At 36.7% G+C, this 72,089-nt stretch overlaps 1 protein-coding gene, 1 long non-coding RNA gene and 1 other non-coding gene across 6 annotated transcripts; 1 reads left to right on the top strand and 2 right to left on the bottom strand.

Moving 5' to 3' along the window:
- The first annotated feature begins 11,972 nt into the window (after positions 1–11,972).
- LOC136234777 (uncharacterized) lies at positions 11,973–13,917 on the top strand. Of its 3 annotated transcripts, XR_010691472.1 has the most exons (4): positions 11,973–12,353; positions 13,139–13,257; positions 13,472–13,525; positions 13,612–13,917. It is a non-coding gene; the product is annotated as an uncharacterized lncRNA (long non-coding RNA). The 3 variants fall into 3 exon arrangements; XR_010691473.1 differs by lacking the exon at positions 13,472–13,525 and having other exon boundaries at positions 13,575–13,917; XR_010691471.1 differs by lacking the exon at positions 13,472–13,525 and having other exon boundaries at positions 11,983–12,353.
- A 16,816-nt stretch (positions 13,918–30,733) lies between these two features.
- Positions 30,734–59,248, bottom strand: LOC136235295 (protein SABRE). Of its 2 annotated transcripts, none has more exons than XM_066024896.1 (22): positions 58,722–59,248; positions 56,611–56,722; positions 55,128–55,394; positions 53,489–53,754; positions 51,865–52,075; positions 50,781–50,951; positions 50,596–50,673; positions 48,600–48,848; positions 45,450–47,543; positions 42,515–44,375; positions 42,191–42,291; positions 40,113–40,469; positions 39,824–39,942; positions 38,265–38,511; positions 36,997–37,221; positions 36,096–36,235; positions 35,081–35,153; positions 33,710–33,811; positions 33,031–33,456; positions 32,781–32,948; positions 31,436–31,811; positions 30,734–31,227 (listed from the first exon to the last, which is right to left on the bottom strand). In XM_066024896.1, exons 1-22 carry the CDS (start codon positions 58,790–58,792, stop codon positions 31,085–31,087), a joined length of 7,857 nt encoding a protein of 2,618 aa, XP_065880968.1. In that variant the 5' UTR covers positions 58,793–59,248; the 3' UTR covers positions 30,734–31,084. The 2 variants fall into 2 exon arrangements, with proteins under 2 accessions (XP_065880968.1, XP_065880967.1); XM_066024895.1 differs by having other exon boundaries at positions 42,191–42,303; positions 58,722–59,247.
- Positions 59,249–66,108: 6,860 nt separating this feature from the next.
- LOC136201630 (small nucleolar RNA R71) lies at positions 66,109–66,215 on the bottom strand. The gene has a single exon (XR_010673976.1). It is a non-coding gene; the product is annotated as a small nucleolar RNA R71 (small nucleolar RNA).
- Positions 66,216–72,089: the final 5,874 nt, after the last annotated feature.

The raw sequence follows: 72,089 nt of genomic DNA, 5'->3' as shown, positions 1-72,089 counted from the left end.
CTACTTTTGAGTTTGCCCGGGAAGAATCTCAGTCGGGAGTTGTATAGTAGTACTTGGTCACCTACTTCGAAGGTTTTCTTTTGTACTTTCCTATCATGCACCCTCTTGGTTCGTTCTTTGTATAGCTTGGCATTTTCGTAAGAGTTGTACCGGAGCTCATCCAGTTTGTGCAGCTGAGTTAGTCGTAGTTCACCTGAAAGTTTTGGGTCAAAATTCAAATATTTCAGTGCCCAATAAGCCTTATGCTCTAGTTCAACCGGTAAATGACAAGATTTTCCGAAAACTAAACGATAGGGGGACATTCCTATTGGAGTCTTGAAAGCTGTCCGATATGCCCAAAGAGCATCATCCAGCTTAAGGCTCCAGTCTTTTCTAGCATTCCCTACTGTTTTCTCAAGAATGCGTTTTAACTCCCTATTTGACACTTCTACCTGGCCACTCGTCTGAGGGTGGTAGGGTGTTACAACCCTATGAGCTATGCCATACTTTTGGAGCAACATGTCAAATTGCCTATTGCAAAAATGGGATCCCCCATCACTGATGATGGTCCGGGGGGTCCCGAATCTGGTAAAAATATTCTTTCTCAGAAATCTCATCACTACTCGAGCATCATTTGTGGGTAGAGCTTCTGCTTCTATCCATTTGGAAACATAATCAACCGCCACAAGAATGTATTGGTTGTTGTGTGACATGGGAAAAGGTCCCATGAAGTCTATGCCCCAAACATCAAATAGCTCACACACGAGTATACCTTGTTGAAGCATCTCATTTCTCCTAGAGATATTTCCTACTCTCTGACATGCATCACAATATTTAATATAGCTATTAACATCTTTATGCATTTGTGGCCACCAAAACCCACTTTGGAGGATTTTTGCCACTGTCCTATCTGGCCCGAAGTGGCCACCTGGTTCCCTAGAATGACACATATTAATCACTGAATCTACCTCCTCTTCAGGTATACATCTCCTAATTATGCCATCAGTGCAGAATCGAAACAAATATGGTTCTTCCCAAAAATATTGTTTGTTTTCAAACATGAACTTACGTTTCTTGCTTGCATCTAAATCAGTGGGAAGAATGTTACCGACTTTGTAATTTGCGATGTCTGCAAACCAGGGGAGAGATCGTACCGAATACAATGTTTCGTCCGGAAATACCTCCTTGATTGTCTCATGTTCTAAGGTTTGTTGATCTGACTCTAACCTGGATATGTGGTCTGCTATTACGTTTTCCACCCCTTTTTTGTCTCTGATCTCGATGTCAAACTCTTGGAGTAGTAAGATCCAACGGATCAGCCTAGGTTTTGCATCCTGCTTGCTCATCAGATATCTCAAGGCTGCATGGTCAGTAAAAACAATTACCTTAGACAGCACCAAATAGGATCTAAATTTGTCAAAGGCAAACACTACGGCTAGCAATTCCTTTTCGGTTATTGAATAATTCTGTTGTGCATCATTTAAGGTTTTGCTAGCATAGAAGATTGGGCGAAAAAGTTTATCTATCCTCTGCCCAAGACAGGCTCCTACAGCCAGATCACTGGCATCGCACATTAACTCAAAGGGAAGGGACCAATCCGGGCTTACCATAATGGGTGCTTCAATTAATTTCTTTTTCAGTAATTTAAATGCAAACATACATTCTTCATTGAAATTAAAATCAGCATCTTTCAGTAATAATTGAGTGAGGGGTTTAGTGATTTTTGAAAAGTCTTTTATAAACCGTCTATAAAACCCCGCATGTCCTAAAAAGCTCCTAACCAATTTCACATTGGTAGGAGGTGGCAGTTTTTCAATTACCTCAATTTTTGCCGGATCGACCTCGATCCCCTTCCCTGACACCTTGTGTCCTAATACTATACAATTTTGGACCATGAACTGGCACTTTTCCCAATTAAGTGCCAAGTTCTTGTCTTCACAACGTTTTAAGACTCGGTCCAAGTTTTCAAGACATTGGTCGAAAGTAGGTCCTACAACATTAAAATCATCCATGAAGATTTCTAGGAACTCCCCGACCATGTCAGAGAACATAGCCATCATACAATGTTGGAATGTGGCAGGGGCATTACATAATCCGAAAGGCATCCGCCTATATGCAAAAGTCCCATAGGGGCAAGTGAATGTGGTTTTCTCTTGATCCAAAGGGTCCACAGGAATTTGCATATAGCCGGATAGCCCATCTAAAGTACAGAAAAATTCGTGCCCTGCCAACCGTTCCAACATTTGATCAATAAATGGTAAAGGAAAGTGGTCTTTATGGGTGGCCTCGTTTAATTTCCTATAATCTATGCATACACGCCAACCCGTAACCTTTCTAGTTGGGATTAATTCTCCTTTTTCATTTTCCATTACCGTTGTTCCCCCTTTTTTGGGCACGCATTGAACCGGGCTTACCCATTGGCTATCAGAAATCGGAAAGATGATACCTGCGTCGAGGAGTTTTATAACTTCGACTTTTACCACCTCTTTCATGTTAGGGTTGAGCCGTCGTTGAGGCTGGGCAGATGGCTTGATCTCTTCCTCAAGGAAAATTCTATGCGTGCAGATTTTGGGGTCGATGCCTTTGATGTCGTGGATTGACCATCCAAAGGCCCCTTTATGTTCCATCAGCACCTCCACCAATTTTTCTTCCTGTTCAACTGTCAACAAAGAAGAAATAATAACGGGTAAATCTGTGGGAGGTTGAAGAAAAACATATTTCAGGTTGTTGGGTAAGGGTTTAAGCTCCAATTTTGGAGGTTCCTCTAACGAGGTCTTAGGCTTAGGTTTGATCTCACGATCAAGGTCCTCTTTTCTACCCTTAACCCAATAACATTTTTCAGGTGGGAGATCTTCAAATGGCTCACTCGAGTTTTCACATTCCTCACCACCTAGACCGAGTTCTAAAAAGGCATTTCTTATATCAAGGTCAACTTCCTCAACACATTCATCTATTAGTGCATCCACAAAGTTACAACTTTTGGAGCATTCTTGAGGAAATTTCATGGACTCATAAACGTTAAATGTTACCTCTTCGTCCTGCACCCTTAGGACCAATTTACCTCCATGGACGTCTATTAGTGTCCTACCGGTTGCAAGAAACGGTCTCCCAAGAAGAATGGGGACGGAGTCATCTTCTTCCATGTCGAGGACCACAAAATCGACCGGGAAGATCAGTTTGTCCACCTTTACCAACACATCTTCAACTATGCCTCTAGGCCGTGCAATTGACCTATCCGCTAGCTGTAGTGTCATGTTTGTTGGTTTAGGTTCTCCGAGCCCCAATTTCCTGAAAATTGATAGAGGCATAAGATTAATACTTGCTCCTAAATCGCATAATGCCCTATCTATGTGCATGTTGCCTATCCTACACGGGATGGTAAAGCTCCCTTGATCTTTAAGCTTGGGGGGTAATTTATGGGTGATTATGGCCGAGCATTGTTCTGTTAAAGCCACTATCTCATTTTCCCCAAACTTCTTCTTTTTCGACAACATGTCTTTAATAAATTTTGCATAGTTCGGCATCTCCTCTAGTGCTTCCATTAATGGAATGTTTATTTCTAATCTACTAAGGATTTTCGAGAACCGGGCAAATTTCTTATCTAGGTTGGCCTTTTTCTGCTTCTGAGGGAATGGCAGTTTTGGTGCATAAGGCCTAACCACTTTTTCTACAGCTATTTCAGAAGCTGAAGTTTCAGATGCGGGACCAGGGTTGCTTACCACTTCCGGTTCCCTACTTACCTGAGGTGACGGAGACATTTGCGATGGAGGTGCCACGAGTGTGTCCACTTCCTTGCCGCTCCTTAGGGCGATGGCTTGAACCGCCTCTTCTTGCAAGAGGAATGCCTCGTGACATTCCCTTTCTTCTTGTCTGATTGTGGCGAGCTGGTTACTCAGGGTCCTGCATGCCTCCTCGTTGGCTGCCAGTCGGACGGATATCTCTTTTAGGAGAGTCATTATTCCTTCTGAGTACCCTGTTTGCCTGTCATAAAAATCAGAGTTAGAATGAGGACATGGAAGGGTATCCATGGGTGCCATGTAGGGCGCCGGTGGATATCGTGTATGCTCCTGATCGTAGTAGTTGTAAGTTGAGGGTTCAGAATTATACCTTTGATGATTACCCAAATAACTTACATTCTCACCTCTAGGTACGTAATAGTTGATGTGGCATACCCTACCGGGGTGATTCTGGCCGCATCTCTCACAGAATGGTATCCTTGGTTGGTTATTTTGGTTGTATGAAGCCACAAGGAAGTCCATTTTTGTGTTAAGATCGTTCATGGACGGGTTCGACGCTCTGTTGTCCATAGTCGCTGGAAGAACGATCGAATTTAAGTAATAGTATATCAACAAGTATTTTTATATATACAAGTATAAATGATATTAACAAAGAATGCCTAAACTAACAAGTCGACCTTTGGTTCGATATTGCAGAAGAAATAAATCCCCGGCAACGGCGCTAAAAACTTGATGCGTCTTCGGTGAAGACTCACTAAGGGATAAGTGTACCCCGTCGTTATCAAGTAATAAATTTCTGGTTTAAGTCCAGGTTATCGTCCACAGGATTTATTTCTGCAAGTACCGAGCTACTCGATCTCGGATGTTATCTAGGCTTAGGGGGTTTTGAGTTTGTTTGTTTTAATTAATCTACTCCTAGGTTGAATTATGCTAATCCTAGCTAAGTTATCTAATTCTAACTAAGTTATTCTACGCCTAACTAAGTTACTCTACCCCTAATTGATCTTTCATTAATGAAACTATTCGAAGGAACATGGTATGAACGATAATAATAAAGATAGATTATCAAGTCTATTGAATAAAAACCTAATCTGAGTCACTTGTATTCAAGGCGATTAACCCTACTTACCCTCCTGAGGTTCCTAGCGCGTGATTCCCTAAGGCCGAAACTAGGTCTAAGGCTCAGTAAATTGGCGCTTAATCAACTAAGAGGTCGTCAATCTCCTAGGCTCTGACTAGGTCAGATTCAGCTCGCAATATGTGCCTACTAGATTTTGGGGCTTTTGAATGAGTTAAACCAATTGAATAAAGCGTAAGACAGAGATTAGACAAATAATCATAGAATAAAACAAGAGCTAAATTATTATTAAAGGCGAAGATAATTGTCACAAGATACAATAAGTCAAGTTCGGCAACTGTATCAAAGAGTACAAACATGGAAAGATAAAAGGAGATACAAAAATCCCTTTCAGGGAACCTGTTTACTCTGCAGCCGGCGACTTGATCTTAAGGACGGACCTTGATAATTCCTCGAGAAAAAGCTTTGAAGGAGCTTCAATGGAGGTTGAGGAAGATGGAGAAGATGGAGAGGAATTACAAGGGGAAAGCTAAAATAATTTACAAAAACGAAAGATATCTAATTACAATGGAAAAATCCTATTTATAGACGCATCTCGGGCCTCGTTTTGACCTATTTTCGTGTCCTAGTTGGTGTAGGAAGACGTGGGGCCGAACGTGGCTTCGTGGGGGCGGAATTGGTCTTTTTGACCAATTCCCGCAGGGCTGCTCACCGAGCAGGGAAGGCTGCTCGGCGAGCAGGGCTGCTCGCGCCGAGCAGCCCCCTGCTCGCCGAGCAGGCGCCTGGTGGCCTGCTCGCCGAGCAGGCTCCTGCTCGGCGAGCAGGCCACCAAGGGCCTGCTCGCCGAGCAGAAATGGCCCGTGGGGCCCTGCTCGCCGAGCGTTTTCGCCCGAAGCGTGCTCGATTCAAGCTTGATGAGTTCTATGCCCTTTTTCATCCGAACTTACACCTGCACACGCATAAAAACTCCGGAAAACATTAGTCCAAAAGCCAAATTGATCCGTCAATCGCTTATTTTGAGCAAACGCTTCGCTTGGTGCGACTTTTGACGGACCAATTAGCTTCAAAAGATAACGGAATTCTAATATGCATGATATTTCGGCCGTATTTGCCTAAATTGATCACAAAACGAGCCTAAACGACGAAAAGTAAATAGAACGTTTCCAATTCCCAACTAACTCACACAAAAGCATTTAAATGCGAGAATTGCTCGCTTATTAACCAAATAACTCTAAAACCCGTCCTAAAACCGTACCCAAAGATAGGGGTTTTTTACCCCTATCAGTACTAAGCGTGTTGAATCCTCCTTGCCTACGTCCAGTCCCCGGAATCCTTCCAAGTTTTTTGAATCCTCTACTGAGCTCTTTAAAGGTAGAGCACAAACCATTTACAAATAGCTACTGAGTATACAAGAGTGCCTTCCTCTATTATTCTACTCAATACTATAACTACTGTTGAGTGCTATAACCGAGCAACTCAGCTTCTCCTTTCTATTCTCTAGAAATGATAAAGTGTTTGTTCTAACAAAAGCTAAGAACACTTTAGATGAATGAATCACTCTAGAATTTTACACAAAAATAGGAATTGGTGTAAGAATTTGCTTTGCTTTTCAAGACAGAACTTTGAGTTGGTATTTGGTCAGCGTTTCGACTTGATGAAGATCTGCATCGAATGAAGCATTTGAGAGGCCTATTTATAGTGACATCTGAGGCACCAATCATTTCGAATTTCAAAATAACCGTTGGAGGGAAACGGCTTCCTGTCGCTTTCACTCAGTCAGTGCTCAACCTCTTCGGCCAATAAGAACGTTACATCTTCTGTCTTCATCAGGGACCAGTTGCTTTTGCTCAGACTGGTTAGAGTGTCTCCATATTTTAGGAAAAGTCTTCCAGACAGCTTTCTGCTTCGTCTGAACATTTCCTTAAGTGGAAATACTTTGTCTCCAAGTTGTCCAGGCCAACTGCTGACCTGACTTCCTTGTCGATTGACTCGGCAGCTTCGTCTTGAACCAGTTGAGAAGGCTTCTTGATCCTTCTCCCTGCTGGGCTCCATTTTGTTCTGCTTGGACCGTGTGGCTTTCAATAGTTGACTTGGGCTTGACTTTCTCTTGTGGGCTTTTGGGCCTTAAAGTTTTAAAGTCTTGATTCTTATAAATCAATTAACTCAACATTGAACAAACACATTAGTATTAATAAATCAAAGCATTTAAATTTAATGTGTTGAAACATTTTATCATGGGAATTAACTATACTTTAAATAATTTTGTCAAATCAAAATCATGTGGAAAGGTGTTTCAACAATGTTCTCATCATACAACCGCCACTGTAACATCCCTAAAACCCTAACATATGAGTCTTCCCACATTCATATATGTTTTCATGATTGAATACATATATTTTAGATTCATCTCAATTTCATTGGAAGTTTCATACGCATAATGCGATTACCATGCGATTAGTAGGCGATTAGTGAGATGTAACGATTGGTTAGTGAGAGTTAATTGAGTTAGGACTTAAATGAATGAATGCATATGTCCTTAATTGATTAAATTACACTTTCGGAGGGCTGAATTTGAGGTTTGTGAGCAAGCACCTCACTAAGCATGAGGTGTCACCCAATAGTAAGACAAATTATACCTCTTCTTTTAAAGGATGTATATAACTCAATCCTTATCATTTGCTGCCCAAATTTCGATCATAGCTTCAGCAAACCTTCATCTTACATACCCTAAACCTATCCAAAGAAAACTCTTCCAATTTCTTCCATTTTCAAGCCAAACAAGTCAAGTTAGGAAGCATACTAGGTGATAGACACAAATTGAAGGTTAGTATGTTGTTTTAGCTTCTTTTCTATGGGTTTGAGATTCTGAAATACCTAGGTATGATGATAGGATTTGTTGTGGATGAGTTATGATTTAGTTTGTTGAGTTTTAGTGTTTTTTAAAGTGGTTATAGGTTGTCTAAATGAAAGATATGTATCAAGTGCCCTAAACAGAAATATAGGATACTGTTTTCAGTCATCTTGGAACATGTTTTTCATCTTGATATTGTTCGAATTTGGAAATACATAAAGAATAAACTATGTTCATATATATGTTAAGAAACTCTCTGTAAAATATGGGATTTTAATGCAATATATAGATGAATAAAACCTAGATGGATCATGACTGCTTTGAAATTGACTGTCATGTGAGGCAACGATGTTGATGTAGCATTTTGAGGAACTTAGGGTCCGCATTTGGGAAATTTTAGTTATATAAAAGTGTTCCTAACTACTTGAAGTATATGTCTGTAAAAGGATTTGGAAATCCATTTTGTTTATTATGAGCTAGGTTGAGTGAATTATGGTAGATGCAAAGCTGGGTAGTCTATTTCTTGGCTGGAAACATAACAGAATAATTTTGCATGCCATATATTTTTTAAAAGTGATATTAATTTGAAGTTTGGATATGTTATACCCATATATGTATAGTTTCAGAAGGTTTAAGAAACAGGGCATTTGGATTCATATAGAGAGAGTTATGGCAGAATGTGTGCAAGTAGGTCATGTGATGATCTAAGACAAAAGGATTAGATTGCATGAACTTTGTGGAGTTAGTGTCTTGTAAATCATGTAGCATGCATTAGTTTACATCTTCATTAAGTTTATTTTAAGACTAATTTTATAAATGTTATGTGACATTAAGAGGACAAGGTGCAATTGAACGCACACCCAATCGTGTAGAATAGATCGAACCGATTGCGACGGTAAGCATATTACTTATATATGTGTATGAATGTATTATGGATTGTAACTTGTTGAGTGTGGGATGTGGTTGAATTTGATATGAATAATGTTTGAGTGTTTGTGATACGTTGTGATAGATAAGAAAGTGGTATGATTGAGTATGTTGCAGTGTTATGAGTACAAATGTGGCATGTTGAGCCTTGTGCACATATTTGAACTGGATAATGGTTGGATAAGAAATGAATATGAGCTTGCTTAGATGGATATATGAAATGATCCTAGTTGAGAGTGCTATCCGAATATTGTGAGCCGAAAGCACATGCCTTGAGATATATGAGTACATGAGTTGAGTTTAACTCCTCCGTAGCACATATGATTGTATTCCGAATTTAGTGAGTTGGGATACAGATTGGGCCCAAGGACCATTTTATATATATTATCTAAGTATAGCAGGGCCCTTACTTACTAAAATAAGTATTACTATAATAAGTGAAACAAGTGAATATTTTTCCAATGAAAATTCTAACTTAGTAATGATATATTTTAATATGTGTTCTTTCCATTACTTTTGTATACATATATGCATAATATGTTTATTGAGTAGGCATCTCATCCCTTGCCAACAAATTTTTACAGGTTAGGTGGAGTTTTCTTGTTTAAGGTCGCACCGGCAGTGTCAGACCATTCTCGCATAGGCATTTTTGAGTATTGTGATGTACTTTTGTTTTGTAAATCCTCTATGTAGGATAATGACTTAAACATGTATTGTAAATTGTAGAGTATTGTGATGTACTTTTGTTTTGTAAATCCTCTATGTAGGATAATGACTTAAACATGTATTGTAAATTGTAAATGCTTTCTCTTATGTATAATATGCAAAGTTTATATAAGATTGAAGTTTATATGATTGAGACTTGAAAGCATGTCTGTAACTGATGTTATGTGAGATGTCATGTGATCCTCGTGAGGGGGTTACAGCAACACTCATTCACCTCATCACTCAAACCACACATACGCTCGTACTCATCACTAATCAGCTGCAAATAATGGTGGGATACTCTGCACGACAGGTAGTTCATCGGAAATCCGGAGTACATGACTCTTGTATGATGTCTTGACTGCTCAAGACCGTACCTGATAAGAAGAGAAAACATACTATCGGTCAAAATATGTATTAATAAATGCAAATTAAATAAAAACATTTTAAAAAATTGAATAAACTTATACCTGATATTAGTCAATTGCGATTCAATTTCCTTGTGCACTTTTATCCAGATCGTATCGAGGGCTTCTATGGATGAATTTAGCCATTGCTTTAAACCCGTATGTTCGCTCTCCACTCTACAATAGATTGTGTTGCCAAAATGCAACCACGAACTTCTCCTTGTGCACTAGCCACATATCCTCAACGTATGAGACAACATTTTGGTATTGCATCTACGTCGTATCCTTCATCAATCTCACATTCTTCTCATATTCAGCTACGGTTTGGGATTGTATTATCCTTCTCCATTTTCCATTCTTCAATGTACTGGCATATTGCTTATTTTTATTGGGTAATCTATAGACTTTATCTTCTACATCATTGTTTATAGGAAAAAAGCATCATTAGGCCCCTGATCTTTCGTTTTTTGGTTCATTAAGCCCTTGATCTTTTATTTGGATACATTAAGCCTCTAATCATTTATTTTTTTTGTCTCATTAAGCCCTTGATGATCAAATTAGTAAGTTGTGAACATGTAATTCTGTTAAAAAGACATTATAAACTTCATCTGTATTTGAAATTATTAAAAAATATTTTTTACAGTTTGAATTAAGGTTTTTACAGTTTTTTCTATAGCCACATTACACATCCAAAACTGTTTTCAAACAGTGAAAATATACAAATTTCGAATGCATGTGCAGTGAATAACAATCTGTTAACTGAATTTTATATTCAAAATTACTTTTTTGGCCATCAAGGGCTTAATGAGACCAAAAATAATGATCAATGGCTTAATATATCCAAATAAAAGATCAAGGGCCTAATGATGCTTTTTGCCTTGTTTATATGCCACGTGCATAGCAAGTGCGATGTACATGGAAAAACCTCTCTAATCGATCTCATCACCCCCAACTCCCGATCAGTCATAATAACAGTCGGATTGATATCAAACCCGATCAAAGACCTCAGCCTCTCCATGACCCAACGATAGCTCCACTCAGTCTCATCGTTAATAATCGCATAAGCTATCTTAAAGTTGGTGTTACATGGAGTCATCCCAACCATTTCAACAAATGGCATTATGTACTTGTTAGTTTTATAGGTTGAATCAATACCAATGTACCGGTTGTACGTCCAAAATAATGATACTGAGTTTGGATGTGCCATAAACAAATGTGTCAACACACCAGACTCGGGATCAGCTAATGTGGAATGAACGTACCTATTCTCGGTTGATAGATGGAAGAATTGGCTAGCCACGTCTCTACCCTGAAACTCATCATTCCTCAACTGATCCCTGTAATTGTACACATGTTTAATTGTTGGATTGTCTCCTAGATTCTTTTCTTAAATTGATGCCAATATAGCACACGACTTTGCTTGAGCCGAACTCATATCACGCACAATTTGTTTAGATGTGAGACTGAGTCCGCTTGTCTGTCTGTATCCCTCTAGATAAACAACCATTGTATGATTGTACATACCTGTTAACCATGCCTTAGCCGATATCCCCCAACCAGAAAAGTCTGGGTATTGAATGACTTTAATCTGGAATTTACATGACACGCTTTAGTTTTAGTTCTCATTTTAAAACAATCTTCAACAATCTGCATAACTCCTCTATAACGTTCACCTCGTGAACATTTTAAGAGCTTCTGCTTTCTACCATGTTTGTGGGAAGAAATTATTAGCTCGAACCCATTCTCAATTGCAATGCTTTTAGCCCATGCAATAGCTTCAGAGTTTGTAGGGAAAACGGTATCCATACAGAAACAGACACTGTAATCAATTCTATTCGCATACCAATCTTCTAATGGCACCTGGAATTAAATTAAATGCATATTATTAGTTAAAAATAGATTAAACCATACAAAGCACGTAAATTCAAGGTGAAATACAATTGATATTTTTATTTTCTAAACCAATTGGTATGTACTTGTACAAAGCACATAAACATAATATTCGTACTTTTTAATAATGTTAAAAATTATCAATGTTAACTCTTCAATTATATAAACCTATACATTGCGGATAAAAGTGCATTAAACGTTAAGGTATTAAATTTTTTAGGGTTAATACACATATTTGCCTCTGTATTTATCCGTTTTAATATACCCCTATATCAAATAAACACATAAATATATCCTTATATTTTTTTAAAACCAGCAAAAATACCCTAATCTAAACATAATGCTTATTTGGATAACTCCATTTATTAGTCATCACACCAGTAATAAAAAAGTATAACACGTGGCATTAAAAAAAACCCTAGCACAATCCTAATCCCATCCAGCCGCCTCTCTCCTTCTCTTGTTGAAATCGACTGTTTGAGCTATCAGTGGATCACTCATGGGATTCCATTTCGTTTCCTTTCTTGTACTAGTGATTCTTTTCATTTGTTTCTTATTCGAAGGTTTCAATCTATGATTTGCTCTTCTCTGATTCATTCACTACTTGTTGATTTCTTTCAGATCTCCTAGCCTGAGTTAGTTCTTCGTTGCCATTTACATTTCTTGTTAGCTAGAAGCTCATAAGAAGTTATACTGTTAGTGCTAGGGATTCTAACAAAATGGGATGTAGTGCGAGTGTAAAGAAGAGAGAAGAGCTTACAGCGCAACCAGAGTGCCAGGTACTCTCTGAACAACCTTGATAATGGCATGTTAAGGTTTTACTTGACTCCAATTAGGAGTTATGGAAGAAGCAAATCTGGAATTTTTTTTATCATCTGCTCTCTAATGCTTAATAGGTAACTTTAATAATGCAGCATTCAAAATTGAAATTTTCTTGTTTTCGTGGTTCTCTTTGAATTCAGTTGGCATGTTGAATTGCGGTATTTGTAGAATTTTTCAATTTTCTATAAGTGAGTTATTTGATCTATATGTCCTGTAAATGCTGTTTTGGATTCAAAAAATTATCTGGTTACTTGATAAATGCATAGATTTCAAGGATACATGTGTTAGAGATGGCTTGGTTTTGTGCAACAAGTGATAAGTATATTTTGCAGTTGTGCTCTGTTATAGCTGATTAGTGTATGTTTGAAAATGATTTTAGGTCTGGTATATGGTGTAATCGATGTAGAAATCCTTGTATGATCTTTTGGTTATTAGATAAGTGATCATGGCATTGCCATTGAATTTGGCTACTAAAATGCAACACACTGAAATGGCTTTAAAATATGGATTATGGTTTTTGGTTTATTTTACGAGGCCAAGTAGTCTATGTTGCCTTGTATATGAAGTTCTCCACTTGTTTTCCTCCCTTTCCCAGCTTACATGTATGGTATTCATGAAGTGAATGTCTTCCGTGATTTATTGGCATCACATTCTTGTTGCAGGTGTTAGATGACTATATTTGTCCATATTCTTAAGTATTCTTATGGCTTACTATGGCCTAACTATTTCAAAAAAATTATAGGTCCACCGTGCAGTTACAAGGGATGGTATTGAAGTTGCAATGGAAATTCAGTACCATGGTGTTGCCAATAGCATTAATAGTGACTTTGACAATATGAAACTTCTCCTAGAGCAATGAAGGTGTGTACATGTTTATCCATACATGTCTATGAATACATATATATATTTGCTATAGTTTGCATTACTAGATAATCCTTGTAGAAACTTGGAAAGGAAGCCATGGCTTATTGTGGTTGTATGACCTGCTTCAAGTTATGCTTGTGTCCTGTATCTTTTCTATATGTTAGTAATATTGTTATTCTGTGTCTGATGTTCTTCATCTAAACCTTTTAAGGTGGCAAAAGAAGAATTATCCCGTGAATGTGACTATGAACTGGGGCTTCTTTGTGTAAATATTTTGTTCTCTTGACTGGTATTTGTCTTTATGTTTTGTGTAGCATCATGCTTCAACTTTGTCAGATTTTGGTTTTGTAGCTTCCACTTTGTATTGACACACTGGAGAAGTTGTGAAGCCTGGTAATTGAACTGTTCATACTATACTACTCATGGAGTTGGACGAGTGTGAAGAAGCTACTCTCCATGATGTTAATATGAAGGAAGAGATGAGAAGGAATCAGCAAGCTCAACAGGAGGCGTATCACTTCCGAATAATGTGATATTAAATTTATCCTTGTAATATATCCTTAGAAATGATTTGTAATATATCCCCTCACCTTAGAAATAACACTTGTAATATATCCTTTTTGGATCCATTTATTAAATTTATAAATTTTGTCAAAATTTGAAATTTTTGATATTAAATGCTCTTTTTCAAATGATTTTGTATTTAAATTTAAGTAATTGGTCAATTATTATTATTGGGTATAAAATTTATCTTCAAAATGTAATATGAAAATAAATAAATTACTAATAGACACTTAAATTCTGGCAAATTTAGAATTTATAGAGGACGAATTTCGTTGCTAATCTGTACGCATAGTCTTATTTGGCGACAGATTTAGAGTGGTTGATGTGTAAAATTTTGTCGTGAAAATATTTGTCACGAATACTTTTGTCGCGTAAAATTTTATCGTTAAAAATCTAATATGATATTTTTTAGTTGACGTGGCAGGTGATGTGGAGGCTGACGTGTTACACCGTTAGGGCCAAATCAGCAATCTGTTAGATTAGGGTATTTTTGGTGTAATTTAAAAAACACAAGGATATATTTGTGTGTTTATTTGATATAAGGGTATATGTGTTTAAAGGGACAAATACAAAGGCAAATATCTGTATTAACCCAATTTTTTACTATATCCATAATGTTTATTAATGTAAAATAGATTGAAAAATAACAAATAAAATATGAAAGTGCGATGAAATATAATACGGATGCGATAAAATATAATACGGGTTTGGATACGCTTTTACCTAAGCAAAAAAGGGCCCCAGACCCATTTTTCATGAAAAACAGGTCCAGCACCCGTTTTTCCCTAGGGAAATTCGAGTGGCACATACTGCCCGGCCTATGGGCAAGAAGTATGGGCTACCCGTTCGGTCCTAGGGCCGAACGGGTAGTTCATACTACCTGTCCATGTGCGGGACAGTATGGGTCACCCGTTTATTCAAAATTCGAACATAAAAACTTTGTGATTTCGGGTTTAATTCCACAAATTTCAGAAGTTATAGGATCGAATCATTACCTCATCATCGAAATCGTCCATTCCCGGAGTTCTCGATTCCATTTTTTGAGAAATCCAATATCTAACTAGAGAGAGAAGAAGTTAAGTTTTTGAATGAAATAATGAAAATGGCAAAGATGTCCAGGAGGGAGCTATAAGTAGATTAGAGGCGGTGAATAGCAAAGCCCTAATTTATTAGTCTCGCCTCTTTACGTAACACATTGTTCAATCCCCCTATTTTGAAAAACACATTATGAGATCCCCTGTTTTTTTATCACTTGTCTAGTTTTTTAAACATATCTTAGCTTGTAAGATAGCCATAATGTATAAAATAATTATGTTACTCTGTTATTTTGTCTTCCTTATGTTGAATATAATGGTTAAATATATATATATAAAAAAATTAAACAGAAAGACCAAAAGACTAACGGTGACAAAAGATAGATACCTTATAATTTGTTTTAAAAAATAGGACTACACAATGTATTAGGTAAAAATAAGACTAATAAATTATTTATCCCATTTTTCATCTAACTTATTTTTCTATCCAAATAAACACTAACAAATCAAAAAAAATATTTTTATGCAATATAGTACTTCATTTTCCTCGCAATTCTGGCCACATGGATTTTGCTTTTTAAACATGTTTTGGTAAATGTGGATCATTTAGTTGAAAGAAATAACAACAACAAAGCCTTAGTCCCGAAATGATTCGGGGTCGGCTAACATGAACCATCATATAAAACCGTGAAATCAAGTAGTGTCAGCGATACAAATTCGCTCCCTCCACACCGTTTTATCCACTGCCATATTTTCCTCAATTCCCAGTAAACTCATATCACTCTCGGTCACCCTCCTTCAAGTTTGCTTAGGTCTTCCCCTACCCCTCACCACTACATCCCTTTGCCACTCTTCGGTTCTCCTAACCGGCGCATCAAGCGCTCTACGTCTCACATGGCCAAACCACCTTAGTCGGTTTTCTCTCATTTTATTCTCAATAGATGTGACCCCTGTTGGTCCCGTGTGATTAGTTCCAAAGGGGGGGTTAGGAACTAATGTAACTTTTTCGCTTTAATTACGCTGACTTAATTCAATTCTTTGAGTTTCACAACTCAGCTTTGGTCAGCGCGGCCGAGTGAGGCGTAAGACGGCTTTAGTCAGATACTGACTAAAACTGTTTTACTTGTGAGTTGGGAAATGACACTTTTGCGGTCAGCTTCCAACTCAGCACTCTGATTTACTCAGTGTCAGCTTAAACAATTTATATATTGAGTAAATATAGCAAGCAACACATACAGATATATATTGAAAGAGAGTTAGAAATTACTCAGCACGACTTATCCTGGTTCGGCCTCTCCGCCTACGTCCAGTCCCCAGAATCACTCCGGGCTTTTTAAATCCAATACTGAAGATCTTTAAAGGTAGAGCGCAAACCGTTTACAAGGCAGTTGAATATGCAAGAGTACCGTCCTCTATTCGTCTACTTAACTCCTACTAAGTGCTATAACCGAACACCTAGATTTCTCTACCATTGAGTACTTAATACTGAGTACTCAGCACACTCTCTCAATACTATGATTGATACAAAACTGTTCTTTTTCAGACAAAGAACACTTTAGATGATTACAGAGAAAATCACTCTAGCATTTACACAGGAATAGAAATTTGGTGTAAGATCTCTTTCTTATATTGATGTGCTTTTGTATGTATGCTCTTATTCTCTTTTTGTTTTCATAATCGGCAAAGGATCCAAGAATGAACTTGTCCTTTTATAGTTGAAGTCTGAAGCCTAATGATTTGAATCTGGAGTTATCCGTTGGATTCAAACGGCTTTATCTTGAGACATGTTCTCGTCAGCTTCAGATTTGCAGGCCAATCCTGTCACCTGAATTCTGCAGTCGTCAAGTTTGTCTTCTTCCTGTAGGTTTCGGCTCTTTGTGCCAGTTCGTCTTTTAGTAAAAGAACAGTTGACCCATGCATCTCGAAATTGTCTTTTGCGTAATTCCAAGTTTTCTATTATTGGTGCAGACAGTTGTCGGATCTTGTCTTTTAGCAAACAGATCATTCGCGCTGTCCTGAGGATTACTCAGCTTTACTTTGATAGCCGTTGTCTTTGATTATTTCCAATTCAGATACTGAGTTCTCTTTTACTCAGCTTTCATGGCCAGCTTCGTTCTGCAAGATATAGTTTCCAAGAAGACTTCTCTACTTTTAATACTGAGTTCCGTTCCACTCAGCTTCGTTGATTAGCTTGATCTTTAAGCTTCTGTTCTAAAGATGACTTATCTTCTGTCACGCTGAGTTACGCTCCACTCAGCTTGTGCTGTATTCTCATGCTGACTTCGTCCTGTCTTACTTTCTATTTCCATTTGCATTTATATTTATACTCAACATTGAACAAACATATTAGTACAATTAAATCAAAGCACTTAAATTTAATTGTCCCTTAATCATAGATTAACTTAAATAATTTTGTCAAATCAAAATCATGTGGAAAGGTGTTTCAACAAACTTCCCCATTTTGATGTTGGCAAAATATTTAATTGATGGAACTTAGCATTGAGATTCCCCATGATTGATATTCTTTTTATGCTTCTGAAATTACTCCCCCGTAAGGGTTGCATCTATTGACTTAACTTAACTCTAAACCTTCTAAGATTTAATTGAGTAAAATTAAGGCATGCTTATACTGACTTAGTCCAGTTCTAAACCTTCCAAGATCTAATTCAGATGAGCCTAGGTCAGCTTTCAGAAGAGGTCAATGTGTGGAATATATTTTTACTCAGTTTTGATAGATGGTTAGTTTGATATCAAAGTTATGGGAAAAACATTATCAGAGCAGATGTATCAAGTCTAATGTGTACTGAGTTCATTCCTTTCTTTTGTTTGTTTGTTTAATTAAGACAGATCAGCATAAAGCACAATACGTAAGTAAGCATCACATAAGATTAGTCAATTTTGAATAAGAGATGCATAAGTTTATAGATAGTCAGCAAGACAAAATATGCCAGATAAGAGAAAATTACAAGTCAAGAATAAAAACTAGCAAATCTAGCCAAACTATTTCTTCCTGTTGACTTGGGCAGTATTAACTTTGCCTTTTTCCCTTTGTTGCTGCTGACTACCAGATGCTCCTTCTGTTCCCCTTGAGTTGTGCTGAGTTCTATCAGCTTGTTCTTTCTCCCCCGTTTTTCCAGCATGAGGCGGAGGAGGAATGAAAGTGTCGTTGAGAGCAGCATGAGTTAACCTGACGGAATACGCTTTAAGCTTTTTCGTGCTTTCCCTTAGGCCATCAAAAACGGGAACACCATCGTCCAAGACAGAACCGGGAATCCTGACAGAGGCACTGAGCATACTCAAAATATATTTGGGATTTTCCTACCCAGGTCATAGTGTCAGTCAGCATGGCATAAGCTTGGTGAAACATCTTGAGCAAAGCCGAATCGTAGAACTGACGTTGAGCATTCGTGTGGCGCACATGTTTGAAGGTGGCTTGTGAGTATTGCAAGAGTTCATTTGTCTTGTCCTGGTTAGTTTCCATTTCTTCCTTACTCAAGTTGAGTAGGCGGACAACCTCACTGATTTGCTCAATGGAACACTGGGAAGAGGAGGAGATTAACTCACGCGTTCTGGCCTGCTCAGCGTTTAGCTGGGTAAAAAGTGGATGAACCTCAGCAGAGGTTGCATACATTGAGTTCACAGCTGACAGGTTGTTGAGTTGACCCTGGAGAGAGTTCATATGGTTTACCATTGTCAGCTGGAGTTCAGCCAGCTTTACGATAGATTCCTGCTTGGGCTGTTGAGATTGTAGAGATGTCATGACACTCAGAAGATCCTTAAGACCTTTAATTTCAGTTAAGAGCTGAGTGATAGAGGAAAGTTGAGTTGGCTTAACATGATCAGACCCAGCGGCTTCGGTATTAGAGTGATGAATATCCTGAAGTAGGGCTTGAGCTGAGTCGATGATTCGGCATCCAGACTCAGTAGCATGCAAGTACACGTAGGATTCATCATTGTGTGGCCCAGATGCTGGAATATGAGTAGCACCTTGTGTTTGGTGCTGTCCAGAAGCAGATGTGCCAGCGAGGTCAGCGGCTGGACTTTTATTCAGATTAGGAGCTGACTGGTTGCATTCTGTGTTAACGAATTTGGAAGAGGTTGATCTGCAGAGTTATTCACTTGCTCAGTGTCAGCTGGAATTGGAGTTGGAGATTGAGGAATTTCAAAGCTAACTCGAGCAGACTTTTCCTGCGCTGACTCAGAGGTTTGACCAGCAGGAACTTCAAGCACTTGCTTGGTAAGGATTGGATTTTCTGGAGTTTTGAGATCGGCTTGTTCCTCAGCTTGAGAAACAGAGGCTTGCTTTTTCTAGAGTTTCCTTGGAGAAGACTCAATGGGATTGGAGAAGAATTTGAATTGCATGTCAGAGAGATCAGTGATGGGATCCCGTAGAGGAGAATCATCCAGAAGGTCAGTGACTGGAGATTTATGAGCCTTTTTCTTGAGCCGTTTGAATCTCTTACCTTTGGAGGAGAGGGGTCAGCAGGAATAGAGTCAAGAGATTCAGAAGATGAGTTTACCCCTAGGTCAGCGTGATCCTTCGCTGTTGGCTCAGTTCGTTCTTCAACCTGCTCAGTGTTAACTGTCTCATGTTGCTCAACTTCTGTTGTCTCCTCAGTATCAAACTGACCTCCGAGATTACCCATCTCGTCTTCTTCTTGTTCAGTAGGGGTTTTCTCGAGATCAATGCATTGACTTCTCATAAAGTGCGAGTCTTCAGAGATGACAACGTCAAGCGGGGGTTCATCAATAGGGTTCAACCCAGAGGAGATCTTCTTCTTCTTTCTCAGAGGCTGCTCGGGAGTATCCTCTTTTGCTTCCTCAGGCTCAACTTGCCTTTTGAGGTTTTCTGCTGACTTAGGTTCCTCCTGACCTTGCTCAGTAGCTTCTTCGGAGCTGAATTAATGTCCCTTGCTGCCTGGTCAGCTTTCCTCTTTTTATCATGCCGAGTACGGTCAGCAGGTTTCTTTCCCTTTTTGGTTAGCACATCCTGTACTTCTTCAACTGCGGCCCCCTTACCTTTCTTGGGCACGACCGGCTGGTCGAAGGCTAAACCGAATAGTATTCCAGCTGTAATCTCCGTACCCTAGACGTTGATTTCCTCTACTAAGCTTACTTGGTAGTCCTTTAGGATTTTGGTAATTAGTGAACCTAACCTGAGGGTACCAGTACTCCGTTGGAAGGCACCGATGAGAAAGACTGACATGTTGATTTGTTTGTAGGTCAGCATATGCCAGATAAAGCATTGTTCAAAGTTTGACGCTGAGGATGTGGAGTTGACCTTGGGGAAGAGAAAGTTCGTCAAGATGTAGTGGGCCATCTTCTGATTTTGACCCATGGAAGTGCTAGCGATTTCCCCTACATGACCGGTGGGCTTGCAGACCTCAGTGGGATATTCGATTTTAGTGTAGTCGTTGGTGGTTCTAAGTTTGGCTCCGCTATTGGTCAGCTTAAGCAATTTGGCGAGATAGGGAGGATTGACAAAAATATCTTTCCCTTGGACCTTTGTGACCATGTAATCCCTGTCATCATCAGCGGCTCTCAGATTGGCATAGAATTCCTTTACAATTTCTGGGTAGGTGGCTTCTCGGATAGAAAATAGCTCGGTCCAGCAATTTTTAGAGATCCATTCGCAGAACGGTTTCTCAGCGTCTACAAATCCCTTAGAAAACCATCGGGAGTGATCAACCTTGTATCCCCTGACACTGTTGTAGACTAGAGAGTAAGTTCTTTCCATCGGTTTCTTCCCCTTATCCCTTTTCTGTTTCTTTTTCGACGAAGTTGCAAGGTCAGCATGGGGGTTCTTGCTTGGAGTTTGGTCATGCTGACCGTGTTCTTGAGACTTAGTGGGAGTCTCGCTGTATTTCTGCTGAGCAGGAGATTGAGGGTTTTCATCGGAGCGGTTGTCGTCGTAACTGGCACCGGAGATATTCTGAGAATCCGACATAATTTTTCAGAGATTTTTTAGAGGTTTGGGATTTTTAGATAGAGAGAGATTGATTGCCAGAAATTCTAAGTGTAAAAAGGTAGAAGTGGGAATTTATCCACTATTTATAGGGGTGTCGAATTGATCTGAATCGTTGAGGTGGCGGTTTTGACCTCGAGATAATCAACCGACAATGCTTCTGACATTTATGACACAATCGGCGCATGTGTTTTCTAATTATTGCGCTTACGTCATCCTAGGTGGCTATTTAATTCGCATGCTAGCATTAATTGTGCAACAGATCTTTACTCAGCGTTAGGAAATTTTAAACGTTTGGTATTCTGAGTAGTCAGTTTTACGTAGAAACTTATTCGTGTGCTTAGTAACTCAGCTTAAGATAATCACTCAGTATGTAAGTTTAGTCAGCATAAAGTGATTTTATGATATTCGTATTAGCTCAGTTTGAGTAAGTTACTTAGCATACAGTAGCTACTAATTTAGCACAAAATACTCAGCATGGTAATCACTCATCATTCAATTTAAACATACACCGATAGCTTCCCTTAGTATGTTGAATTGCTCACGAGCCAGAGGCTTCGTAAAGATATCCGCAAGCTGTTCATCTGTTGGAACATAAGTCAGCTTGATCTCACCCTTGAGTACATGGTCTCAGATGAAGTGATGCCTTATGCTGACATGCTTCATCCTGTTGTGTTGGATTGGATTTTTGGATAGGTCAATGGCACTCTTGTTGTCACATTTGACCTCTATTGTTTCCGTTTTGACTCCATAATCCTCTAGCTGTTGCTTAATCCATAGGACCTAGGCCACACAGCTTCCAGCAGCAATGTACTCAGCTTCAGTTGTAGACAAGGCCACTGACGATTGCTTCTTACTGAACCAAGATACTAAACAGCTTCCTAGGAAGTGACATCCTCCTGAAGTGCTCTTACGTTCTAGCTTATCTCGTCCATAGTCAGCGTCAGTGTATCCAATGAGTGTGAAGTCATTTGTATTTGGATACCATAAACCTGCATTAACTGAGCTCTGCAAATATCTAAAAATTCTTCGGAACAGTGTCAGTACCCATTGGGGTTGATATGGGTTTACATTCTTCCATATCAAATTTCTTTAACATTTCTTTGGCGTACTTGGACTGACTAATGAAGATGTCGTTCTTCTCTTGCTTGATTTGTAAACCAAGGAAGAAGTTGAGTTCGCCCATCATGGAAATCTCGAACTCAGTTTGCATCTGTTTACTAAATTCTTTGCACATAGATTCGTCAGTAGAACCAAAGATTATATCATCTACGTAAATTTGTGCTAGCAGGGTATTTTTACCCTTTTTCTTAATGAACAAGGTTGTGTCAGCTTTGCCTCTGACATAATTCCTGGTCAGCAGGAAGTTGGTCAACCTCTCATACCAAGCTCTTGGAGCTTGCTTCAGGTCATATAAGGCCTTCTTGAGTTTATAAATGTGGTTTGTGAGTTTTGGATCTTCAAACCCTGGAGGCTGACTAACATATACCTCTTCATTTATAAAGCCAATAAGAAAGGCACTTTTAACATCCATTTGATATAATTTAAAGTTCATATAGCTAGCATATGCACACAATATACGTATAGCCTCTAACCTAGCAACAGGAGCAAAGGTCTCACCATAGTCAATGCCCTCTTGCTGACTATAGCCTTGGGCTACAAGTCGGCCTTTGTTTCTAACCACATTGCCTTGCTCATCTAGTTTATTTCTAAAGACCCACTTAGTTCCTATGGTCTTTTGATTCCTAGGTTTTGGTACTAAATCTCATACCTCATTTCTTTTAAATTGATCAAGCTCCTCTTGCATAGCATTGATCCAATGTTCGTCGCGCTCAGCTTCTGAGAAGTTCTTTGGCTCCTGTATTGAGACGAATGCAACATTTCCGAGATACTTTCTAAGCTGATCTCTTGTCATCAGCTTGTTGTCAGCGGCATCAAGAATGGACTTCTCCGAATGTCCTCTTGGAATTTTTATTTCTTTGGGTAATGTTGAGTTGTCTGGAATAGGTGTTTCTACAATATCTGCAGGAGTAGATTGGTCAGTAAAGGTAATTTCGGTTTCGTTTTTACCTTTGGTCAGCCCTTGTACTGATGACTCAGCGGCTCTTGTTTGGTCAGCGGAAGCTGAGCTTGGTTCATCTTCGGCGGGCTGAGTTGTCTTTCCTGCAGGGTCAGTTTAATCGAACTCTATATGGACAGACTCTTCTACAACTTGAGTTCGTTTATTATACACCCTATATGCTTTACTGTTAGTTGAGTACCCTAAAAAGATCGCTTCATCAGCTTTAGCATCAAATTTAGCAAGATTATTTTTTGTATTGAGTATAAAGCACTTACACCCAAAAGCACGAAAGTAGCCAATGTTGGGCTTTCGTCCTTTCAAAGTTCATAAGGGGTTTTCTTGAGTATAGGTCTAATTAAAGCCCTATTCAGTATGTAGCATGCTGTGTGGACAGCTTCACCCTAGAAATACTTTGGAAGCCTATTTTCGCTCAGCATTGTCCTAGCAATTTCAACTATTGTTCTGTTCTTCCTTTCAACAACCCCATTTTGTTGAGGTGTCCTAGGAGCAGAAAAGTTATGGTCAATGCCACTGACTTCGCAGAATTCATCAAACTGTTGGTTTTTGAATTCTCTGCCATTGTCACTTCTAATATGAGCTACTTTTAGGTCTTTGTCATTTTCAAGCTTCTTAATCAATGTTGTGAACATCTCAAAATTTTCATCCTTGCTACTCAGCAAGATGATCCAAGTATACCGAGAGAAATCGTCTACAATGACTAAGGAGAATTTCTTACCGCCCAAGCTGAGTGGCTGGACAGGTCCGAAAAGGTCCAAATGTAGTAATTCCAATGGTCTCTTGGTTGAGACAATGTTTTTACTTTGAAAAGACTTTTTCGTTTGTTTACCTTGCTGACAAACATTACATAATTGATCTTTTTCAAATTTCAATTTGGGCAGTCCCTCAACTAATTGCTTTCTAGCTAATTTGGCAAGGAGGTCCATGCTTACATGACCAAGTCTCATATGCCATAGCCAGGAGTTATCCTCTTTAGACACCAAGCATATATTTTTTGAAAAATATTTTTCTAAACTCAACATATATACATTGTCAACACGAGGGGCAGTTAAAATCAAATTGTTTGTTTTTCCCTCGAGTATCCGACACTGAGTAGCATCAAATACAACCTGTCTACCACTATCACACAACTGAGCTACGCTCAATAGATTGTATTTGAGACCCTTAACTAAAGAGACTGACTCAATAGTAGGATTACCTCCGATAGTACCTGATCCTACTATCTTTCCCTTTTTATTGTCTCCAAAGCTTACGTTTCCACCTCGTTTAAGCTCAAGTGTGATGAACTGAGTTTCATCACCAGTCATGTGCCTCGAGCATGCGCTGTCAATATACCAAAGCTTTGACTTCTCCATGCACCTCAGGCTCACCTGCATTTTGAATCAGTCATCTTTAGGTACCCAATTCTTTTTGGGTCCTCGTTTGTTAGCATAGACAGGTGCAAAGTCATGTTTTAATTTGTGACGGCATACTTTTATGGTGTGGCCTTGTTTACCATAGAAGTCACAATGAGTTACCCTTTTAGGGTGACTTTGTTTTTGGTCAGCACCATTGTGCTGAGCATGCCAACATACCTTAGTGGTATGTCCTTTCTTTTCGCAGAAGTCACATTGGACAATCCGCTTGTTATACCAACACACATCTGTTGTGTGTCCCCTTTTCCCACAACAGTCACACTGAGTGAACTGTCTGCACTGACCAGTACCTGAGTACTCAGCATAGGATTTGTTTGAACATTTTATTTGGTTCTGAAGATTTGTGACATCCTTTCTCAGTTTCTTTGAATCTGATTGGACTTCCGAGACAAACTTGTGCATAATTTCCATGTTGCTATGCAAAGTTGAGTTGCCTTGGAGAAGATATCGAAGGTCACTAAGTTTGACCTCTTCAATCTCGTCACACCGCCTGCTGAGTGCCTTTACTTTCTTGTTACACTTTTTAGTCAGTGTATATAAATCACTCATGGCGTTAATCATTTCATTTCTAAGCAAGTGTAAGGATGTTACCTCATTTGAGTACTCCTCCTGTTCAGATTCTTCAGAGAGGTCAGCTTGCTCAGATCGAGTGTGGTCAGCAGCGTCATCGGCCATGAAGCATATGTTTGCCGACTCAGTGGCTTCAGCTTCTGACGATGTTGAGTCATCGTTGTCACTCCATGTGGCCACCATTGCCTTTTTGCTTCCCTTCTTCTCTTTCTTTAGATTAGGGCACCTTGACTTAATGTGCCCAGTTTGATGGTACTCGAAGCACGTGACGAGTTTAGAGCTGTCCTTTTTGTATCTGTTTTCACTGGACTCAGCTTTGTACCTATCGCTTCTTTTGTATGGCCTTTTACTGTTCTTGTCATTCTTCCTGAACAGCTTCCTCATCTTTCTTGTAAACATGGCCATCTCCTCATCGTCTGATGAGTCAGGTTCGGTCGAGTCAGCTTTCATGACAAGAGATTTCTGCTTTTTGTCTTCTGACTTCTCTTTTGCTTCGAAGTTCTTCATAGAGATCTCATGAGTCAGCAGAGATCCGATCAGTTCGTCATACTTGTATGTAGTCAAGTCCTGAGCTTCTTCCACCGCTGTCTTCTTGGCTTGCCAACTTTTGGGAAGGCTTCTCAATATTTTCTTCACCTGTTCCTCTTCGGTGAAGTTCTTTCCAAGCCTTTTGAGCTCATTTATTATGTTGGTGAACCTTGAGTTCATCTCTGAGATGTCTTCGTTTTCGTTCATCTCGAACAGCTCGTACAGTCTCATGTGTTAGTTCACTTTGGACTCCTTGATTTTGCTTGTGCCTTCATAGGTCACCTCCAGCTTTTTCCATATCTCCTGAGCTGACTCGCAACCTGAAATTTTATTGTACTCTGCAGCATCTAGAGCACAGTGAAGCATGTTGATAGCCGAAGCATTGTTTTGTAATTTCTTAAGGTCATCTTCTGACCACTCAGTTTCACTCTTAACAACTTTCTCATTGTTAACAGTTTTATAAGGTACGTATGGACCTTGAACAATTGCAAGCCATGCACTCATGTTCGTGGCTTGAATAAAGTTCTTCATCCTATTCTTCCAGAATGTATAATTTGATCCAAAGAATAGGGGAGGCCGACTAATTGATAATCCCTCTGGGAGTATCTGTGTTGTTTGGTTCCCGGAAAGGAAACGAGTGCTGTTCTGAGCCATTTATCGGGATCAGCTCAAGATTGTTAAATCTTTGAGTAGTGAGCTATATAGCTCTGATACCACTTGTTGGTCCCGTGTGATTAGTTCCAAAGGGGGGGTTAGGAACTAATGTAACTTTTTCGCTTTAATTACGCTGACTTAATTCAATTCTTTGAGTTTCACAACTCAGCTTTGGTCAGAGCGACCGAGTGAAGCGTAAGACGGCTTTAATCAGATACTAACTAGAACTGTTTTACTTGTGAGTTGAGAAATGACACTTTTGCGGTCAGCTTCCAACTCAGCACTCTGATTTACTCAGTGTCAGCTTAAACAATTTATATAATGAGTAAATTTAGCAAGCAACACATACAGATATATATTGAAAGAGAGTTAGAAATTACTCAGCATGACTTATCCTGGTTCGGCCTCTCCGCCTACGTCCAGTCCCCAGAATCCCTCCGGGCTTTTTAAATCCAATACTGAGCTCTTTAAAGGTAGAGCGCAAACCGTTTACAAGGCAGTTGAATATGCAAGAGTACCGTCCTTTATTCGTCTACTCAACTCTTACTAAGTGCTATAACCGAACACCTAGATTTCTCTACCATTGAGTACTTAACACTGAGTACTCAGCACACTCTCTCAATACTATGATTGATACAAAATTGTTCTTTTTCAGACAAAGAACACTTTAGATGATTACAGAGAAAATCACTCTAGTATTTACACAGGAATAGAAATTTGGTGTAAGATCTCTTTCTTGTATTGATGTGCTTTTGTATGTATGCTCTTATTCTCCTTTTGTTTTCATAATCGACAAAGGATCCAAGAATGAACTTGTCCTTTTATAGTTGAAGTCTGAAGCCTAATGATTTGAATCTGGAGTTATCCGTTGGATTCAAACGGCTTTATCTTGAGACATGTTCTGGTCTGCTTCAGATTTGCAGGCCAGTCCTGTCGCTTAAATTCCGCAGTCGTCAGGTTTGTCTTCTTCCTGCAGGTTTCATCTCTTTGTGCCAGTTCGTCTTTTAGTAAAAGAACAGTTGACTCATGCATCTCGAAATTGGCTTTTGCGTAATTCCAAGTTTTCTATTATTGGTGCAGACAGTTGTCGGATCTTGTCTTTTAGCAAACGGATCATTCGCGCTGTCCTGAGGATTACTCAGCTTTACTTTGATAGCCGTTGTCTTTGATTATTTCCAATTCAGATACTGAGTTCTCTTTTACTCAGCTTTCATGGTCAGCTTCGTTCTATAAGATATAGTTTCCAAGAAGACTTCTCTACTTTTAATACTGAGTTCCGTTCCACTCAGCTTCGTTGATTAGCTTGATATTTAAGCTTCTGTTCTGAAGATGACTTATCTTCTGTCACGCTGAATTACGCTCCACTCAGCTTGTGTTGTATTCTCATGCTGACTTCGTCCTGCCTTACTTTCTATTTCCATTTGCATTTATATTTATACTCAACATTGAACAAACATATTAGTACAATTAAATCAAAGCACTTAAATTTAATTGTCCCTTAATCATGGATTAACTTAAATAATTTTGTTAAATCAAAATCATGTGGAAAGGTGTTTCAACAACCCCTACTTTTGTCCTAATTATTTCATTACTCACCCGATCTTTTCTCGTATGACCACACATCCATCTCAACATACGCATCTCCGCCATCGACATCTTATGGATGTGGCAGTGTTTCACTGCCCAACACTCCGTACCATATAACAATGCTGGTCTAATTGTCGTCCGGTAGAATTTTCCCTTCAATCTATTAGGCATGTCAGTGTCACAGAGGAAACCCGTAGCACTCTTCCACTTCGACCAACCAGCTTTAATCCTATGAGCAACATCTCCATCTATTTCTCCATCCGTTTGGATAATAGATCCTAAATACCGGAAGCAATCCGAGGCCTGAACAACTCTCCCATCTAGGGTGATTGTCTCTGCCTGCCTACTCCTATGGCCGCTAAACTTACACTCCAAATATTCTGTCTTACTTCGGCTCAACTTAAAGCCTCTAGATTCTAGAGTTTGTCTCCATAGTTCCAACTTCCTCTCCACTCCTTTTGTCTCATCAACCAACACAATATCATCTGCAAACAGCATGCACCATGGTATACCATCTTGAAGTGAACTTGTTAGTTCATCCATAACGATGGCAAAAAGAAATGAGCTTAGTGCAGAACCTTGATGCACTCCAATCGTAATAGGAAACTCTTCAGTCTTCCCAACACTAGTACGTACACTCGTGCATGCTCCCCCATACATGTCCTTTATGATGTCAATATATTTCTGCGAAATGTCTTTCCTTATCAAGGCCCACCAAAGTACTTCCTTTGGTACCTTATCATATGCTTTCTCCAAGTCAATGAAAATCATATGCAAGTCTTTCTTATTATTTCGATAGTGCTCCATTAATTGTCTCATTAGATGGATGGCTTCCATAGTTGATCTTCCCGGCATAAAGCCAAACTGGTTTTTCGAGATCTTCACCGTCCTCCTTATCCTTTGTTCGATCACTCGCTCCTAAAGTTTCATAGTGTGACTCATTAATTTGATTCCTCGATAGTTGGCACAATCTTGGACATCGCGTTTGTTCTTATACAAAGGGATTAAGATACTTTTCCTCCATTCTGATGGCATCTTATTGTTTCTCCAAATTTTGTTGAAGAACGTCGTCAACCATTCGATTCCTCTTTCTCCCAAACATCTCCAAATCTCAATAGGGATTCTATCAGGTCCTACTGCTTTCTTCAACTTCATCTTACTTAATGCCATTTTGACTTCACCATTTTGATTCTCCGCAGGCATTCATGATTTATCATATTGTGGTGGATACTTATATCTCCAACATCTTGTCTGCGATCTCCATTAAATAAGTCATCAAAATAGGACATCCATCGTTCCTTGATATCCTTATCTCCAACTAGGACTTTCTGGTCCACATCCTTCACACATTTAACTTTTTCGAGATCTCGCGTCTTCTTATCTCTCATCCGAGCAATTCTATATATGTCTTTTTCCCCTTCTTTCGTATCCAATCTTGTATACAGATCCCGATTCACCTTTGCTCTAGCATCTCGTATGACCTTCTTTACTTCCGTTTTAGCCTCTTTGTATTTTTCGTAGTTCTCGTCACTCCTGCATTTCCCCAATATTTTATAGGATTCTCGCTTACTCTTTACTGCTTGTCGTACTTCTTCTGTCCACCAAGATGTGTCCTTACCCGGTGGCATGCTATCTTTAGATTCCCCTAGAACTTCCTTCGCTACTTCCCTTATACTATGCTCCATCTTAGTCCATATCGAATCTATATCTAAATCCATATTACAAGTCCAAATATCTTTTTTGGTCATCTCATCCACAAATTTTTGTTGATTCTCTCCTTGCAATTTCCACCACTTAATCTTAGTCTCTACTTGTGCTTGTTTTCTTATACATTTCCTACTTCGAAAATCAAGCACCACTACTCTATGTTGGGTTGTCGTACTCTCACCAGGGATCACCTTACAATCAATATAACTCTTTCTCCAAGCACTCCTTACTAAGAAGAAGTCAATTTGGCTCGCATTACCGCCACTCCGATAAGTCACTAAGTGGGATGTTCTCTTCATAAACCATGTGTTCATGATACTCAAGTCATAGGCTGATGCGAATTCCAAAATATCATTTCCTGCTTCATTCTTATCTCCAAAACCATACCCTCCATGAACACTCTCAAACCCATCTCGCCTAGACCCCACGTGTCCATTGAGATCACCCCCCAGTACCATTTTTTCATCCTTAGGAACCTGTTGCACCACTTCCTTTAAGTCCTCCCAAAAAGCTTATCTTATAGAGACATCTAATCCTATTTGTGGCGCATATGCACTAATGACATTCACAACCTCATCCCCTATCACTAGCTTAACACTCATAATTCTATCACTCTTCCTAGACACCGCTACTACATCATCAATATACTCCCTATCAATAAGAATACCTACTCCATTTCTACCCTTATCCTTTCCTGAGTATCAAAGCTTATAACCCCAAGGAGCCATCTCTCTAGCCTTGGCTCCAACCCACTTGGTTTCTTGTAGGCACATTATATTTATTCTCCTCCTCTTCATAACATCTACAATTTCAGCTAATCTTCCTATCAAAGAACCTATGTTCCATGCCCCAAAACGTAACCTACTACCCTTACCCCTACCCCTACCATTACCGTGGAATAGCTTATTTACCCGCAACCCTTGCATATTTGACACGACCCCCGGGTCCTAGGGTGGCGTGCCGCTTCGGGGCGACGACCTAGCAACCCTTGCACATTTATCACTACACCCGGGTCTAAAAAGTGCAGCGCGTCGCTGAGTAGGGAACGCCCCAACGATATTTATATTATGGTTCATGTCATAAGATGTGGCTAAGTTTTACGCTGGCCGCCGCAAACCTACCGCAACCCTCCTTTGTCCGGGCTTGGGACCCTCACAGGCGGAGTTATTTAGTTGAAAGAAACAAAAAAGTAAAAACACTAGTCATGCTTCACCAACTATATACTATCTTTTCAATTAGCTCCTTGCTTGGGCATAATAATAGTTTAGCCGCTGAAAGGCAGGGGAAAGAAATAGCAAATTGTAATCAAACAGTTTCACCTGTAAAGGTATGCAATGCAATGCAATGCCATAACACAAACAAACAAACAAACAGTAAAGAAAACAAAATTTTATTTGTGCCAAATTTGAGGCCTCAAAAGATAGTTTTTCTGTTCCATTTATTTGCCAATATATACACTTAACTTTATATAAATATCTGAAGAGCTTGTATATCTATACAAGCTTAATAGGCTACAAAAACTATGCACAAGTGTGAGTGAATTCAGAACATCATGGTTCTGAAAACATACATACTCATGACTTAATTTGATTTGATTTTCTTTGTGGTGTCAGTTTAAGGGCGACACCACAAGTAGTGGTTGGAAAATCCTCATCCTTCTATATCTCCCTTCAATGAAAAGATATATAGACGTTATCAGTATGCTCCACTTACTGAGCCTTCAAAAGTCTCCCTTGAGTTGTTCAAGTTGCTCATGAAAATCCTCATATGGTGACGATTCACTGGAAGAATCGGCTTCAAATGCTTCAAATGTGGTTTCCCTTGGAGACTCTGCAAGTGAGTCTATATGTTGGGAGGGTGAACCTGAATTCAGCATCAAGAGTTAGTTTCATATTTTATCAAAGAAACCAACTAGCAACAAGTAATACATTCACCAAGCAATGACAAGAAAAAACCATATATATATATATATATATATATATATATATATATATATATATATATATATATTAAGTTGAATACTTGAACTCCAAAACAATCTCAAATGTACATAAAGGCAAATGTGACAAACCTTTCTGATCTCGGGATCGGAATTTCTTTGTGTGCCTCCTGATAAGCCTCTTAGCTTTTGTTATGGTAAGCTGCCGAGCAAAGGGTGAGAACTCTGCTTCACTTTCACTCCAGTCACCATGGAAATCATTCTCTGCTTCACCCCTCATAGTCCGCAGTACAAATGCCTTGGCCTTCCGGCGTTGAGTGCTGAAGAGTCCCCTAACAGAAGTTACAAATCCATCACCTGCTCCGTCACTTGGACGTTTAATCCAATTTGGAAGATCAGATTTCCCAGCCTGACCTCCATCAATGTCACTAAAGTTAAGGTCTATATCAGGAATGGTAGGTCCACTTGATTCTCGTTGACTATGAGTTTTGTCTTTGAATTTCTTACCCTGCAAAATCAGTAGTGCATATTCAGTGCCATAATATCACATTACTTGAAACATACTAACAGACACAAACTTTTCTTTTGATTTTACACTCCAGTTGCACCTCAGGAATTCAATGCGGAAGAGTATGCCACTAAAAAAAAAAAGGGCGGCCCGGTCGCACTACGCGTCCCCGCTGAGCGAGGGTCCGGGGAGGGGTCCCACCACAAGGGTGTACTGGGGGCAAGCCTTCCCCTGCCAATTTATTTGGCAAGAGGCCGCTCCTAAGACTCGAACCCGTCACACGACAACAACTTTTACCGTTGCGCCAAGGCTCGCCCTCTATTTAAGAAAAATATGCTCCTTAAGAAAAGGAAATACAGATACAAATAAACATCATTTGTGCCCAAAGCTTATTTCATGGGATATACAATCTTTGCTAAACATGTAGACTACAAAAAATTTGCTACCCAGAAGGAACAGATAGATACAAACTGTATAAATCTTCCGTAACAAATTTTAATTATCACAAGTACTTGCTTAGTCAACAAATTGGATATTTGAAATGCAAAATCTACCATTGTATACTTCTTGTTTTGTTGACAACAGGGATCATTATAAGTCCAAAAGGGAACTGAAGCAAGTGGGATCAAATATCAAATGTTGCAAGTAAAAGAAAATATAACGATAAGAGCAAGGCCAGGAAACTAAAGGCATTGACACAAAAGCTATTAAGGAAAAAAAAACCCTTTATTTGTGTGTATATATAATATACAAAAGTTAAAAACGATTATGATAAGCATCATCTTTGGAGGTATATCCAAGGTAAAGATTTATGTATCTTTCATGAATCACAAACCAGGTAAAATGTCAAAACACCCAGGTGTGATCAAGTTAATGGTGATATAAGTTCACACAATCGAACCATTTTATCTCGTAAAATATTATTTTAGATTAATGGTATTCCGAGGTGTCACCTCAAAGACTACTTACCTGCATCCCAGTCACAGACTTCAGGGTTCCCCAAACAACATGCTTCTTTACTCGTGAGAACAGCCTCCTCCAAGTCCCAGTGAACTCAACGCGATGAAATGTATCCATTAGCAACTTGAGCTCATGCAGATTAAATCTTGAGCTCTCATATGTAATCTGTAGCTCGACCTACACCAGAATCATATAAAACATTAAATACAAACAATCCGATTGCACTAAGCAACAAATGGCAATTGACAATAGAATTCACCTGACTAATCTTAATATTGTTAAATTCCATAACTTTTCGAGGACGAGATCTCTTCTCTTCATTTGACTTGCCAATTTTTTTATCTTCATGAGATGATCGACCAGACTTTGCAGCCTTAGACTCCTTAGCTTTATTTTTAGAGGACTCATCTGCTTGTTCATTTGAACCAAATGGGTCAGTTTTTGAAGAAATGCTGGAAGAATGAGCTTGAAAGACAAGCTCATTAGCAACAGACTCCGCGAGAGATTCCTCCCATGTTCTGTCAAAAGAAGAGGTCCTTCTCAACTCCGGGCCTGAACCACCAATGAGTTTGGACGTGACATCAGATTCTTTGCTTGAACTGCTATATGATGCAGGAGCTTCATGGATCAATGAACCTTTCTTTAAACGTCTTGCACCAGCAGTTGTTGAAACTTTCCAAAGGTCCTGATCTCACAAATGAAACACCATAATGAGTAATCCTGATCCACACAAGTCTTGTTAACATTAGATATAGCTCGATCATCAATTGAAAGCACAAATAAATTACTACTAGATTTTCATTCTTTATTTATTTTAGTTCATGATAATAAGCATTTCTAAAATTTTCTTGTTGCAATTACATAATTCTAATTACATTCTATTGACGTGGTTAAGTTGAATTCCTATGAATATAAGGATGGTATGTGCAGTAACCAACCTGCCGCCTTTGTGAATCTTGTTCTTCTTCTGGGAAGAAATATCCCCACATCATCCTGTACATTGTCTCTGTCAAATGAATCTTAAGGGGATAAATCTCTACCTGGATTAAAAGGGAAGATCATATTAAGCAATCAACAGAATAATATCTCCTTTGTTTTCAAACAGAATCCACAATAGGCACCATTTATGTGCAACTGTTTAGAGCAAAGGAGGAAAAAAATTGCTAATGATTAGTGCACACAAGATGTACAATATGCATGCATAATCATGTGTGGACTGTGGAATTTGCTTCCGTGTCCCAGATTAGAAGTCTTCCCAAATATCCTTGTCCATGTCATGTCCTAAATTTCTACAGTATCCTATCTGTCCTTGTCCACTTCCTTCATGTAGCTCATGAAGCAGCCCATGTGTATTTATTTTACTACTTGTGAACACAGCCACTTTTTTATCTAGGAAAAAGGGGCTATTTACGTTAGATATTTCTGTTGGCTGAAAAAATTTAAAAAGATTCAGTGCCTAGAAAACAGCTGCACTAACTCAGACTGTATAAAGAGATGATCGGGAAAAAAAATTAATCCCATTGCCAATTATATAGTGGACAAAGAAAGTAAAAAGTTGCATCTAAAATTGTCCTATCACCAGTAACAAAGGAAAAGGCAATATATTTACAGCTCTACTATCTCTTTCCTTGCAAAGAAACCAGATAAGAGAGTAGTTCCAAATTTCATTTTCCACTCTGAAATTTCTATGGATACGATACGAGCATTCAACCATTTGATGTCCTTGGGAGCACCTGTTAGTGCCCATTATCTAAAACAAGTTCAGAGTAGGTCATTATATGATTCAAAATTTCCTTCATGATACCCATAAAAAGACCTCCCTGCTTCATACCATAAGTTAGTGTGTAACAGGAATGAATCAGAGTATCCGACATTGTTGATTAGTGCTCATAGCAAGCAGTCAAGAAAGACAAAACACAAACAAACAAAGATAAAGACTGAAAGGATTGAAAATTGAAATTGCCCCTGAGCTTGTAAGCAAAGTTCAAAGTAATCGCAGAATTACGTTATGGTCAAATGACTCACCTTCCAACTTATGGGCAGTTAAGTGAATTTTTTCACAAAGCAATGATGGTACTGAGGAAATGTTGAAAATGAAACTTCAACCAAAACATCTCAAAAACTTCATGTTAGTTAATTTTGACTACTAGTATATTTCAATGAGGTTCATTTTGTTTATTTTCAGGAATTGCTTCTATAAATTGAAAGTTGTGGGACAATTTCACCATAGAGTTAATTTGAGGTAATGTGACTTCATGGACAAATTCAGGGGCAAATTAACCTTTGATCCAGCAATAGAACTAAATTACCTGGAAAAGCTCAATACGGGAATTTCCATCCCTCGGAACTCCTTGCTTTGCATCAACACGAAGCATTACTTTTCTGCAGCCAAAAACACCGACATCACAAAATTGCATTCACATTGAAAAAAAAAAAAAGACAAATAGCAATGCTTTACCAGATAACTAGTGTTGTGACGGCACAAGTCAATTTTAAAATCATGCTTCCCAGAAAACTAGAGTTTGTCGTACAGTTACCTAATAGGCTTGCATAGAAGCATTGTTTCATGGTATGCATACCTTGTATATCATGCTTAGGTATTCACTTCAAATATTTTGTAAAATTTGGAGCATAAATTATATTTGCTGTTTCATGTTTGGTAAAATTGAAAATTAAGCGCTGACCAAAAAAAGTACAGAATTTTAAACATTGAATATTATAAATGCTGAAAACTATTGAATGATAGTGTTGCATTTTATATAAGATTTCAGAATATCATTGTACATCTTACAAAATTTAAGTTAAATATTCTGACTTGTCAGAAATTTTAATTAGTATTACTCCCTCCGGTTTTTAATAGATGTCGTTTAAGGTTTTTCACCAAAACCAAAAAAAAATATTGATCAGACTATCAATACTTCTCTTCTAAAAGCTCTACTTTATATGTAAAATTTACCTTTCTTCTTAAATTTTATGCCTTAATTAAAATTATTTGCGCTAATATTAACCCTCTCTCTTAAGGGAAGGGAAATTTGAGAAAACATTGTCAAAAACACATTGATAATATAGAAATTTAGAAAAGAACAACTTGATAATCCTAACTATATCTATTAGAGACTGGAGGGAGTGTCAAACAAGATGAAAAATAACAAGCGCTTAATATGTTGATTTTAGTGTTTAAAAGTGTTAACAAACAACCCCTTCGAATATTTTTATTTGAAACTCATATCATCTGCTTGGTAAAATATTTAACTGTAACTTTTAAGGACGCATCGCTGAGAACTATGTGCACAGCAACAGAGAAAAACGAAAGTGCATACTCACTTTCCCCAATCTGGTGGGGGATTCCATGCTGACAGAACCATATCAGACTTGGCATTAGGCAGGCAGTTTCTCGCAACAAAGTATTTTGTTGTAAATAAAGCAACTCCAACATCTTTATAATCCCGGTCAAAATCAAAGATCTGAGAATGATACAGAAACAAGACCTTAGCATGCATTATCATGGAAAACTCGCGAGCATCAAAACTTAGCATGTTAAGCACTCTTGATACCCTCCTTAAACAAGAGATGCTGCTTTAATTTAGCCTATGTTTTTTACGGAAATCAAAACTCTGATGTGAATCAAATCATGTTACAAACCTCATGATTTGTTTTAAGAATTCCCATCAGGTATAAAACTTACAAAATAATACAATAATTACATTTATATTTTACTTGCTTTTTTCCTTCTATGATGATAACTACAACCCCCATTTCTGCAGCCACCCCCTCCTAACTAAGCTGAATATGGACAAGATAAGACACAGATGAAACATTTAGATAGGTTAAGTCTGTCACCTATGATAAATAAGATAAGAGAATGATATAGTGGTTTAGACAAGTTCAATGCTTGCCCATGATCAGTCCCATGTGAAATAGAAGTAACTTCAGTCAAGGGAAGGGCTTCACTAAGATTTACCTGGATGACAATATTAAAAATGACCTCCAAATCCAATTGCCAAATCCCTCCAAGATCATATTTTTAATAGGACAGACTGGAAAGGATTCATAGAGCCAAGCACAACCAATTGGAGTTAAGACTTGGTTGTGTACTTGTATGCAAAACTTGTAAAAGAAAAGCTACCTTTAACCACAAGAGAATCTTAACAGCTATAATAGATCCCACTCATATTCACTGCGGAAGGATAAAAGAAATGAATACTTAATCATCTTGGATACTCACCATGTCATTTATCTCAGCCTCAGCAAAAGATTTACCATCTATAAGCATGCTCCATACAACTTTATTGATCTTCAAAGATATGCGCATGGCATAGGATGGGCTTTTGTTCTTCTCCTTTTCCATCAGTCGCTGCTGGGCAGCTTTCTGCAGAGCCAACCTTAATGATGCAGATGCCGCCTTCTTTGACTTTTTCGCAGTTAAAAGATCTCTCTTCAGTCCCTGAACCTGGAGAGATGAAGCTTGGTCACATAAATGAGAAATGAACAAATAAACATGAAAACTGATGTGCTTAAATACATGATATATCAATTCTTAATTACATGAAGTCGACAAGTAAACACATAGTATTGGATGAAAAGAAAATTGAAAATGATACATATATGAAAGTTAGATATAGCTTGATCCTGATAAAAGATAGTCATAAAAGGAAGAGACACGAAACAACAAAAAGGAGAACCAGTGTTATGAAGAAGGCAAAGCATAATACCTACCTTTATATCCTAGTTATCAGCAATTAATAGTAATTTGATCATGAACCTTAGCAAGAGCTTCACCTAAGTACTAGCGTAAGCTCACACTAATATCAGCAGGATTTCCATTCTATCTTGCAATCTCAAAAAAAAAAAGCATCAGAAGGCTAGTTGTTCAGCCCAATCTACATCAGTTAGACTACCACTGTCACTAGATTAGCTCTTGAACCAACTATGCTACTATTATTAATATCACAGCCACAGCTACTGCCAAGATTATTAATTTATTACCATGACCACCAACTACTCAACTGATCACCATCACAATCCCATAGAATTAATTTTATAAATAGTTATATTTCATCTATCTTTAACCATTGTCATTAGGTACAGTTACATCCACTATTGTAGAACTAAGTAATATACCACTTAGTAAGATGCCTAATACTGCTAGAAGTTGGCATCAAAATTGTATTAAGGGGAATAACTGCATAGTTAACCAGTTTAATACCTGGAAAAGTGCCAGTGGGTGGACCTTACCATGATATCTTATCTAGTTTAAAGCCAGCCAAAGACAGAACTCCGAACATACAAAATAACTCTAAAGTGAACCTTGTATAATTTTTCAAATAAGGTGCAGTCCATGTGCATATTCTTAGCATTAGAAGGAATAATGAGGAAGAAAAGAAAAATCAAGCACAATGACCAGTACCATAAATAGTTTAAGATTTTAACACTATTGCAAAATAGCAGTCAATAGAACTTCAAAATCCTTATATATTCAGTTTTGTTTCTCACCAAAGTGGATCTTCCACCAGCGATCATCCACAGTTCACCTTCCATTCTAGGTAGATCTCCGGATGCTTCACCACTCGGAGACAGTCTCCTGATGTCATCAAGTAGCAACTTCTGCTCCCGTTCTTTATGTTCAAGGTTGACTTTGGCAAGTTCAACCTCTTCTACACCATCAGGCACTACTTCGTCTGCCTCCTCTTCAACATCATCATCATCTTCAGCTGGTAACGACAGACTACTCTTTCTAGGCCTGAATAGTAGGTTATAAAAAACAATGATACAATACTTCAAAAAAAAAAAAAAAAAAAAAACAATGATACAAGTGACAACAGGAAAACAAACCAGTCTCATAACAAGATTGATTTGGCACCCAATTAAGTAATTAGCCTCAAAGAACAAAATGTAATTGCATCAGTCAATGGAATTACATATTCCAGAAATAAATTATTTTAGCAATATCTACATGACTTCAAAATCAATTTTTGTATCATTGTCTGAGCTTGCCCTTGTAAAAAAAATGGAAAGAAGAGGACGAACAAAGGGATCTATGATGCATAAAACACATGTGGGAGTCGTTTCAGATGCCAAAAGAATGAGAGATGAATACAATGTTCTGAACTGAGAAAGGGATCAATCAAAGTGGTGGTCTCACCAGAACAGCAGTACCATCTAAATAATGATAGGCTCGAAGGCAGTTTAAGAAATTAACAAAATCATTGCCAAAAGAAAAGGTTAGAAAAATCTAATCTTTGGGGGATATAGATCTTAACATGGACACACCAAACACAGTATGAGGAGAGAGATGCAAGGAATTCACAGATGTAGTGGAACCATAGTTGTCAAATCAAGATTCAACTCGTGAATCGAAATCCTCATTTTGTGAATTGTGTGAATCGACTCGAATCGTAAGATTCGGTTCAAATTCATAATACTATAAAAAATTTAGCATGTTGAACTCAAAATATTATCAAATATTAGTCTAGAAATGTAATTTTAATGTAAAAAAAGAAATCATATCAACCAAGTACTTACAATTCAAATCTAATCCAAACGCAATCCTAATAAAACTAATTCAGAAATCGGACTCTGTTTAATAACTTAGTGGAGATGGAGAGTTTGAGTTTCTGACTCTGTTTTTTTGCCTTGTCAACTTTAATAATGATGGAATGGAACTAGTTTTAGTTGATACTTGATAAATAACAATCGGACTAGAGGAGAGTGAGTTTTAGTAGTTAGTGTTGTGGAAGTTTTTGATGAACGGTGAAGAATGATCCCGCTCAAAACAGAGCTGAATCAAATCGTATGATTCGAATTGCAAATCGTAAGATCCTGTTATAATTTAGATTTGCCTTGAAATAGAGTTGAATCGAATCGTATAATAACAACAGGTGGAACTATGATAGGAAGATTCCATATTAAAAGAATGAAAAGGGGGGGAGGGGGGACTGTAGCAGATAACGCTTAGGTTCAGCAGGGATCTGATGCCACATAACTGAAAAAATATGGGCCACAAACTTGATTTTAAATTAATGGGGTTGGGAAGACAAAAATTCAAATCTCACTTGGGAAGCCGTGCAAAGAGAAGATTGGTCAACACATCCAGCATGACTTGAAACTGGCGAGATGTCATAGTTGCCGTTATATTATGAGTATTGAAAGTGAGTTCCTTTAGAGGCTTCACCTGAAAGAATAAATCAAAGCCAAGTACATCATTCAAAATAAGTATCTTAATTGAATAAAAACAACCAGCACCTGATTACTCAAAAATGGATAACATCAACTCATAGAGAAAATTATAATGATGCACCCCCAAAAAAATGGTCCAACAAAAGTATTAAATAGCTTTTTCACCTTCAGATCTGGAGTCCCGCCTTTGTGCCTTGTATATCGGAAGTACATATCACAAGGCATAAACACTCGTTCAAGTAGAGCCCCTGTACGCTTTACTTTTGGAGAGCTTCTCCGAATTTTTGGAAGCCACTGTAGTCCAGCCCCAGGATCAACATCAGTCGGTGCAACATGAGCCTGCACATGCTCCAACATTACAGAGAACTCGGTGCGTTTCCATGTCATTTCAGGAACAATTTCAGGAAGTTGTGTATGTTCACTGCCAAAAGCTTGTTCAACTATCTCCTGACCAACTTGAAGAATAGAATGAAACGACCGGGCTAAAACACGACCACTAACAGCAGCAAGCAGGAATCTACCCTGATGGAAAAACAATTAACCCAAAACATGAGTAAGCTTAGTCAATATGCTTTATTTTATATTCTAAAGAATGCTTTAATAAAAGTACTTCAATCTATATGATTTGGAGAATACCTTATGCAAAGTTGAATTAACGAAATAAACAAAAACTAGATTGAAGCCACTTATCATAAATTTTTTTTAAAGAATAAGACAGATAAGCATATACTATAATATTTTATTTTATTCAAATGTTCTATACTCTAACCATAGTCTAGTCAAAGGCACTCCATGTAACTGCCTAGGCACAGTGATCTTCATAACAGCGCTTCTGCACCTCCAAGGCAAGGTGCCTTCAACTCAGCACTGGTCTTTTGCGCCGAGGTGATTGCCGGACATGGAATTTGAGGCTAAAAGAAAGGCCCATCTTCTCTTTCATTACTGTCTTATGATTTGTTTCCTTTTTTCTTTTATGTGATAACATTGCTAAGTTTACCTGGATGTGATTCTGTTGCTAAATCTAGCTGGATGTGAATCAGTTTCCCCCTTTTAGTGATTTTTTAAAATTAAAAGACTTCTGAAATTAGGGATTAATTTAGGAATTAATAAAACTTTTTTAGGAAATTTCAAACTCTCATTTCTAATTTAGGATTTTTAAACCTAAGCTTAATGTTAAAAGCATTAAAGACCTACTGCAAGTTAAAAACTTCTTGTTTAGGGACATGAAAAGGTCTTATCAGGTTTTAAAAACAGGTCTAAACAAAGTTACACACTTACACTTGTACAACTAAAAAAAACTACATTCTCTATCAATTCTTTTCATGTCCTTATGGACACTGGTCTCTTTTTGAGTTTGATTTGTTTGATTAACTTGTTTCTTTTTGAGTTTGGCATTAGAGTTTTATTTCTATTTTCTAACAATACTTTAGACAATTTGCGCCTCAATTCACTCAGGTCATCGCTTTTTTTGTGCCTTCCGCCTAAAGCCATAAAGAATGTGTTGCTGTAGTTGCCCGTATGACTATACTGTAAGATAAACACATCTCTCCCATACCAATGGAAATTGTAGTTACAAATTTACAGTCCACAGTACAACCTACTCCCTCCATTCCTTTTTATAAGTCATTCTAGCAAGTTGGGTTTTTTCCTAAATATAAGTCATTCTAGCCTTTCAAGAACTTTTTAGTTTAGTTTTTTGGTCCAAGCTTTAAATTTTTGTATTGGTCCATGTGTTTTTGGACATTCCAAGGCTTATTTTCCAACCATTACATGAGAGATTAATTTTTTTAGTTAACCAATATAAATTCATTAATTTGACTCTATATTAATTGTATTTCTTAATTTGTGTGAAATAACCTAGAATGACTTATATAATGGAATGGAGGGAGTAATAAATAACCACCTAAGAAAGACTTTAACAGTTGTGATAAAAAGGTTCAAATGACTTCAATGGTAGGAACTAGAAAGCATTTCTACATTTTCAGTAAACAACCTTTCAGTCTCCATTTTATTTCATACACACCAAATTTACTCACTAAAAAGCTTTTGAATGTACCAGGGATACCATCATTACATATTCTAAGCGATAAGAAGTAACAGACAGGACATTGGTGCAAATGATCAAAAAATAACCAGACCATAAAACTTATAGATTTAAAACCTTTAAGCACGGTGGAAAATAAAAAAATAAAAGAGAATTCTTCAACGGGAAAAAAAATCTCAAAGTGAGGTTCACAGCTTACATTTGCTTCTTCTGAATGGAGATTGAACTGCGGCTCAATGACATTTACCATGAAATGGCGAGTCCCTCCCTTTTCAATATCATCAATACTTGTATTTGTCACTGGAAATGAAGCTAGGAAAATGGACTTACTTTAGATCAAAACTATGGTAAGTAAACAAACTTGGAAGTCTTTATTGACTAGATGAATGTAAAAGTTTTTTCTAGAAAATGCTGGTTTTCATTGGCTTCAAACTTTAGATCTTTGCATGTGTGAAATTTTACCAGACACGAACAAATATAAAAAAACACAAACTAAAAAATTTAGACAATTTTAAAGACATACCAACTGCAGAAGAAGATAAGTTCTCTACTTCAACTGAATTTGGTGGTGGTGAGAGAGATCCTGAAGTTTCTGCATTGTGAGAAGGGGAATTGACTTCCTGGCCACTAGTAGGGGGTTTCGAGGTATCATCTTGCTTCACTTCAGTTTCAGCAAGTAACTGCTTCTCCTCAAGTAATTTCCTTTGTGTATACTGCCGAGAAGGAGAAGGTTTGGGTGGTTGAAATGCTTTAGATAGTCCACCAACAAAAGACCAAACAGCATCCCTATTTTCAAGAGTCCACAAAAGCTTGAGACCATAAACAAAAACTTGCTGACAATTGTCAGCAATTACCACATTGAAACCATCATCATCACTTGGGTCAGATCTTGTGTGATCATCACTCTCACTCCCATTTTCAAACTCGGACCTCACATATGTCATCTCAAAATTTCTTCTCCCAGCCTCTTGCCATGCCAACAGTCGCGCAGGGTCAGCCTTTGGTGTCTGCCTTCTGACGGTAAAGTAATCACATGATAAAAGAAACCCATCATCTCGGTGCTTCTCAGGGCAATTACTCATACTATTACGTTTTTCACTGGGAATTTTATCCAGAGTTGAAGGCTGACAACTTTTCCTCGTCAGGTTGACCAATTTTGCAACAGTCGTAGGATCTTCTTTATCTAGGAGAACCTTTGGCACATGAAGGTCGAAACCCTGGTAAACAAGGTCAAGAGTGTCTCTCTTGCATTCAAAAGTGTACTTTTGCTTACCTCGACTGAAACAGAGTTCATATTTAAGCTTTGTCATATTAAAAGTTAGCCCCTTTGCTGGATCATCATCATCCATCGGCATATATTTTATACGAGTGGGTGCTGCATCTAGGCGGAGGAAAAATTCTGTCATTACTCTGTCCATTGATAAATTACCAGATCTGGGAATTCTTGGAACTCCAAAACGGGGCCACCGAGAGAAAAAACGTAATTTATGGGGAGGAAGATAATTCAAGTTCCAGAACTTAACTATCCAAGCCATATCATGAGGACCAACATTTATCGTTGGAGGACCAATTGAAACATCTTCATGCTTGCCAGGTGGCTTTGACTCTCCATCAATAGCATGGCTATCAACAGTAGAGGAAGAAACAGATTGATTCTCACATGAGGGAACTGAGGGTCTTAGAGAGAAGTTCCACCGGAGTGATAGAGATGTAGATCTGAAGGGATCAAGAACTTTTTCACGAGGCTTCCCTTCGATGGGAAGTGCAAACAGATAATGGTTCAGTGGAGTACCAGAATCACAATCCCAGTCCATTGTCACTTCAAGAGTAAAGAGGGGAGCTTCAAAGAAAGCACCACATGCAATGGTGGGAAGTTTCAAGCCACATCTATTTGCCAAACTCTCTAAACTGCTCAACAGAAACTTAAAATCCTTAGCAGACATATAAATGCGGCCATCTGACTGCTGGATCTCCATGGAACTAGATGTAATTAGAAGCTTGTCAAGCTTTTCATAAGGATCACTTGATGCAAGTATATGCCACTTAGTTTCTGAAAACACTAAAGTAATATTTCCATGAATGTAATTTCTCATATCATCCCACCATGGTAAGCTACGCTCCTTTTTGGGTGGTTGAACTATTGGACCAGGATTCCTGACACTTAAATTAGCCCTACGAAGAGCAACACTAAAAGCATAGCTTATATCAGCAAAAGATGGCTCATAACCAACTCCAAATGATACTTCAGCCTTCTTAAAATATAGAGGCAAATTAAAGTATGATTTCGTTGGAGGAGTTGTACCACTTGCTGAACGGAGCAAGCTCACCTTTCTCCACCTTCCAATGAAAACATCTTGGTAAATTTGGGGCTGAAAGCATGTTGCCTGATTGAACAGGAAATAGCTACAGTTAGAGAGGCGTAAAAATGAAACGGAAGTGCAATAAATCACAGTGCGTCCATAGAAGATACGAACAGACACCCAATTGAGATAAAAAAGATAAGTAACATTCTCCGTGCTACAGTTACTAGTTAGGAAAACAGTCAGATTCTAAAAAAGTCACAAGTGGAAGGTCCACAAACATTGCCAATGTTATTCTACCAGGAAAACATGACTGTCGCCAATAACATCACTGAGTCATCAGTTCTTACTTTCATGCTTTCTCAAATATGATAACCCCAAGTAAAACTCTCTATCAAAGAACTGCCTCAGTCTGCCAAAGCAAAGCAGTTTCAACTTTCAGCTTCTTTGCCCAAATCAAGTCCAAAGAATTGATGCTGCAAGCAGAGCAAGAATAGAGAGAATGGTCGTTCAAAGGGAAATCTGGTCTCCTCACTCTTTGTCTGCCATGTAATAATAAAAATCTGAGCCTCCTATATTATTTGCATCAAGCATTAAAATTTTGACTTGTCCGACACAGGATTTTGAATGGTGCTAACAAGATTTTATGACGTTCTTTTTCACGCACTATTCTTTTTTTTTTTTGTTTTGGTATAATGAACTACACTAGAATTGGCCTAAGATTCCCATCAGATATTAAGCCGAAGTATCAATTAATCCACTACGTACAGTCTAAGGTTATTAAGGTCAGAAGAGAAATGCATCTGAGCCTATCTCCTATATGTCTTTACTGCATACATGCATGCAAACTTGTGCTGTCTGTGAAGGTAAGAACAAATAAAACTTGAAAGCAACATTGCACATCCTATTGCCCTCCCTATTAGAGTCCCTCAACATCTACATCAACAATCCAGAATTCATTTGTACCACCAATTTTAGAACACCTTTTACCTCAAGCCAACACTAGCACAATAGATATATATACCACTTAACAGTAGATATTTCTGAAGATGTTATTTACAATAGACCATCAACGTTAGCAGCTAGAAAAGCAAGATACATGTGATGAAGAAGGAAAGGAATGAGGAGAAGAGACAGAGAAGATGTTTTGAACCTTACCTGCTGAGCTAGCACAACACAACCTTCACATTTACCATCAGTAGCAGCAAAAAGAGGAAATGTGTAATTTCTTATTTGCACAACCAGCGTGCCGGTATGCAATAGAATATTACTTCCATATAGTCGAGAAAATGGTATATTTTCTTCACGACAAACAGGATCCTGCTTTTTTAAAACTTCTATCATTCCATCATCTCCTCCATCAACTTTTTTCAGGCTTACTTCCAAGTCTGAAGCAGAAATTGAAAGAAGGGAAGTTCTTGAAGAGCTAGGCTTAAAACCAGATTGAAACCCTTCCCTACAGGCACCTGAACCTTCACAAGGTTTCTGTTTCTGACATGCCTGGTAATATGATCTAAATGACTGCTTGTAAATCTCTTGTTGCACTTTCTGAATAGCTGAAGGATCCTCTAAATCAATCTGAATACCATTATATAAAACCTTTCTTTCAGATGTACAATCATTTGTTTCTTTAGAAGGCTGGTTAAAGTTGCAAATAAATTCATCAAGGAACTTCAACCTGACAGCCAGCTCACAAGCCTCATTCTTCATCAGCTGATAGTGTTCATCAAGCCATCCTTGTAGTGGCTCTTCCTCAATATCAACGACAAGCTTGCGTATGCAAAACTTCACGCATCCAAATTTTGTGGAACTAGGCTTTTTAGGCTTTGAGCTTTCCTTCTTTTGAGGAGATAAAAGTTGAGTTTTAGCAGCAGTAACAAGCTTTAAGGCCCGTAACATATCTTCAACTGAATCATCAATGGCACGCAGCTCCAACCTGAATGGCAAACTAATATGAACATCAAGCCCTTGAATCACCCAGTCCCATGTGACGGCTGCTGACAGATTTGCATCAGAAGAACGAGGTATACGAGAAATTTGCATTCTACCACTTCTGAATATTCTGGCCCCATTAAAACTGAGCACAAGCCCTTCAAGAAGAACTCCAATACGGGCATTCTCCGAAAAAATTGATTGAACCTGCAACGTAGCATCAACACCATCTCCTACCCCAGCAGAAATATTCAGCATCTCCACATCAACGGCAAAAATGGTTTCCTTTTTCTTAGGTCTATCAGCATGGCCAGAATTCACAGAGGAATCATTTTTCAGCTCACTGTCTTTCGTGATTGAGGCATCTTCCTTATGTTCATTTACATGCCCCTGAAGCTTCTGAGTATGCACCAGCAACTTCAGCCGCAGAATAAGTTCAATAATTGATATATGTAAATCAGGCTCCCACCTGGCTGTAATATTAGTAGCACTAAAAAGAGAGCAAATGGCAATCCCTTTAAGTCCACCAGAACGTCGTACAAATTTAGCATTATGCATGTCAAAAATTGTTACTTCTGTATCAAGTCTATGTTCCTGCAGATGTTCCTGATAAATAGATCTTGCTCTTTGAAGTTCTACCTCTGTCGATTGGTTCTCCTTGTTCACACACAAAATGAAATGGAAGATGTCAAGAGAAAGAGAATACTTTAAGATCTCACAATCATCAGACACTGTGGATATTACACTGGCAGTACGTGGTGAGCCATCATCTGAGATGCTGATTACAACACGACCACCCTGAGATCCATAATTGACTCGCTTTGGATCTGCAACAATTGTGTTTTCCATACTAGTTTCACCACAATAATTTATGGAACATCTTTCCATATTTAATTTCAATACTTGAATTCCCTTCCCTGATGGTTTACTAGACCGCCCACTTCGACTCTGTGCTGTTCTTTTACCGGAACCAGATAGACTTTTGAGGAGAGCTTGAAACGAAATAGCAGTTACAACAAGTGATTCTAAACGCTTGAAGTTGAAATGAACGCCCATACCAGTCACATCAACAAAGAGAACTAATTTACACCTAGCACCGCCCCCTTCAGATGATTCAACGTCCTTCTTGCCCCAATCCAAACTAACCCTGGCTACATGTACTAAAGCGCCTGAATTGGATTCCATAACAAATGGGCTTTCTTTCAAACATTCTTGATACTCATCTGCAGTGTGCAGGTTAAGCTCACCAAGTTCCATATGTATCGCCATGCCCATACTTGATACATTATTAGCAAATACATGAGATGATTGTGAGCAGAACTACAATAAAGCAAAGGGAAAAAATCAGATTTGTCTTGCTGCTCCGCTGCAGGAAAAGATAACTATGCACAGCACTCAAATATTATATATATATATATATATAAAGAATTGAGGTATTACCTATAAGCATTGGAGTTTGAAAATCATGACTATTACATAGCAGTGTGAATAAATATATATGAAATTTACCACAACATATGCTATTATAATCTTTGGTATTAATGATGATCAAATTACAAAATAATAACTATCTTCAAATATTGTCCAATGATATAGCTTTAATTAGCCATCATATTTATTTATTTATTTTGCTAATTTTTGTAAGAATATCAACGGAGGAAAACAATAAAACCAAAACCAAGAGTGGAAGACAACTCTTCAACCCTTAAATGGAAGTCATTAGATTGTCTATTGAAGTTCTAAAAAGCTCGCTAAAAAGTCGTGGTCCCTGAAAACATAAACATTTCTGTCACTGAGGACAGTTTTTCATCTAGCCATGCTATATATAATGTTCCAGGTAACAGGAGGAATTGTAAGGCACACTTGACCAGCTGTATAATGCCTCCATTTTCTGAGTTTAGACAGACCAAACCTTCATTTCTACATTAGAGCTAATCAAAATTTTCAAGCCGAGTGAAAGTTTACAAAAGCCATCATTCATCCTAAAGTATAAATTAAAATTATAATTTTCAACTCTTTTTTCCCTTCGTCTTTTATTCCAGTTGTATCATATGGTTTACCACAGAATATTACACGAGAGAATATAGCCAAAGATTTTAAATACAAAAAGAGAGGGGGGAGGATAAAAAGAAACCCTGCATATACCATTAATGCATAAATGCGTTTCAGATATTTCAATTTTTATTATTCTCTACCATATTTGTATTATATGCTTTACCACAAATACTGCACAAACATAATATAGCCAAAGGATTTTAATACAAAAAATAAATAAAAAAGAAAACCTGCATATATTAATACATAAAATATATTAGATGACAACCTCAACAATACAATCAAGCACAATGTAACAACTAACACCAAGCAATCACTTACATGATAAAGAGGCGACCCGTTGATACTATAAAGCACAACAGTCATCTCAGGAGCTGAGACAGTACATGTCCACATTATGGCTTTGGACTCTGTTGATTTTGGCTTTGTGACAGGAGCTTCCTCTCGAAGTACCAGCTTTTTCTTTTTTGAGTAGTGCATTTGCAACCATGGCTTCAATCTACTCATAATAATGTTACATTTAGTACCTCCCAACTTAACATCTATTTCAGCTCTAACTGGTGAGGTTGGCTGAAAATTGAAACATCCAAAAGCAAAGTAAATATGATAATCAACCAAGCCATTAAGTTGACAACTAGTAATAATTCAAAACAGCATTCACCATAGAGATTCAAAGAAAACAAATGAAAAAAAAAACATAATAATGGAACAACACAGTATATTATTTGAAAGCAACAATCTACAAAGAGTTATTATCTTCAAATGAAATGATAATTGAGAAGGAGATGAGGATGTTGGACAGCAAGAAACAACATGATTGACAAAATGAGTGTAGCAGAGATAGGGATGCGTGATAGATGAGTAGGCAACAAAGACAGATAAGATTAAAAATGAGTATATTCAAGAAAAGTTAGGTCAGGTGTCACTCATTGAAGATAAAACAAAGGACGCTCAAGGTGGTTTGTCCATGTTCAATGCTGGCCTATAGATGCTCCCGTGCATAAATATGAAATAATAGAATTCAATATAGTAAAAAGAAAAAGAGGAAAAAGACGAAGACAAATATTAACTTCAATGAAGGTTATTGAAAATGGCATCAGATTGTTAGATCTCTTTGGTGAACTTACGATGAACAGGAATGAACGAAAAAGAAGAATGAAGAATCCATACAATTTCCAATTAAGGATCACCCGAAAAAAAAAAACTAATGGCCCGAAAAACTTAGTGCAGGTCAAATTAACACAGAAAACTACACCAAGTTCCTTCCTTCTTCCATTTGAAAAAGTAAACCAAAGAACATATCTTTCTTATTCAACCTCAGCACCTTAACAAGACCAGGAAGAAAATTAAAATAAGGAGAATGACTCAGTGAACTGGACTTGGAAAAGGAAGAAGGGTTGAAAAGTTGTTTTTATGTATTGATTATAGAACCAAATATATTAACAAATTATCCTAAAACTAGGATAATATGCTGTTACTTTCGGTTGGGGGTGTAGAAATCACCTATTGTAATTCGTTCCTATTAGAAGAGCCCCTAAATGAAGGCTACTATCAAAGAACTAATCAGAACCTAAGTTGCATCCTAAATCAATAAGTTTCTTCATTTTCTTTCATTTATTAAATATAATATATATATATATATATATATATAATAAAGATATCCAATCATATTGGAATTGGAATACGTAATATCATAATAATGGTAGAAATTGAATCACTGTTTTGGTATTCTATACAAAATTTCCTAAGTCTAAGTTAAGTGTAATTTCTCAATCCCTTTCCAGTTGTATAAAAAAAATAAGGATAAAGTAAAAGAAGGTGAAGAAATAGAAGTAATCATGTAATCTCCTCTGATAGAAACAATAAATAATTTACAAAATGAGAGAGAGAGAGAAGTAAATTGCCTTCCTTTCAAGCTTAGATATGAGAAATAGACAGCAGAAACGCACAAATAAGCCAAAATTATATATTTCCACTTGGCTATCAGAAATCATAGCATGTCAATTGAAAGGGTTCCTCATAACTCAATCCCTCATTGAAATTGGATGGTCACCAACCACCTCACCAGCATCAATAAGACTAGACGCAGACAAGAAATTTATTTGCAACTATAAGAAGCTTGAAAGACAACAAATACTGAAATTACACTTTAACAAGTGAATCTTTCAGGGAATGCATAATATTCAGCTAGTACACTTTAACAAGTAATAGCACAAAAAATATGGTTCAGAGCTGCTTATGCATTGAATACTACATAACCGCTTAATTTTACAGTTAAGGACACTAAGCTGCAGCAATTGCAATATAGAAGACTCACCTGTATGGGAATGTAAACAAAAGAGATGACAACAACTTTCAATATCTCCATGACAGAAGTGTTGGCTTCTCTTAGGAGCTGAAATATAATTCAAAAACTATAATCAAAAAGAGTCAAAGCTTAATGATGAGCAAGTGATAATTACAAAACAAAAAGAATTTGACAATTGCTATTAACACTAATACATGTATCTCACTAAAATCCAACTGAATATCCAGGCGAGTACTCTCTCCCACATCTTCATTACATCGGGACTTCATGCTCTTGAATAGAATACCCATTATATTATTCTCAATTACAATACCATGTTCTTGATGAACAAACTTCACATCCAGCTTTGGCAAAGTGAAGCTAACCTATCAGACAAAAAGAAATTAACTGAAACTTAGATAAGTGGGAAATATTTCATTAATACGAATTTGACAAATATTTTAGCTTTTTAAACACATTTCTGACAGTGACAGATAATATGAAGACCGGGAAAGCATATCTATAGATTTGACAAATCTTGACTTAAGCTCTAAGCTCATATGTGATGTATTTCAAACTTTGAAAATCTATTCTGGTCATAGTTTGAAATAATATTATATCTCATCGGTACTAAGTGTACCAGCATAAATACCAAACCGATGTCCTCGATCTTAAGATAGGACAATTCGTGAAAATGTCCAAACATAGATCAAATAGTCTTTAGAATAGAGGATCATCCTAGAATTACTGCGTAATTGGTACAATTGCCAGCTTGGCTTAAAAGAGGACTACGGAACGCTTTCTTGAAACCAGAAATACTGCTGCTTTATTTTTGGCAATGTTCATGCACACCTCAAAACACAACCTTAATTCATTCACATGCCAAATCCTTTTGCAAAAAGAAAAGAAACAGAAAGCAGGAGATAGAGAGATGGTGAAAATGTTTGAATACTGCAAATTTCATGCAAACTCTGCTAAAAGCATAGCACATACTTTTATACTTTAGATTATCAGGTCACCATTAGTGCACACAAGTATATAAGCAAAGAGAGCTCATGTGCACTTCTCTTATACTCAAATACCATTAATAGATTGAAGTATTCTACTATCAGCTGAGAAGTTGCAATAATAAGCATTTGTATTGCAGAGAAAATGCTAGCTTACCAAAAGCAACACAAAAAAAAATTACATACATTTTGAGGTTGAAATTATTTAAATAAATTTAGAAAAGAACACAGAAATGCAAGCAAATGGAAGCACACATACGAAAGCCATTTGAAAAAGATTAAGATCACAGACCTTCTCAGGAAACAAAGAAGCATACTTTACAATCTTGACAAGGCCTGATTGTTTTCTTCGTGGATCTTTCTCAGCAGCAGGATCAACTACAGCTTTATCTGCACAAGAAGAAACATCTGAGCTCTTCTTTTTTGACAGCAGCTTATCATTCAAGTTCACAGCGACCTCTCCACTGGTAATATCCACATTCCGGACAACTACACCAGCTTCCCTACATTCAAAAGGAGAAATGTAAGACCCTGTAACTGATCAACTATCATCTTCATGACCAAAAGTAAATAAGAATGCTGAGGTGAAATTGCGCTAGAAATATAACAGAATAGGAATACATAGGGGAAGTAAAAGCTTCACGAGAACAAAACTAACGTTACAGAAAACAGAAATACATCTACTCTGCGAATCAAGAATTATGTCAGAAATTTACGGAAGACACCACCATCAATAAAGAAACAAAACCAACATTCTGAATAATTATATATAGAATAAGGCCCACAACAATAACCCACTTTTCTTTTAATACGGAAAATTACAAATAGAATAGAAATAAAGAAAAAGACAAAGACAAAGGTGCTCTCTCCAACCCTGTTTCAGAAAAACCAAAGGAATCCTTCCAAAGAGTTCTTATAACTAGCACTAAACCAAGGTGAATCAAAAACAAAATATGATCCCTGGGTAAATGACGGGAAAGTTTCCAGTGAGTGAAAATTCAGGGTGCCTTTCGACCCCACAAACTATAGAAACAATGCACTTGTGCACATCACCTAAAAGACTTCACTCACATCTTTTTCCAAAACATTTAATCTGAAAAAGCAACCCTCCAAACTGAAGAAAACCACTCGCACCAACTATAGCATAAACCCATTCCACACATCTTTGCTGCAAAGGTGTAAAAAATTCTCAACACTCTGCAGACAAGAATACATTGCCTCTAAACTTGTAAAAAACATTATTGTTATTTTTACGAAAACAGCAGATAAGAAAAATGCCTAGCCTTCATAGAAAGTTAACAATGAGAGCCAATTTGAACTCAGTGCCTCAATTATAAGGCTAAAATAAGTTGGATCTGCCAGTCCTGAACTTTCCAGAGCCACATGTTGGCCCTCCAAGAAACAAAAGGAGTTGAGAATATTCACACACAGAATAGAAGACATTAAATCGTTAGTACGATTTGAAAACAATTTGGAGGGCTCGATAACGTCATCTTGAAGGTATAAACATATGGGAAGTCATTAGCTTTATGACATAATATGCTAAAAAAAGAAGGAGATCTGAAAGCACACTTCACCATCTGACAATCTAGATAACTTTTAGCTGTAATAACAATTCCACATCCATCGCTCAACCACATAACCGCAGTCCAAATAAGTGACTGTACACTCTTCAGTATCAGATTTCATTTCAGGACATATTTCTCCTATCCTATCATTTTCGTTTTTGCAAATTTTGTAGGAGCTATATCCGTCTCCATGAACAAGAAAAGTGTACTCCAAGGTTACATTATTGACAAAAGATAGAATTTAATACCTCTTTAAGTATCCTTTTACTAAAAAAATTCTTTGAACTAATACAAAAATTGAAAGTTCATCTCATCAACAATTAAAGGAAATAAAAAAAGGAAGATTACCTCTCATGACCAAATTCACAAGAAAGAGAAAACTCTTCACAGCTGAAGGCAGCAGAAGGCCCTTCCACCAAACCCAATGGTGTCTCACTTTCAAAAATGCCTCCTCCACTATCAAAATTGGATGATTGGTCACAGCTTACACGTGGTTCACCCATGTGAATAGCAATAGGTAATATCTGTAGTTTCACAAAGAGATTTGGCTTTGATCCACCATCTTTGGTTATATCCAATTTCAATTCCTTAATCTCAACCGTAGCTTTCGGTGTCTGCAATATTTCCGATTGCAATTATAATCGTATTAACATGTGAAAATCTTTAACATGAAATACACAGATAGATACCAAGTGAAAATTAATAAACTCTAAGCAAAATGCAGCATATAGTGATAATTTAAGGACTATGATACTTTAGTACAACTCCTAATTTTCATTTCATGACACCTTCACTAGCAGCATCCTCATTAATACTATTTATGACATCACGTCCATACACCACCAAAATATGCACCTATAAAACAAGAAAACAGGAATACAGAGTTGGATCACATAGAGTGTAAATTCCCTGTCACCTATGCTGCACCAAACTCCTCTTCAGCCGTGTTTTGGAAACGGAAACGCCTGGAAACCAATATGACACGCTTCCGGGCTCGTTTCTGTAAATATTGAAAATAGAAAACGCCTTTCTGGTTTAGGAAAGCAATTCCAACTATGATTCTAGCTAATTGAAAATTCCTCTTTAGCTAAAATTTCTTAATTGATGATAATTCTTATTCCACAATTTCTGATTATCTTATTCTTGGCTCACTGTTGTAATTACCTATAGAGTATAATATCACTTATTTTTATTATTCACTTTCTATATTTTTAATATTTATAAATGTCCCTTTATTTTAATATTTATGCGTTTCCTCCACATTTTTGTTTCCTACATTTTCCGATATCAGTGCCCGTTTCTGTGTTGTGTTCGTTTCAGTTTCCGTGCAACATAGCTGGCCACAAATGTGGCTCCATTTTCTTCTGAAGATTGCTATATTGGTGTTTAGACATAACTACCAACTATCAGTCAGGCTATCTGGTTTGACCACCATTATTGAGTCATAAAATATTACTTTTCTCATAAGACCAATTCACCATTCTTGAAAAAGAAAAGAAATTCTGCAGTTTTAAGGTAGAGCAAGCTAACTAGCTATTCTATTTATTTTTAATACAATGGAAAAACAAAGAAAAAAAGAGCTGCATGTTTAGGCAATTAATTAAGAACACTTTTTAGTTAATTAAATATATTTGTAGGCCTCATATTTCTTAGGTACTGTTTTAAATTAGATACTTCACAAAGAATGAAAGAAAGAAAAGGATCAAATTCAAAATAATTGAACTCTGTAAATGTGGAATTTAACAAATCAGACCCTACTCCCACTCTATAGGTAAGGCACACTCCTTTGTCTAAAGAGAACTAGCCAATTAACCCGAAATCCATACTAAACGTTCATCAATGCAGATACTAAAACCAATAAAGAGATTGAAAAAAAAAACATGAGGAATAACAAAAAGTTAGTTAGAATCCCCAAGAACATGTGCACGATTCTCCATGAAAAAACATGATACCTTAAATAATAGCTAAGCCAGATATCATCACTTACCTTAACAACTAAATCTGTAACAGAAACCGATAAGAATCTTGTAACATTAGCGAGGACCATCCACTTCCCTCGACCTGAAGTGCGGGGCCGGGCTCTTCGTGTTTTAGTTTTTTGTATGCCTTTGTTTGGAGGCCTCATCACGACTTCCAAATCACATATTAACACTTGCAGCTTTGGATCCCGTGAAATGAAAGCAACCCCTAGTTTGACCAAGGATTGGCGTAAGCTAAGTCTAATTTCGCCAACTGAAATAGATTCAACAGGACCCTGTAAAATTTTAAATTAAGAAAAATGGAATTACATAATCGCATGGGCACACAAATTCGAGTTCTCTCACGCACGAGGAAAAGGGTGGAGGCACTAACATGATGAAACAAATGAAATAACAAACTTCGCAAAAGAGCAAAAGGGAACAGAATAGAGAGCATAAGTATATGAAGAACTTCCTAATTCAAACCAGTGAACTTTAACCATATTGCTGTCAAGAGTTAAAAAACCAAAAAGGTGGCCCGGTGCACTACGCGTCCCCGCTAAGCGAGGGTCCCACCACAAGGGTGTATTGGGGGTAAGCGTTTCCCTGCCAAATTTTTTTGGCAAGAGGCCGCTCCTAAGACTCGAACCCGTGACCTCTCGGTCACACGACAACAACGTTTACCGTTGCGCCAAGGCTCGCCCTCTATATTGATGTCAAGATTAAATTAATAAAATGATAGCTGACATGAAGCTATAATTCCTAATCCAATAGTCAAGAAAAGAAAGCAAGAGAAAAGAAAAAGAGAAAAATCTAGCATAAATATGCATGGCTTCCACACATAACGGTTCTTTGAAACATTATGATGTTCATGACCTCACTAAATAGATTCTTAAAAGCAGTCTTGTTGAAATCTCTCAAGTCACAGGTCCCAATGGTTATCAATGACACTTAAATTTACTTGGGAACCCTCAACAGAAAAAAATAAAAGAAGAAACACATCATAAGCAATAATTGGTCTCACATAAAACACTACATAATAATCAAGTCTTGACGTAAACAATGCAAGATAATCAGTAGTGTCCTAGGTATGCTGGAAGCAATGATTTATGAACCAAGATGCAAATCAAGAATATGGTTCACATCAAAATAAACAGCATGCCAATTCAAGTAAAGCAGGTCCATAGTGTCCTAGGTATGCTGGAAGCAATGATTTATGAACCAAGATGCAAATCAAGAATATGGTTCACATCAAAATAAACAGCATGCCAATTCAAGTAAAGCAGGTCCATTTCAACTAAATCTACTTTAGAGTAATAAGAATTTTCAGATTTTCTTACTAAAGAATACATTGAACTATTCAAAAAAGATGCTAAGTGAATCATGAAAAATGGTATCATATCTTAGTAACACATGTCATCATCATACTTCAATTTGGAAGAAGACAAGTCTCCCGTTAATATATTCTCAGGAAAAACAAAACGACTTGATCATAGCTTTAAGACACAAAACCTTTCTGAACTTCACTACAACGTCCCGTAAACATTTCCATCCGCCAACCCGAAATGCCACAGATGCTCCTACAATACGGCTTAAAATCCAAGCCAGCAGCCTAGAAGTAAAACTGAAAAAGGATGGAGAATCAAAATTAGCAACTAAAATGGATATCAGTTACTTCTTTGACCATGAATAATTTTGATAATTTTGACATCATGGTAACTTAGCATTCCATATCATATAATAATAATTCAAAGCAGTTACAAATCCATGACTAGAGAAGAATTAGATTAAAAATACAACTGTAAATAGACCATCATCAAAGCAATAATAATAAGCCTGAAGGCCTTCCGCCGATGCTTCAACTTAAACAAGTTGAACCTCTTTCCTTTAGCTTTTCCACTAGATAAAATTCCTTTCACTATAAGATATGTACTTTTAGAATATTTTGCTCCACAAGTAGGGGAAAGAAGTTCAGCCAAATATATGATGAGCTACACATGTAATTTCAAATCATGAACCATAAAAGCAAAATGCAATTCATGCCAAAATTCAAGAATAAAGACTTTTAATCAACTTTTCTGTATCAAATCAACTTCAAATTCATTTTTTCAAAGCTAAACACAGCCTTTCTCCTGTCCTTCTAGCCCCATTAACTCAAACAATGTCATTCTTTCACTATGTATGTCCTTGATCCTTGTAGCACATAATATCATGCGGAATTCCCTCAAATTAAGAACCAGTATGCCTCATAACAGATAACGTGGGATAATAGAAAAGAAATTAAGAAAAGGAAAAGTTACTTTTGCAATTAAACAAGCCAAGGAATTCTGTCCAGAGTCAAAGCCACCATAATACCATATGGTTTCTAATCCTTGGTAGCTTAACACTAGGAATGTCTAGGAAAGACTTAATGAGGCATTATTACAAATGACAGTTAATAAGACCTTATCTTTTAAGAAAGACAATTTATACTTAGCGGTAATTCATCCCAGGCCATCTTTCTCTTCATAGTACCACATCCTGAATATCTGACCATGATTGAATTTATCTCATTTTTTTTTTCTTTTGCAAGATAAACTAGATATGTCTGAAATGAAGAAGCTATTCAAAAATCCAAACCACCACAAAATTCATAAAGGATGAGGGGTTTCATTTTGGTCACTAAAAACTATGAAGGAAAAGTCACAGAGTGAAAGAAAAGATTTGGCAAAATCAGAATGAAAAAAAAAATTAATTAATCGGACACAAGATGGAAAAAAAAATTAAGAGATGTAGGCAGTCCATTTTGTCAGATATTAATATGTATTGGGCCTTCTAACTATCAGCTTAAGAGGCTCTTTGACCAAGTGATCAAGGGTTCAAATCCTTGCAACCCCATTTGTTGATGTAATTTCAACACATGGTACCATGGACATGTGTTGTATGAGGGGGTGTGTGAGATATTAATATGAATTGGACCTTTAACTATGAACTTAAGCTTTTAGTTAAATTGGTTTCATGACACATTTCAAGCTCAAGCCGAACTCTGGGATCCTCTTTTGAATAGGTACAAAAGTCGGGAAATGGCACGTCACCAAAATTAACCATAAACTCCAATAACTATGCTATACAACTTGCATGGGTAAAAGGGTGACCAAATCTAATCAGGGAGACTTCAGGATGATATGCAATCTGGTAAATAGATACTATTAAGTAATCTTGTGGAATAAGAAGGGCCTCAGACGCACAAATGTAACAAAGATTTATACATCGCAATGCTGCTATAACTTAACATTCATAAATAATACTTAAAAAGTCATTGATCCCGTTACACTATGACAAATTGCATTATGATCTTTTCCTAATATTCAGTTTTTTCATAAACAAAATCTTTTTAGGTATGGAAACTGCTACCAAAACTATTACTCTTGCTCCCTACATTAAAACTCATACCAAAATCCAACTAATTTGGCCATTTCTATATATATTCTATTCAGCTAAACTTCCCACAAACATTCACCAAGTTGCATTGCATAACAAAATTTAGTTGCCATAACTGATCATACAAAATTTGTTACAAAAATTTAAAAAGATGGGTACACACCGTATAAATAAACAAATAGAGCGAAATTGAAGGCACTTACATGAAAACCAACCACAATGTGATTGAAATCATCAAGAATCCAAATAGGAATTTTACAGGCGAGGCTGCCATTGTCGGTTGAGTTGGTATATTTCACGTAAAACGACTCGATTAAAATGTAAAAGAGAAGCAGAGATTCAAAGAAAACGCATTCACTGCGCATAACTTCATGTCAAAAGCAAAAAATGCACGTCAAAATGAGAAAGAAAACCCTAAGGAGTTGAACCGATTGAAGAGGAGAATTTCTCTCAAAATTGGTGTGGCCATTATTTTTCACTGTAAATAAATTAGGAAATAATCTTGGAAGCATGGCGATCGCGTTTGTTTCATATATATGAACGTAGATCCGATCCGTGAGGTGCTCGCTGATCACTGATACATACAAAGAGAGAGATGAGGGAGAGGGAGAGGGAGAGGGAGAGAGCAGAGACTGTTTCCTTTCTCTCCTTTTTTCTTTTTCTTTTTTCTTTTTTCTTTTTCCCTCACAAGTGCGAGTTCTGATCCTGTGTGAGGAGGTGTAGGGAATGGAATTTTTTTCTTAACATTTTTTGAGAAATGTGCTCGATATGTCATTGTTGAGGATTTAATACCGAACGTTCCTTTCCGATTGGGATTTGAGTATTTTGTCAACGCCTCGACGTCGATGAGTAAAGATTATGTGACAAGAAGAGTGATGCAAATTTCCTATGACAGTTCAACTTTATTGGACCCCGGGTATTGGGCTTCGACAGTAGGCTTGATGGCTGGCCCATTTATATGCACTAATTCGCAGCTTTGGAAATAACAAAAGAGTAATCTAAAAAATAAAGGGTTAATTACTAATCTAGCACCTTTGAATGGGTTCATTAACATATTTGATCCATTTTGCTTCTATCTCACCAAATTACATACTTTCATCCACGTTGGACATAAATACCCTTATTTCAATTCACATTCTTCCTCAGTTTTGAGAGAGAAAGAAAAATGTGAAAGAAAAAAATCTAACAATTGAAATGCTACGATTTCGCATTTGTGACGAATTTGTCACAAATGCGACAAGAGTTGTCTCATCTACGACAAAAGTTATCGTATTTGTAACGAAATGCGACAACTGTTGTCGCATTTGTGACGAAATGCGACAACAATGAAGGAAAATTGAAGAAATTGAAACGATACCATTACAGATGAAGAAAGGGGCAAGACCAGCGAGAAAAGCATGCGTACAAGCTAAAAATATACCATTTCTACGGCAAAGCTTCATTTGTTTTGTGTTTTCTTTCCAAAATTTAGAATACTTCAATAATCTCAAAAATCGGTTACGATTGGTATCAAAAATTGAAGAAGATGAACATAAAAAGAAGTTGAAACGAAGAAGAAGAAGAAGAAGAAGAAGAAGAAGAAGAAGAAGAAGAAGAAGAAGAAGAAGAAGAAGAAGAAGAAGAAGAAGAAGTCGAATGGAACTAGGGGTATATTTGTCCAAAAGGGATGAAAGTGTCTAATTTGGTGAGATTGAATCAAAGTGGATCAAACATGTTAATAGACTCCTTCAGTTGGGCTAGATTTGTAATTTGTCCAAAAATTAAAAGGTTTTTTTAATTAACTACAAAATTACAATTATCAAATTTAATTTTTTATTTTTTTTGGTAAATAAATTTAATTTTTAATATATCATTATTTTCTATATATATAACAAATAAAGTATACTTTTACACCCTAATTTAAAAATTCTAAACTCTAATTCATAAATCCTAAACTCCAAACAATATATCCTAAACCCCTAACTTATAAACTCTAATCTTTAAAATATATTAAAAAAATAATTTTTGTTAATTTGACATAATTCAAAATTATGATTTGACGTAATTGTAAATAGTTTTTAAAAAGTGAATTTGTATGTAAATTTTCCAAATAAAAATTACAAGCAGCAGTTCATGATATTTTTTTTCTTTTTTGAGAATGCTAAAATTTCATTAGATAATAAAAGAGTACAATGATAGCATGAAAACGGCAAGACATAAAACCTTACATAAGTATATGCTATGTCTAATACATGATACACAAGGGCAATAAATAAACTACAAAGAGTAAAAAACTCATTAAAGGTACCACTAACACAAACAACAAATGAAACATATACTGCTCGTCATTCCAAATTCGTAGAGAAACAATTGTAGTACTGAATTCTTCATTTAAACCATTAGGAATTTTCGGATCTGAATCCTTTCTTTTGCAATCCTGTAGATCTAGTGTTCTACGGATAAGATCTACCATTTTCGCTCTTGCTAAACCAGAAAATGTTACAAATGAAAAGATGATAAACAACAGATACAGATCAAACGGATTAAGAGATCCGATAAAATATATGAAATCCAACAAGAAAAAAACTTAAAAAACAAAGAAAAAGAAACTAGAAGAATAGAAACGGTGGGTAAGGAAGAAAGAAGATAAGTCTCCTTCTCCCTCCTCAATTAGACAGTAAGCAACAAACTGAATCTATACTCAAAACAAATGAAGAATCATAGAAGAGAATTTGGGTGGTTATGAAATTTCAAAAAGAAAAAAAATCAAGAGCAAACCGAAGAGAAGAAGTTTGAAAAAACTATACAACGAAATTAAGATAAATTAATTAGCAGTCCATGATATTACTTCAGTATTTATTGATGGCATTTGGAAATATTTTCGGTCTGCTTCATGGAGTGATTAAGATCAGATTGGATGTCTAAAGAAAGTTTCTGAAATCTTTTTGATTCCCTTATTAGTCAGTGGTGAATACAAGATTGGTTTATTGGGGTGCAATTTTATACGTGCATGTGTAAAAAAAATTGCTAAATCAAACTCGCTCAAAATTTATTTTATTTTTGCGTATATATACATGATATCACCTAATTGGTCCAAGACAAATTTTTACGTATCACTATAAAACTTCTAAAAATTAAGTTTTATTTGGACTACAAAAGTAAAATTGAGTTATATTGAACAAACTTATAGAAATGTATGGCATATCATATATTAATCAAGTTGGATTTTGTAATTAAATAAAAATTCAATGAGTTAATTAATCACCCTAAACTTTAATTTGTCGTATAGGGGGCCAAAACTATCCATAGTCGGGATAGTTCCAATAACTCGGGGGCCGAGACATTGATAAGGGTGGTTTCAGCAGCCGGAGGGGCATCCCCATGTCTCCGCCCCTGAGGATAGTATAGATCTATCCATAGACATGGGTACCCGTCCGGTCCATCCAGGGCAGGACTTGGACAATAAAAATTGATCTTAGATCCAACCTGGTCCAAGCCCGTTAAAGCCCATCTATTTTTTGTGCAGGCTTGAAACTTATGAAAATAGCATGGGTCGGCTCATCCTGCCTTGTTAATATTAATTAAGAAATTTATACATTTATAAATTAAATATTTATTTTTAAGTATAAATTTTATTTTTTATAATTAAAAAGTATGTATATTTTTTTTCAGATGGGCTTATATGAGTTAGACTTAAAATTTGATTTTTAAATCCGAGTCCATCTAAATTAATAGTGGGCTGGACTGGACTTGGGATAAACATTGGAAAAAATTACAAAAAAAGGCAGTTTTAGATTTTATTTTACCATTAACTATCCACTTTCTTTTTATATTATCATGAGTATTTACTTTAAGTGAGTAATATCAAATTCTATTCAAACATTTTCAATTTTGTCAAATCAGCAGTTATCTAATTATTAACTGTTTATTCCAAATTCCATTCTCAACCCTATATTCATGTTTTCATTACTCTAACATTAAATTATTTATCTGGAACAACATTCTTGTAAAAGAAAAGGGAAAAGAAAATTAATCGATGGGATTATAAGCAATTCTGCTTAAAAAAAACAATGTTTTTGTCGTTATCACCCATAATTCTTCATAGAAAAAATTAGATTGCAAAGGAAATACTGGAAAATGAAAGGCATGTTTACAGTTAGAATTTAATCAATAGAAGATTTGACATGGAAACTGAAATATGAAAAGAAGGTGAAGGATTCGAAATTCGTAAAACAAAAGAGAACCTTATTATTCAAATCCAAGATAGAAATCACTTATTAAAAGTTATCCATTTCTTTTTATTACCTGGATTTGTCATTTTTTTTATATAGAAATTTGTAGAACATACATAAAAAGCAAAGCAACAGGAGGGAAAAAAAAGACAGCAAAGAAACACATCAAAGAAGAAACATGGTAGGAAAAGGAAAAAGACGATGAGAAAAATTACGTTAGCATATGTCCATTTGATAAAAACCAATGTTTTAAAAACCGGATCGGAAGTCGAACCGGATTGACAATGGGGTTAGGGGTCAATGGGTTCAACCGGTTGATTCGGATCGGTTGAACCGGAAGACATATAAATAATAATATATATTAAATAAATATATATAATACAATTTTCCAATTAAACATAAAAAAAATCTCTAATCTGTTTAAAAATAATATCACAAAAGAGCCCCACAAATTATTCTATTTCTATATTCCTGTAAAAACTTATTTCATTTATATTCATAATAAAAAATGATGAGTAAAGTAATCATATTTGGGCTTTGTCACAATATTATAAAGTAAACCTAGCCCATTATTCAACATCAACACCATATATATGTGCCCTTCTTCGCTTGCTCTACTCTTTTTCTTTTCCATAACTCCCTCATCCTTAGCCGAAAACCTAACCTACATCCCCTTCTGCCGACGCCAATGTCAAGATAAAGAAATATGACCTTCTTCATCCGAAAATAATGGTTGAGCTTGTATTTTTTATCAATAATATCAAACTTTTTTGCGCCTTTCTTTCCGTTGCTGCACATATAGATCTAGATCTCAAGCTTTCTAGGAGAGTTGCGATTTTTTTCTCCCAAAAATTTTAATTTCTTATTTTACAGTAAACAGACCGGAGTCATCCGGTTCACCGATTTAATAGCGGTTCACCGGTCATCTCCGGTTCCCTACGGGCTAACATGATTGACCCACACATCCTATAACCGGACCGGATACCTGGCCGGTTCGTAGTCGAACCGATCGAACCGGTCGGTCCGGTCCGGTTTTCAAAACCATGATAAAAACAGTTTCAAATTGTTAAAATATGACAAAATGAGAATTTTTTTCCAACTAATAGAAAATTACAATATTTTAACTCATTTTTGACATTCCTATAACTAACCCTAAACATTTTTACATAAAAGCTTGTTAAGCCCGACCCATGGACAAGTATAAAATAGTATAACTTTATTCTAATTTAAAGTTTTGGGATAGCTGATAAGGCCAAAATATACCTAAAACAACATACATAATTATGTCAATTTCGTGTGAAAAATATGTTGATTATATTCTTTTAGAATGATTTTACGTTGGTATTTGTTACTATTGTGCAATGTGCTAAATTATTTGGAAAAATCCAAATAGGAGCTAAAATGGAGCAAAAACGAGAAAGAAATCAAATTTTCAGTGAAAGACGCGTACAAGTTTCAGAGGCCGCGCCAGAGATTCAGTAATCAAACTAAGGAAGCTTTACAAAGTCTTTGTCGCGACCGAGATTCTGGAAATCTCGATCGCGACACGCGTTCTGAAGCACCAAAAATGCGAAATCAGCCACTTCTCCCTTACTCCTAAAGACGCGATAGAGATTCTCATAATCTCTACAGAAATAGCAAGATGTTCAGACACATTTTACATGTGTTAATTTCCAAACGATGCATCCTTTCATCCGGATAGAGACGACTCTTCACCAACGAACATGTTCCTTGAACACACCTCCTGAACAATTATAAATAGAGGATACATTTCAGCATTCAAAGAGTTAGAGATTTTAGTTTAATTTTGTAAAAAGCATACTTGTTGTACAAGTTGTTCAAATAGTTAGATACAAGATACAGATTTATAGTTTACGTTAGAGTTTTGTTCGAAGACGAGTTTATGCTCTATAGTTTGACCGAATATGTGATATTTCGAGGATTCGACGAAAGGAACCAGTGTAGGAGGCACCCCAGGGTCTGACAAACCTGCGAAGTTGAGGAAATGATTGACAACCCGGAACTCAATTAGTTAAAAAAATGTTGTCCAAGCTTCTTCTTCTCTGTTAACTTGTGACTTTTCAAATCAAACTAATGAAATATCTTTTCAATACAATTCTATCTTTACTGTTATTATTTTGAGTTTGATCTAAGTGATATTCTTAAGTAATTTAACTGGTGTTTTCATAAAAACATTTATAAACAAATCTAATATTTTCCATGAAAACTTTGTTGAACACTTAAGCAAATTCAGGTTTATATTTGATCATTGCGGGAGTACCGAATAGTCGGTTTAGATTCCGAATTTGATTAAGGTTTTCAGTCTTAGGCCGAGTAGGAAAGATTGATTATAGTTCAATGCCTATTAAATTGAATTAATTGATAAATTGTTACATCTTAATAAACAGATCAAAGTTATAAGTTGTGTTCTTGCTTAGTATAAATAAGCCTGGGATATTAACTTTAATCTAAACATAATTTATATAAGTTGTAATCTAAACTATTGGCAAAATTAGAATGAGAATCCATATCTTTTAAAACCATTTAACGATTTTTCTATTAACATCGAGAAAACGAATTTAATCAGAAGTATAAGTTTTTATCATCAAAATGTTCCTGTGGGACCGATATCTTTTTATTACTACAAGCGAAACCGTGCACTTGCGGAAATCGCTCAACAAGTATTTGGCGCCGTTGCTGGGGCACGCCAATTTGAATTTTTTTTTTTTTTTTTTTTGTATTTTATTCCGAATCTTGGTTTATAGATACTTATATTTATATTTATATTTTTTATTTTTTATTTACTTACAATTTTATTTTTTATTTTTTTTAAGGTAATTTCAGTTCGTGCGTGTAATTTCTGTTCATGTGCAGTACTAGAAGTTCGGGCATTCATCCGGAATCACTTGATCCAGAAATTGAGAGGACACTAAAGAAAAATATAAATAATAAAAAGAAAAAGAATAAAGAGACACAAAATTAAGAACCACAAGCAGTAGAAATGGGAGAACGCCCTAGACTTATGGATTACGCTATACCAGGGGTTAACGGAGTTACCAACAGTGTAGTTAGACCCCATATTAATGCACATAAGTTTGAGATAAAACCAGCATTATTGAATATGCTACAAAACAGTGTTACATTTTATGGATTGCCTAACAAAAATCCAAATGCCCATTTGACTAACTTTCTTGAGATTTGTGACATCTTTAAAATTATAGACGTTTCTGCCGAAGCAGTCAAGCTTTGCCTTTTTCCTTTCACATTGAAGGACAAGGCTAAAGTTTGGTTGAATTCTATGTCGGCCGGAACAATCCAAACTTGGAACCAATTAGCCCAAGCATTTTTATCCAAATATTTTCCCTTAGCCAAAACAACAAAAATCATAAAAGAAATTACATCATTTACGCAACATGAAAATGAAACCTTGTATGAAGCATGGGAACGCTTCAAAGAATTTCAACGTTTATGCCCACACCATCATTTACCCGATGAACTTTTAATGCAAACCTTTTACAATGGTATAAATCCTACCATAAGGGGTTCACTAGATGCTATGTCGGGAGGACTATTTATGAAGAAGACATCTGCCGAAGGAAAAGAACTTTTACAGGAAATGGCTATTAATAGTAGCATGTGGCCAGCAGAACGTGCACAGACACTAGTTACTCCAAAACCATCATCCTCGACTTCGTCATCTGCTAAAGGTATAATTAATCTTGACCCTATTGCGATGCTACAAGCATAATTTTCTGCACTTTCGCATAAAATTGATAAGCTTGTGACACCGTGTGATGTTAACGGAAATCCCATCCAAGATGAAATGGATTGTAGTGGTGCGGACGAGGTAGAACAGGTAAATTTTGTCTAAGGACAGAATCGAATCAATAACCCGTATTCAAACACCTATAATCCCGGATGGAGAAATAACCCAAATTTTAATTAGAAAGAGAATAATAATACTAGTGCCAATCAAGATAGAACTAATAATTATCAAAATCAATCAAGAGATTCTATTGGCACACTATCTTCTAAAATTGATAAGTTTATAGATGCTATTGGTGGTAAGATGAATAATCATGATGAAAATTTTACACGTATTGAAAATAAGTTTGATCAATTGTTTAAGAACCACTCGTCTAACATCCATAATTTGGAAGTACAAAATGGACAAATTGCCAATTCAATTCCATCCCGCAAAGAGGGTAGCCTTCTTAACCATACGGAAGAAAATCCTAAAAAGAGCAAGTAAAGTCTATAACTCTTAGGTTGGGAAAACATTATTTAGGTCCAGAAATACCCGAAAATGTTACTAACATTTTGCAGGAAAAAGATTTGACGACAAAGTCCAAAGAAGCAAATGCAAGTGCATTTCAACCAAAACCTCCTTTTCCACAAAAAGTCCGAAATAAGGACTATGACAAACAACTTTTTACATTTCTAGATAAACTTAAGAATTTGCATATTAATTTAACGTTTATGGATGCAATAACCCAAATTCCTAACTATGGTAAGTTTTTGAAAGATTTAATTTCTAAGAAAATAAGTTGGGAAGGTATTTCATCTATAGCATTAACAGAAGATTGCAGTTCAATTGTGTCGAGTCATGTGCCGACTAAGTTGAAAGACCCAGAATGTTTTACGATTCCTTGTAAATTGGGAGATATTGAATTCCCAAGTTGTCTTTGTGACTTAGGTGCAAGCATTAACTTAGTGCCATTGTCAATATTTAAAAAGTTAGGTCTATAAGAAGACATTAAACGCACTAATATGGTTTTGCAATTAGCGGATCAACCCACTAAGAAGCCATATGGTATAGTTGAAGATGTGTTAGTAAAAGTCGATAAATTTATTTTTCCTACCAACTTTGTGATACTCGACTTTGCATATGACGTTAATTGTCCATTAATTTTTGGTAGATCGTTTATGAATACGGGACGTGCATTAGTCAATGTATCCGAAGGAAAGGTAATTTTGAGAATAGGTGAAGATGAAATTGAGTTTAATATGAATAGAGCTATGAAATATCCTATGGAAGAGTTTGTTTGTATGAAACTTGATTTAGTTGATGAATGTGTTAGTGATATTACTAAAAAGGAAAATGTTATAAAACCAATAATTGAAGAAGAAATGGAAGATAAGGCTCTAGAGCTTTTGATTCGTGATGATGGACCAATACCACCCTTAGTTTTAAAACCACCGAAATTAGAGCTAAAAGAATTGCCCAGCCATTTGAGATACGCTTTTCTAGGTGAAGGCGATACTCTACCTATTATTATCTCTAACAAATTAACTAGTGAACAAGAGACGAGTTTAAAATAAATTGTTAGAAATAGGATAGGAATTATAGGTTGGCAAATTTCAGACCTTAAGGGAATTATCTATCCAATTTCGGATATTGAATAGGTTAGTCCGATCCATTGTGTACCAAAGGTATGACCGTAGTAAGAAATGATGAAGGAGAGTTAATACCTACACGAACCACCATAGGTTGGAGGGTTTGTATAGATTATAGGAACCTAAATACGGCAACTAGGAAATATCATTTCCTATTCCTTTTATTTATCAAATGATCGAAAGGATAGCCAGTCATACATTTTATTGTTTCCTAGATGGGTATTCCGGATTCTTTCAAATTTATATTTACCCGGATGACCAAGATAAAACTACCTTCATATGTCCCTATGGAACTTTTGCTTATAGAAGAATGCCCTTTGGTCTATGTAATGCACTTGCAATGTTTCAACGTTGTATGACTGCTATTTTTAACGATTTTATTGAAGATATTATGGAAGTATTCATGGATGATTTTTCCGTATATGGAGATTCTTGTGATGCATGTTTATAAAACTTAGATAAAGTGTTGTCTAGATGTGAAGAGACTAACCTAGTACTTAATTGGGAAAAATGTCATTTCATGGTAGATGAAGGAATAGTTTTAGGACATAAAATTTCTGAAAAAGGATTGGAAGTGGATAGAGAAAAGACCTCAGTAATTGAAAATTTACCCCCACCAACCACGGTTAAGGGAGTAAGGTCATTTTTAGGACATGCAGGTTTTTACATAAGGTTTATAAAGAAATTTTCTGTAATTGCCAAGCCACTTACTAATTTACTTATGAAAGATGCTACTTTTGATTTTAATAAGGATTGTTTGCAGGCCTTTAATACATTGAAAACTGCTTTAGTTAGTGCACCCATAATTGATAAGCCCGATTGGGATTTACCTTTCGAAATTATGTGTGATGCAAGTGATTTAGCCATAGGATGTGTATTAGGTCAAAGGAAAGATAAGAAACTTCATGTCATTTATTATACAACAACCGAAAAAGAAATGATAGCGGTAGTTTTTGCATGTGATAAGTTTAGATCATACTTGTTACGGTCTAAAGTCATCATTTACACCAATCATGCTGCTTTGAGGTATTTGTTTGCTAAGAAAGATGCAAAACCGCATCTTATTGGGTGGGTCTTATTGTTGCAAGAGTTTGATATTGAAATAAAAGATAAAAAAGGGAGTCGAAAATCTTGTCGCCGATCATCTATCTAGTTTTGAAGATGAAAATGGTCCCATTGGTGAGACTGTAGGCATACGAGATGATTTCCCTGATGAACATCTCATGCAAGTAAAGAGTCTAATAGCACCCTGGTATGCGGATATAGCTAATTACCTTGCTGCAAATATAGTTCCTGATGGGTTGAATTTCCAGCAAAAGAAGAAATTCTTTTCAGATGTTAAAAAATACTTTTGGAAAGATCCATTCTTGTTCAAAACATGTGGTGATGGTATGCTTAGGAGATGTGTTAGTGAGTCAGAATATAATTCTATTATGTTTGAATGTCATGCAAGCCCTTATGGAGGTGATAACGGTGTAAGTAAAATAATTACAAAGGTTTTAGAATGTGGATTCTTTTGGCCTACTTTGTTTAAAGATGTTCGTTTGTTTATTAACCATTGTGATAAGTGTCAAAGAGCAGGAAATTTAGGTAAGAAAGATGAAATTCCCCTTACGAGCATGTTGGAGGTTGAAATCTTGGATGTGTGGGGAATTGACTTTATGGGTCCTTTCCCTCCTTCTTTTGGCAAAAATTATATTTTAGTAGCCGTAGACTATGTTTCAAAGTGGGTTGAAGCAATTGCAACCCCGACTAATGATGCTAAGGTAGTTGTTAAGTTTTTAAACGAAATATTTTGTCGATTTGGAGTTCCTAGACCAATGATAAGCGATGGAGGTACTCATTTCATTAATAAAAGGTTTGAATCGCTTATGAAGAAATATGGAGTACATCACCGTGTATCTACTCCATACCATCCTCAAACGAATGGTCAAGTAGAAATTTCAAATAGGGAACTCAAGTGGATATTAGAGAAAATAGTTTCTTCTAGAAGAGACTGGTCTCACAAACTTAATGATGCGCTATGGGCATACCGTATCGCATTTAAAACACCTATAGGAATGACACCATATAGATTAGTCTATGGTAAAGCTTGTCATTTACCGATAGAATTAGAGCATAAGGCATTTTGGGCAATTAAAACCCTTAATTGTGATTTACAAAGTGCAGGTAAAAATCGTTTGTTCGATTTAAATGAATTGGATGAGTTACGTTACTTGTCCTATGAAAACGCTAAGGTGTACAAAGAGAAAGTGAAAAAATGGCATGATGCCAGAATTACGGTCAAAACTTTCAAAATTGGGGATAAAGATTTACTTTTCAATTCCCGATTGAGGTTATTTCCGGGTAAGCTTAAGTCTAGATGGACGGGACCATATTTGGTTATCGATACGTTTAATCATGGAGCTTTGGAATTAGAAAATTCTAAGGGAGAACGATTCAAGGTTAACGGTAATCGTTGTAAGATTTATTATGATAGAGCTCCAGTCTAGACAATTGAATTTGTGCAATATTTAGATACCCCTTGAGGTTTCTTAAGGGATTATTTTCATATTTTAGTTCTTAGTTTTTAGTTTTTATCTTTTAGCATTTCATTTTAGTTTAGTTTATTCATTTGAAATTAATAGTTAGATTAGAAAAAAAAATTGATCACTAAAAAGATATTAAGAAAAATATGTTTTGTATCTTAATTGTTAAGAAAAAAATGTTTTTAAATCTCAATTGAATTAAATTTAGATAAAATTACATCAAACATTAAGTTTCTGTTCGTGTAGAGATTATTAAAATCTCAACAGTAACTTTTGTTTGAAGTTTTGTTGATTTTTGCTCATGCAGAGATTATTAAAATCTCAACAGAGATTCTTGTTTTAAAGTTTTATGTAAAGTTTCTGCTCATGTAGAGAGTTTGAAAATCTCTACAAGGATTTAGGGAGGTCCAGCGCGCAACACTTTGCTAGTGGGCAAAGCGTGTCGCAACCGAGATTCCAAGAATCTCGACCGCGACACGTGATTTTTCAGCACTGGTCAGATTAATTTTATTCTCCTTCCCTTTTTCTCACATGCATTAATTTCGAAATTTTTAGGTAATTTTTCACCAATAGACACCTTTTCATTTTTAAAAGTCATAATTTTTGGATTAGAAACCTATAAATTTAAATTTTCTACAAAATTTTCATATCTTTTCATCTAATTTCAGAAATTCTGAATTTTCTGTTTTAAATTTCTTAAGTTTTCAAACACCAAAAACTCACTTGAACATGACTTCTTCTCCAAAACAATTGAAGAAACGTAATCCCGCTCGCGGAAAGCGTGTTGACATCTCAGCATGCTATGGTGCGTGGTTCCCTATTTTCAACGAAGATGAGGGACGATATTATTTGCACTTCCGCTACATCATGTTCCGTGGCATGATGTACATGGATGAGTTCTTGAATGATGAACTCGGTATCAGCGGAGATATTAATCGTTATCTTAACAATTTAGGATGGACTAAGTTTTCATCCATGCGATTCCCAATTATAGGAAATTGGGCAGTAGAGTTCTTTTCAACAGTATGATTCGTCGACAAGCGGCGAGTTCGTCTCAGTTTTCCTAACAACGGAAATGAATTTACATTCGGATATCCCAAATTACAGTATGGTTTGCTTTTCCACCACGTCATACATCACAAATCCATCCTGGTAGAGATATGACGTCTCGAGATATTTGGAGGATGTTGACAGGATTTTGGATATTAAATCCATGTCTTGCATTCAACGTCTCGAGATATTTGGAGGATGTTGACAGGATTTTAATTCAAACTCCATCTTATATCTCCATAAATATCTCTATTACAGTCTATTTTGACGTGTTTATGGAAGTATAGTTCATGACACGGATTTATATGTTTTGGGAGACGTACTTCAAGGAAATATTGTGGATTCATCAAAAAATTTGATGGAAGGTTTGATATCTGCTTCACGT

The sequence above is a fragment of the Euphorbia lathyris genome, chromosome 7, assembly GCF_963576675.1.
Source record: "Euphorbia lathyris chromosome 7, ddEupLath1.1, whole genome shotgun sequence".
NCBI lineage: Eukaryota > Viridiplantae > Streptophyta > Magnoliopsida > Malpighiales > Euphorbiaceae > Euphorbia > Euphorbia lathyris.
The sequence above is the reverse complement of the archived record's forward strand: the minus strand, read 5'-3'. Positions and strand labels throughout refer to the sequence as shown.

Bases quoted from the DNA above. Each gene is read 5' to 3' on its own strand.
- LOC136235295 (XM_066024895.1), bottom strand. From the start codon at position 58,792: ATGGCAGCCTCGCCTGTAAAATTCCTATTTGGATTCTTGATGATTTCA. The intron at 40,470-42,190 runs GTAAGCTGTGAA...TTTTTCCATCAG, and splicing joins TCCATTCAGAAGAAGCAAAT to GGTAGATTCCTGCTTGCTGC. The intron at 36,236-36,996 runs GTGAGTATCCAA...TATCATTCTCAG, and splicing joins AGGCTGAGATAAATGACATG to ATCTTTGATTTTGACCGGGA.